Here is a 72,089-nt window from a genome sequence, read left to right on the forward strand (position 1 = left end):
TTTTTATTTTGAGATATCCTCTTATTTCTTCTAGCCATGATCCACGATCTACTCTCCAAGCAATCAAGCTTCACTGAAGAGCACTAGCTCTGATACTAATTGTTGGAAATGTGCTCACTACTTGGGGGGGGGGAGGGTGAATTAATAGTGATTGTGTTTATTAACTTTTAAATCATTTTCAAATTATTGAAACACAACATTCATTAATCCATGAGTAGATTAAACCATATATCAAAACATGTGAAAACCATAAGAAATAACCAAATAATCATGCACAAGAGGGCGCAAGATTTTTCAGGTGGAAAACCCCCTTTGGGTCAAAAACCACCCTTGTTGTTGCTATGATGCTCAAATAATTATATTAATTTTCAAGAAATTTAGTTACATAGAATATACAAATTGCTACTATCAGTTAGAACTATGGTCATCTCACAACTCTACAGACACCCATCTAATCAACAAGCCTTTCCAAACACCCACTAGACTTATGAAGAAATTTGTTCTTTGTACTAAATTTTCCAGAGCCCCCACTCCACTCTTCTATCTAAACCTCATTTCAAAATATTTCAGACTAGAGTCATTCTGAACTGCTCAATTAGAACAACACACCAACCTCTACCAATATAGGCTCAAAAAAATATAACAATCTCAATGAAATAGATCTACACAACTCACTCAATCACAGCGGCAATCCCGTCAATAATACATGTTGCATACATAAAAGATAATATGATGAAAACATGATAAGAAATCATAAAGGAAATGATATACAATCATTCCTACTCCATTACCATACTACTGCATAAGATCTTTGTTGAATCATAGTTATGTTGCCATCTTCTACCACTGTGAATTGCTGAAGATTTTCTGCAGAATTCCTTACACAGTTTGCACACACCACTCTTCTCTCACGCACAATCTCCAAGCTCACACAACCATCACATTTTCTTCTCAAGTGAACCAACCAAATAGAGTCAAAGCCTTCCTTTATTTGTCATTTTCTGGAATGGTTGAATCAATAAATGCAACTTAGTGATGGAGATCTATTCATATGCTTGATCTGATTCATATTTTGCTTCTTGACTAGATCAATCCACTAACTTCACTTAATGAGAGAGATTCTTCAATTTAACCATCTTCTAGAAGCTAGTTAACATTTTTCAACCTTTACATGGAAAACCCCAATAAAGGCAAGACGAAAAAACCATTAATTAAATGAGTAGTGTGAGGAATGTAGGGAAAGTCACTCCTAGAATGTATATGCTACTCCTATGAAGGAAACTTGCATATGTACATTGTTCATATGAAGAAAACTAGCGTATACCCTCTAAAATCCCAATTTCCAGCTTGTTTAAGTCACCACTTGGAGTATAGTTGTGGGAGGGTGTGAGGGACATCATGACAAACCTATAGAACATGTACAACCTACTTAAGCATCCTCCAACACTTGTAGATTCTCTTCAAACATAATGTATCATATCATCAACATTAGTACCTTATCTGGGACATGGAGACCTAATCAACAAGACTCCTTGATTCTAACGTCATGAACAAATAGTAACATCTGTAGCAGCATTATCAGCAAAGATATCATCACATACCTACTCTGTAATGGCCATGCAACACCTATTCACAACTGATCATCAAGGTATGTAGAAAACAACACCATCCAACTCAACAACAACAACGTGATCATGAATACCGTGAGACCCTCTAATCACACTATGTATGTAGCACTTTTAGATCACATCTCCATGCTAGTAGACATGCCAAGAACCATCTACAAATTATCCATACACAAGCTACCTGCAACCACACATACACATGGATAACCAACTCACCTGCAATCCATGCTACCAGGCTAACATCAACGCCAACAAACCAACACATCTGTAACACACATCAATGCTAACAATTATTATCCTTATTCACTCTGCCGTAATCACGTAAAATCAGGGTCATGCATGTGAAATATACCTTATGAACTATAATATTTCCCATGTGCTTAATTCCACCCAAATGTCTTCTTCCCATGTGGCGACCTATCCTTGTAGAGTATGGACCTTTGCTTTCCTATGGAACTCAACATATTTAAATATGTGCAAATTTTGAAATCAAGTAGTCACCAATAATTCAAACAATGAACAAGGGGCTTGATGGAGGCATTGGGTCTAATTTGAAAACCAATTGTGATCAATAGTCTAAACAATGAACCAAGGTCTTGATGGGGTCATTGGCATTGATCTAAAAATTATATACATTGAGTACTTATATAGTGAGCTAGGACCCAATGGGGGCATTAGTGTTATTCTTTTTATAGAATATAAGAGAAATAAATATAAAAACCACATACATAACGATAAGACATTCAAACCATGTACACCATTATTTACTCTATAAAACCTTAATTAAAAAAAAATAGCCAATAATAGATCTATTATTTTCCTTGGCTAAAACATGACCAAGTTGGTCAACGTCCTAGGCATTTCCAAGTGAGTCATCCATTCTTGACTCTGACACCATAAAATGGAGAATTCCCAAGCCTTTTAACGACTTTGACTACATGTAATACCATGAGTCGACAATACCAAGTTCCCAATACCAAGTTCCTTAGGCCTTTGCGCACTCAGCTACAGAGCCTCTACCTACACTACGACCCAAAACTTAGACTTCCTACTTCAGAGTTATGACTCTCAAACTACTTAGAGCTTAGCTCTTTTTATACAATCCCATGGTTCGCAGAACATGGGTAGATATTTTACAGCTGAATTTACTTTACAAAACTAAGGGCGGAAAACCATTTATGACTTATGACACCTTCGCGCTCCATGACCACAAAATGCAGAGTCTTTACTAGTTTATTACAAAATTTGACCAAAGCATGTGCTTCTAGCCCCAAAACTTTCCTTGGGCGATCCCGCTCCCAACATGCCCCCAACACAAACATCGTGACTCGTCCTTGAGTCACTCGGTAGGCATGGATACCTTTGCGCGAAGCCCTTATATCTCGACTCATATGACCGCAACCTCAACTGTGCGTTGTACGGCCGCTTGCTTCGCGTCTTCGATTGTCTGCTCGGTCACTGCTCCTGCGTTGTTGGCCTGAAGCTTTTGTTGCATCGCTTGCAAAGTTGCAAGCTTTCCTTTGATAGATCCTATCACTGTGTAAGCCTCATCCAGTTAGGGCTTTAGTCTTACCTTCATCACTGCTTCCTTGTGCAGCGCTGCGTCCACCTGTTTCTTCAGCTGCTTGGTCTCTTGCAGCTTGGCTAGTCTTTGAGTCAGCACGACGATTTGTGCTGTGCTCTTAACCTCATCATAGTGTTGTTCTAGCTCGCGCACTTCTGTCTCTAGCCGTTGTACATTGGGGTCGTCCTACAAGCTTGTCAGGACCTCAAATGACTGCTCAAAAAGTCTTGTGCAGTCTGCTACTGCACTATCCATCGTCACTACTGCTTCTGTGATAATGGTCGCCCATTGTCCTTCACTTCTGGCGGAGTTGAAGGCTGGGCCCTCAATTGTAACTCTATAATTTGTAGGTTCAACCCCAACTAAACCCATGCCATATTAGTACAAGTGTCGAGCACCCGTGTGGCCAGCTGACAAATGCGTACCTCGACTGGCTTCTTCTCCGAAATGGCCAACTCTGAGACCATTTGGCATGCTTCCTTGACGCAATGCATGATGTGCTTGCTCTGATTGGTCACCTCGGTCTCAACGGTGATGGAAACATTTCTCTGTAGGGCCATCTGCTCGTTGTTGATCCGTTGTTCACTAATCACCTGAAGGGTGCGGTGCTCACAGGCCCTTAGCTCTACAATCACTCCATCCTGCAAGAGGTGGAACTCTTCACGCGGGAGTGCTGCCAAGTTCAACCCTACTCCCTTTAGGGCGCTAACAGTGGGCTTGTCAGTCTTATTCTTTGTGTTCAGTGCTCCATCAGGCAACACTATTGCACTGGAGGAATTCGCGCGCAGTATCTCGATAGCCTCTGAAGTGCCGATAGCCAGGCTGGTAGATACTGTGCCAGCCTGCGATGTGCAGGTCTGCAACTCCTGCAACCCTATCTGGATATTCCCCAAGATGATCTACTGCTACTACTCAAATTATTGTAGGGCCTCCGAGGTGACATCCCTCACTATGTCACCAATATCATGCAAGTCGCCCTTTGTTAATGTGATGGGGTCCAGTGAGTTCGTGGTTGCCTTTGATTTCTTCCTGGGCCTTGCTTTCTCTAGCCACCTTGGGTGCTTGATGCGGGCGGACGTCTCCTAAGGGTCCGCGCCATGTTGTTTTGTTTCTTCTTCTATCTCAGGTGAAGGTGACCTCACGCCTTTGTTAGAGCCCCGCTCTGTCCCACCTATCTACTTCCCTATCTGCTGTGTGGCCTCACACTCTACATGGGCCTTATCAACAGCTTCCTTTTTCCTCTTTTCTTCCGGCTATGTCATCTTAATCTTAGCCTCCTCCTTTTTCTTTTGCGCGTCAGACTTGCTTCCTCCCACTGCCAAGTCTATTATAGAGCGCCACTCTACCGACCATTACTCAAGCACCGCGTCAATGGCGTCATCTGTTGTTAGATAAGGAAAGTCGTACCATTTCTGAACAAGGTCCTTCCGCGCCCTGATGGATACTTGATGGAAGTCTGCTTTAAATTCAGCATAGCCCTGCAGGTTGGCGTACACCGTAGGTGACAATCGTGGTTTGCGGTTGACGACCATCCGGATGTTCATATCCATCAAGATCCAAAAGATCTTGCTGCCCCTGACTCGCTGTGTGTCCTTGGTCGTCCATAGCGAAGCGTACTTCACTGCTTCTAAGAGGTCTGGCGTGACCGAAGGGAACTGGTTGTCCTCTGGCAGCTCCCACACTATTAACACAATTGACAGCAAAAGTCATGTGTAGTGGAACGTCTTGCTGAGCTCTTGTGCTTCATGGCAGTTTTCCAGGAGCTCTTCGTGAAGGTAGTCCAAGCCATCATGCACCAAGCACAACAATTGCTTGATGACCAAAACTGTCACCGGGGTGCGGTTGTAGTGTGACACCCAGAGCAGGTTGAGCAACCCTGCCTTGTCTACTCCTCAGAGCCACCTCTGCGGCTCCAATTTGGTCATTCCAAAGTTTGTATAAATGATACAACGCATTAGCTGCACAATCGCCAGGTGGGAACTTCTCGTGATCGACCAAGTCCCATTCTTCAAGTTTCAGCAATGGCACTCATGCGAAGCGCATCTGTCGAAAACAATTTCGTCTGGCAGTAGAGGGGTTTTCAGGGGAGTCTTACTCTCATCAATGTCCTTTGGTACCTTGGTCTTGGGCTTGCGTGGAGGGACATACTCCTACAACTGAGTAATAGGGTCCATACCTTGGGTTTCAACCTCCTTGACTTCGACTCCCACATCCTCATCGTCCATTGGGATGTCTTCAATGTCTTCTTCCTTCGACTCCAAATTATGGCCTTGCCTTTCTCCTCTGCGATGGGTTTTGGTGGGTTTCTCCTTGGCGATGCATGCACTAGTGTTGTAGCATCCATTTTCTTTTGAATTTTATTTTTAATATTATCACAAAAATAAAAATAAATAGATAAATATTGTGTTTAAAGTTTTGAAAAATCAAAAGAGAATTTGAATGTTCTAAGTAGTGATTTGATTTATGCTATCAGCGACATCCAAAGCAATATAAAGTGGGCCCGACCATCTACTAAAACTTGAGCGGTTCTATGAAGTGTGATCGAATGACAACTTAGGAGGCGGGCAAAGTGCTCTGCGGGGGAACAATGAGCACGAATTATAATTCAGGCTCAACCCTCACAGTTGACCATGAGGTCAACACGGTTGACCAAGATCTACGGCCCGTGATCGCTGTGGGGGTTCAAGCTTGATGAACCTCCTGTACACTCCCTACCCCCGCAGTGGGCCACCCACACAGTTTCACTCCACCTCACCTCCTCCACATCATCCGTCACTCCCATTCATTACCGTCCACCTCACCCACTGTACCCCGTCACCTCATCTGCCACTCCATTAATTCGTTACATTAATTGCAGGTTTCCCTCCGTTTGGCTTACCATATATAAAAGAAAAGTAAAAAACCCCATTGCATTAGTCATTTGCTTTCGGTAACAAGAAGCCTACCCTCCAGTTCAGCATTCTGAGTCAGCAACTATCATCAGCAATTTTCATCTATAGACACCATGGCCAAACAATTAAGTTCTTCCTCAGTCATCCATACCCCATTAATGGAAATTGAACGTGATATTTCTGATACCCTCTACACAATTAAACACCTTTCACTATATCAAGAAGCCACTCTGAACCATAAAAAGTCTCCTATATTCATGGTAATGGTTAGGTCAGGGGTTTTAGCAACGTTTGTCCCAAAGACTCACGTTAGCCTCAGCAATATACCCCAAGAAGTGTTTTGTAATGAATTAGTCCGAGGAGAGTGTTTTCCAAGTAACCTCTCAATTAATTCACCAAGCTTTGAATTACCCTATATCTGGAACTTACACCACCTTTACTGAAGAGTCTTTGGTCTCATATTATGATAACCTGTCATCCCAGGAACTTTCTTATGCTACCTCATTCCTAGCTCCTAAATCTAGACAATTCTCTCTAGATGGAAATATGTTCTCTTTAGACATCTTTGCAGTAGATATAAGACCAGTCTTACAAGTAATTTCTAAAATTTTGGGGAAGGAAGACTCCAGGCAGGTTGATAAAGCAGTGCTGGGATTTTTCTCTTTAATGATGAAACCAGAAGTAGTACTAGATATTCCAACATTTTGGGTAGACACTATCAATACTCAATTCATGACTCTGCCTCTTACTAGGTCCTTTAAGTTTCCTTCAGTTATTACTTATTTATTTATGTATCAGAATGCTGAACATTTTACTGGTTTGGGACTAATAAATAAGAAGAAGCAATCAGTGGTGTGGTGAAGTAAAATTATAAGTGCGGACACGAACAAATTCCTCTAGCCTGATAATGGGTCTAGCCACAACAGTTACATTCTATGGAAGATTTCCTTAGGTTAAAATCAATCAAGAGGGCCTACCTCTTGGTTGCTTATCCTGTTTGATGAACTCTTCGCTTGCTCGCTCCAGCAATCTCTCGCTTCCTTCTTCAAGCTCCTGAAACAAGTAAACAACTATAGCACACAAACATAATAATAGAAAAATTGCAATTCAACCTACTTAATGAGTCAAGAAGCATCAAGACATGAATATGTGATATTACAAAACATGTAGGAAATCAATCGATAGTTGCATATATTAATATCAAAGAGAGATTACAACCATTCATCTTAACGTCGCAGTGTTCCTTTGACAAGACCAGGTTCCCACACACTTCTGGATTCAAACGACAATAGTTTAAAGGCTCTTCCCTTTAGACTTCACTCCAAACCAAACACACTTCTCCCTCACACTCAGCCAACACTCTAACTAGTTTGTGCTTGGGAAGAAGGTAGGTTTTTATAGGAAATATGGATGGGATATGGATCCTCTTCTCATGGGAGAAGGACTTATCCCTTGAGGTAGTTTCATCGTTATAGTGGAAAGGAGCCCAAACTATCATCCTCGACCCCATCCGGCCAAACCATTTACCAGACTTCCGTTATGGAGCTTCTAAAGCTGGAAACTTCGGCTCCAATTTAAAAAAATTTCCATAACAAGACCAACGCGACTAGAACACAGCTCAGTCACACTGATCGGTGCAGGGAATAGTGCTAATCTTTGCACATCGGCGTGGGGGAGACAAAGGTCATTAGCGCCGGCCTTGTAAACTGCGCAAAACAAAAGTTTCAGGGGAAATGGTGCAAAAGGGAAATGATCTGCTCATGAAGAGGGACATAATGGGAGTTTCCTCATGAAGGCAAAGCATGCGAGGTTCACTTTAGAGGTCCTCCAGGATCTAGTAATGGGGAGTACAGGGACAGTGACAAAATGCTGTGTAACATATGCCCCCTAAAGTGTTGGCTTGTTGGGGCCTGACCCAAGTTCAGAACTGATTTAGCCAAACAAATCTCGAAACTATCGGCCCTTTCGGCAATAGCTCGCGGTGCGCAGACTGAGGTCTCACCCGAGGTAGTATGGGAGGGTGTTGGAACTAGGTTTCCGCACCCTAGGGATGTCTTGATGAAGTTTGGGGAGTTCGCGAATTGATCCTGCATTGCTTCGCGCAGATGTTTGACCTTTGCGTAGCTCTATAAAGAGCACGAAGAGGCACGGTCTAGATCCTTTATCCTTATTGTGTTATTATTATAGATCTTAACTTAATTTTGTGGGTCCAATATTCTTATCATTCATTCAACATTCATAACAAGTGCAAAAACATAAACTGTAAGGAGATGCATAAACATATAACAGAAGCATAAACATACAGATCTACGAATAGATACACAGTATTTCAGAATCAACTTAGCTTTAATTAAACTTTTGTTCCGTTACAATCCCAACTCCATCTTGTGCACTCAGCTGGGGGTCCATGCACACAGTTGTGGACTCTACCAGGCATCTGCGCACTCAGCTGCAGAGCCTCTTTCTACTACCACGACCCAAGACTCAAACTTACAGACCCAGAGCGAATATGCATTCAAAAACCTATATCACTTTAGATCTAGACTATCCAAAAACTGTCTTCTACACTTAGATCCTCGCTCTATTTATACATTCCCATGGTGCGTGGACCATGGGTAGGTCAAAACATTCTATATTAAATTAAAATATTTTAGGGCAGACAACCCTAGACTCTCATGCTCTGTGCTCGCATTTTTCGGGGTATTTACATTGCATTGACCAAAACCTTGGGCTTCAAGCCCCAAAAACCCGCTATGGGGGGATCCGCTGCCCAACATGCCCCCAGCATAATCATCGTAACTCATCCCGAGTCACTCGGCTGGTGTGGCGACCCTTGCACAAATTCCATCCAACTGTGCCTGTGTAGCGTGAAGGTCCACAACTCACCATGCTGCTGTTTTCTAGATTTTCTCCCTTTCCGCTTCAGAATCAACTGCATCTGACTTAATCTTCTATTGTGATGCCGACTTCTAGTACCTGTGTTTATAGTCCCACACCTCTATCTGGCTCCTCAGGTTGCGAATACTGTGCTTCAGTCGATTAGTCAGACAGCCGACCCACCCGTGTAGGGCTTCAAGTGACTGCCATTTACTCTTCCTAGGAAGGGCTCTCCATTAAGTTTGACTAGCTGGACCGCGCCTCCGTCTGTGACCTCTTTTACCACATATGGTCCCAACCAATGCATTCTGAATTTTCCAGGAAATTTTTCGAACTTGTTGTCATACAACAACACTAAATCATTTATCTTGAACATGCACAACTTGATATGGCAATCGTGCCAAGCTTTCTTGCGTTGTTTCTATACCTGCTGATGGAATCCCACTAGAAATCATTCTTCCTCAAGTTCTTCCAGTTGTGCGAGCCTCTCTTCTAAGGCTTTGCGGTCTGACATGCCTGTTATCATTGTTATCCACAAACTGGGTATGATGTATTCCATTGGCATGACTGCTTCCGTGCCATAGACTAACCTGAAAGGTGTCTGACCCGTCAATTTCTTGCATGTGGTTCTGTATGCCCATAATATGGTAGGTATGTGCAAGTCCCAGTCATTTCGCTGCGTGTTACATACTTTGGTCAGCGCAGTCTCCAAAATCTTGTTGAATGCTTCTACTATCCCATTAGCTTGCAAATGGTACGATGTACTTTGCTGATGATACACCTGGAACTCCTCAGTGAGTGCGCTGATAGTTTCATTTAGGAAGTGCATTCCACGGTCACTCATTAAAATTTTTGGGCATCCAAACTGTGTCAACACGTTGTCAAACAAAAATTTCGCAGTCGTGGCAGCCGTGCAGTCCTTAACCGGCTGTGCTTTCGCCCATTAAGTCAGGTATTTTATCGAGTGATGATGTAGCGTGCACTCGTATTCCCTTGAAGTTTTATTGGCCCCACAAAGTCTATCGCCCATTTTTCGAATGACTGCTAGATAATTGTACAGAAACAAAGGTATGCATAAGTAATTCTTCTATAAGGTAGGATTCATATCTACAAGAATCTTGCGAAAAGAGTTGGTTATAAGAGTGCGTTATGTAAGTCTTCCATATGGGAGCATGATGCTCAAAAGAAGAAATTTGTCATGCTTTGGAATAGATGGAGATCAGGACTCTCACAAAATTGCATTGCATAAATATAACAATGTTGATCAACATCAAGTATAGTCTTTGGAATAAAGAAAGGGAGTTAACAATGACAACTCCAAGGAAGATATTGCGACTTGGTAGTCAAGTTAGATCCATGGGCACTCTAATTAAAATGAATACATGGAGAGAGATTCATATGGAGGTGGATCATGCAAAAGAATTTTGATCTCAAAGAACTCAAGTAAGTTGATGATTTGATGAGAGGGTTATCATGACAAGGTGATATTGATATTGGTTATTTGGTTAACTTAATGTTTTTGCTACTTGGAAAGATTATTGGAAAGATTATTAATAACAGTTGAGGCAAGTTCAACTATTGGTATTGTACTCGATTCAATGAACATTTGAATTGAGTAAATGGTTTTGACAATCCTTGAAGGTTTATGTGCTCAAGGTGTTCACATCATCACCTTATGATTCAAGGGTGGAAGCATAAGAAGATAAATTGATGTTCATGTTCCTATATCAACATAGATCACTTTCAAGTTTAGAGGAAACTATGACTAGCTTGAAGTTTGATAAGGCTCAACATAATGCTTTCATTGATGATGACTAGAGGAAAGTGATATGCAAGATTGATGGCCTGAATCCTATCACAAGATTGAAGGAAGAAGATGGCTCTACAACATCCAGGAAGAAAGAAAGTTCAATATGATGAGATACAAAAGAAAGGAGGAGCCACACATCTATTTTTATGAAGAACGAGTAGCTTATACACTTACAGAGACAATCTAGAGAACTTGGTGTTATGATTTACCAATTGAAAGGAAGTAAAAGTATCTCCTCTATGCATTAGAGGGAGTATGAAGTCTGCTTAATATTTGTGAATGAGCAAGGATCTATTCCCTAAATCAAATGGGAATAGGTATCCCCTCTCTGGTTGAGAGGGAATGATGATAAACATCACATTTGTATTATCTTTTTCATGTGTCATGCACTAGGCCAGGATTAACAATCCTACGTCTAAGTGAAGGTCATGGAGAGAGAATGATGGATGGAGGATTGGATAAGCATTTGTGACTTCATTGAGGATATAAAATCTATGATAGGAATTGGATCAACACTCTTTGAAGATTGGACAGGTATCCAAGACAAGAGTGGTCGAAGAGGACCAATATTCTTTAAGGATTGAGAATCCAAGATTTAAAAAAATTCATGAAAGGACATACCTAGTGAACATCTCGATGGAGTATGTACCTTATTGAGGTAGTGTGGTATCTTACAAAAGGTCTCCCATCATTAGCAATCCAACTCTTCTTATGAGAACTCTTCAGTTTGAGAATAACCTTGTACCAGTTGTATAATTATGAAATGTTAGAAAATGTAACTAGTTCCGGTCTACATATTTGTCACTCATGTCAATATGTATATCTTATGTAACAAGCAAAAAATGAAAGAAAAAATATAATTTTAAAGCATGGGTTTCATGTTTCTTTTGATTGGTGTTATAAGAAAAGAATGTTCTTCATGCTTCTAGGGTTTGTCATGTCATAAATACATTGTCATGAATCATAAAAGTCAACATCATGTATGTAAAACCCATTTGAGAAAGTTGTACCATGAAAAAGAATTTATTGAGTCAAGAAATTCAAAATAAACCATCTAGCACATGTCGGCCCTACCAGAGTTGAGTATAAATCCAAGTTGCTCAACCTCATTTAGCAACCAATTCGATCTACAATCAAAAAGTTCGATTTGAAGTATGAAATTCAATGAGGTCAAGCAAGGCAAGGAGAAAAGAAGCTAAAGCAAGGAAAGAAAATTGAGCTTTTGATCAAGTTTTTCCCTAATTTTCTCTCACAAGTGTGAAGAAACCAAGCTTCTACAAGGGTTGAAGTTGCAAAGATTTTGGAGTTCTTGAAAGGTTTGACTATTGTTGATTTGATATGACTTTGGAATAGGTCTCGTTCTTGAGGTTTTAGTCTTGTTTTTCTCATTTGAAGCAAATTCTATAAAAGGAGATTTTCTGTGTTTTCCGCTTGAGGGTTTTTGCCTTGACTTGGAGCGTAATTTCTGTGTCCATTGTCTATATTGTTTTTGTTCTTGATAATTGTTTGATAAAAAATCTAATAAAAGAAAGTAATTATTAAAGTTAAGGAGAATTTGAATTAATAGTTTCCCTACTCCATTCTCCAACAAATCCTAGAGTTATTCTCAACAACCATGGAAAATTTGAAATTGAATATTGTTGGGAGTTACACAATTGTACAAATAATGTGACAAAGGCATATGAATTACTACAAGGGTTGTAAGATATTGAGAATAAAGGCCATTGTGAGGTTATAAGCATAATAGGGCTTCTAAAAAATTCAAAATGAGCATTGTTGGGAGCTACACAATTGTACGTACAAATAATGTGACAAAAGCATATGAATCACTGCAAGGTGTATTAGATATTGAGAATAAAGACCATTGTGAGGTTATAAGCATAGATGGGCTTGAAAAATTTTCATTATACTCACGTACCATACAAGTTGAGATATAAACAACATAAACTTTGATTTAATATAATATTCCCATCACATTTTAAAGAAAAAACCAAAAATTAATAACAAATGGATAACAAATATGGATAATATATTTTCATTCCTCGCACATACATAGTGAGGAGGTGGAAAGTATGACCGATCTTTGAATCTACCCACAAAGTACTATTTTTCCTTGGGGCATTTTTCAAACAGGGCAAGTCAAGGATCTTTCAATCTACCCACAAAGTCCTACTTTTCCTTGGGGCATTTTTCAAACGAGGCAACCTTTCAATCTAACCACAAAGTCTTACTTTTCCTTTGACCATTTTTCAAATAGGGCAAGTAAAGGAGGGGCAAGTGATACAAACCCGCATTTCAAAATATCGATCCATTTCCTTTTTAGTTGGTTTTGGACAAGCAATAGATCATTTTGGTGATGCAAGAGCTCTTATGTTTATTTTGTACATTGGCTAGAGAAAAAGAAATCTCACAGTTGCACAACGTCTACAACCAACTTAAGATTCATCTTAACTCTGGATCTACCAAGCACTGAGAGGCATCAAATCTCTTGCAGAGCAATCTCCTTTTAGAGTAAAGAGATTTGATCCCTCTTAGCGCTTGGTAGATAAAATGGATCTGCGTTGCATTATTATTGATTATAGTAATTATTATTTTTAAATGTAATTTTAGCAATTAAAAATGTTTTGTTTTCTTGATATATGAAACTCACTTTTTTAGCTAAGATTTTTTTCATTATTAATTTTTAAATATACAAGGTTTGCTTACTATTTAGCCTATTGATTTCTTTATGTTATTTTCAAATACAAATTTTAATTAACATTTATTTGATAACATCCATCTTAACTCTGGATCTACCAAGCACTGAGAAGGATCAAATCTCTCGAGGAGCAAACTTCTTTTATAGTAAAAAGAGATTTAATCCCTCTCGGCGCTTGGTAGATAAAATGGATCTGGGTTGCTTTAATTATTAATTATAGTAATTATCATTTTTAAATGTAATTTTAGAAATTAAAAAAAAATTGTTTACTTGACATAGAAGCTCATTTTTTTAGCTAAGATTTATTTTTTATTAATTTTTAAATATTCAAGGTTTGCTCACTGTTGAGCCTATTGATTTCTTTATGTTATTTTCATAATACAAATTTTAATTAACAATTATTTGATAAATAAATTATCACGTGAAATCAATCATTTTATTTTATTTTGTGAGGAAAGAGAGTTGAGTCTTCTATTATTTCTCCATGAGTAACCCTCCTTTTAAAGGTGTTGCAAATGTCGATAACTGCAAAAGAACTCATATTTAGCTAAAATATCTTGTTATGTACTGCAATAGTTAAAAACCCCTAGAAATTTCCTGCAACATCACTATCAAACAACTTCGAAATTGAAAAATGCTTAAACACAAGACATCAAAGAAATTTTTTCACTTCAGTGGCTAACTTTGTAGGAATCCAAAATCACTTTCTTCTACTCTACAACCAACGAACACTAGCCAAGGTAAAAATGAAAAAAACTAATATTAATCACAAACTCTAAACTGGGTAGAATCAAAAAATTGTGATTTTTAAAAAACATTATGCACCTGTTTAAATAGGCTACATTAGAGAATAATATCATTGGGAAAAATCATGAAATAGACAAGGTAAAAATGAAAATTAATATTAATCACACACTGTAAATTGGGTAAAATCAGAGATTTTTAATTTTTTTTTAAACAATCATGCACCTATTTAAATAGGCTATACATTAGAAAACACTGTCATGGGAAAAATCATGTGTTAACAATACCATGGCCCAGAACATTACAACATTGGGCTAGAGATAACATAACATGACAACACCTCTACCATCCTAAGCTAGAGAGCACCCCTCATAACATAAACTTACATCTCTTCAATACTAAAAAAAAGCCTCTCTCGAGATAATGAGTAATTATTAATAGTTGAGAGACGAGGGTTGGGAGCGCTGCGAGAGAAGCAAAGAACGAGGGTTTGGAACAACAGGGGATTGCTGGTTACCATGGAAGGGCGAGGAGGGGGGAGTTCTACTCCCTCCTACAGCCACGTAGTGGCGAACAGAAACAAGGAAGTGGGCTCAAATCGCTTCAAAAACCCAATGGGGGCAGGAAAGGAGAGGATCAGCACGAAAAAACTGGAAAACAACAGTTTTCATGAGTAGGAAAAGAATCATGAGGAGGTTAGAGGAGAGGAGACTAAAAAGCAGTGGTCGGAAAGCTGAGAACAGGGGTGTGACAGGACTTTGCAAACCCAGGGCAGCCATTAAACCCTGGGTTGTTTTAAATAATCCAACGTTACAGGAGCACATGGATCATATGGCGACATATGCAATTATATGTAAATTTATGGGAATATGGCCAATAGAAAAGACATTGCAAGTGTGGATACGAAACCAATGGAAACCTAAGGGGGACATAACCCTCTACCTTGGGTCCAAGGGTTTCTTCACAGTGGTATTCACAAACCTAGAGGACAAAGACAGAGTGTTCGAAGGAGGACCATAGTTCTATGCGGCAGCTGCCTCTACATGCGACCATGGGTCATGAATTTGTCCCGGAACGAGAAACTTTCACATCAATACTGATATGGATACAACTCTACTCCCTACCTTTAGATTACTAGCTGCCTGAATCATTAAAAGCCATAGGCAATAAATTAGGTCATTTTTTAAAAATTTCAGAGGCGACTCTACGAGGAAAATATACCTCTTTTCCACGCATATGTGTAGAAATGGACCTATCAAGAGCACTTCCGGATGAAATCATTCTAAAGTGTATAATGAAGAATGGGTGCAGGGGGTGGACTATGAACATGTCCCATTCAGATGTCGCAAATGTCATGAGCATGGGCACTTCATCAGAGATTGCCCTTTAAACAAATTGGAGAACAATATGAAAACCAACAAAGGCAAAGACCCCGAAGGCTTTACCAAGATGGGAGGCAAAGGGAAAGGAGGAAAAAAGTACCAAAGGAAAACTAGCGAGGATAAACACCCAAGTCATAACAGTTTCAACATTCTAGAAGATGATGATGAGAACAATGCTATGAACCAAGCATCGAAGGATAATCATGCAGAGAAGGAAAAAAATGCCAACATGGAGGATGTACCGGAGAATAGCAAACTAAAGGAAACTATGTTAAACACCATGGATCTTGGCAGGGACCATGAGATGACCCCAAGTGAAGTGGGAACAGAGGACCACGAACCACAAGGGATTCTTGAGAGGGAGAACCTCGATCTAGAAAAGTTCTTGGAGCAGGGAACCACCAAAGGGATTGAGTCTCTACCACAAGGGGATTTTGATAGAGTACAACAGCGCTTCCTCTGAAGATCTCAAGCGAAGGGTTCTGGAATCAAAAGAAACCATGACAGCTAAGAAAACAAAGGGGTTAAAACGATGGAGACAACATCAAGACACACTTCCAAGAACCCAGTGAGGAAAAGAGGAAGAAAAAGACAAAATGAGCAGTTGACAAAGTGTGGGCACTCATGATTAATTCAGGTAAAATGAAAAATCTTACTAGTTACTCATTTACTAATCTTTCTTAATGAAGCTCACAACCTGGAACATTAGGGGTCTAGCAAGCAAAAGGAAACAAAGAAATCTTAGCAATAGAATAAAAGAAGAAAAACCAGAGATGGTGTTTATCCAGGAGACAAAATGTTCAATAGATAAAATCAAAGAGATTCATAGTAAATGGGTCATTAAGTATGATTATCTAGAAGTTAAAGCAAACAACAGGGCAGGGGGAATTCTCACTCTTTGGAATCCCCAGAAACTTGGAATCCTGGACGATGAGGCATCTAGGAACTACCTTTCAATGGTGATCCAACCTTTGGGTGATAAGGAAATATATATGATTACAAATGTGTATGGTCCTCAAAAACTAGAAGACAAACTCAGGTTTCTCACCTCACTGGAGGAATTGAGAGGGAGACATCCTATTATGCCCTAGATTCTGGGAGGGGATTTTAATATGATCAGATCTCTTACAGAATAAACAAAAAAAAAGGCAAGGCCAGAACACTAGGTAAAGACTCCATTGCCTTCCAAAACTTCCTAATTGACATGAGGCTAGTGGATATGAAGACAAGAAATCGTACTTTCACATGGAACAATAAGAGAGGAGGGCTTCACAAGTTGCCTCTAAACTAGACAGATTTATAATCTCGGAGGACCTCTCTATCACTGGCCCTGACTTAACTGCATCAATCCTTCCTTCTGGAGGCTCAAATCATTGGCCTGTCCAACTTTAAGCTTCATTTATAGGTACTTTGAGGAATAGACCTTTCAAGTTTGAAAATGTCTGGCTCACTCACCCTGACTTCATTAATAATATTGGTAAATGATGGATGGAAGATCTGCCCGTTCAAGGCACTAAGATGTTTCTCCTACAACAGACACTGAAACAAATCAAACTCAGGGTTAAAGAATGGAAGGGTTAAAGAAGGGAACAAAAAGGAGTTTGGCAACATTTTCAAAGCTAAAAGAGAGGTTGAACAGAAACTACAAGGAATTAATCAGATCCTTACCACAGAGGGCTTTACAAAGGAAAGGAAAAAGCAAGCCGACACTCTACAACAGGCATGGGATGACAAATCCCAGCAAGAGGAGATCTTCTGGAGGCAAAAATCGAGAGTGCAATGGCTTAAAGAAGGGTACCGAAACACCAAGTTTTTTCACAAATCAACTTTGGATCACAGGGCACATAACAGGATTTCAAAACTCAGAGACACTCAAGGGAACGAGCTCAGCACCCACAGAAATGGAATGTGCTTTGATACAACATTTCTAGAGCATTGCTGAGGAGCCGCTCGTAAACAGATCACAATTTATCAACAAATTCACAAAGTATATTCCAAAGCTTGTAACCAGGGAAGATAATTTCAATCTTAATAGGCCAGTGATTGAAGAGGAGGTTTCTAAAGTTATTAAAGAAATGCAAAATGGGAAAGCTCCAAGACCGGATGGGTTCAATGTTGACTTCTTTAAAGCATGTTGGGAAATAGTCAAACAAGATATCCTTGAAGTTGTGGAGGACTCTAGAAGTTCCAAAACCATTTTGAGGGCGCTTAATACTTCTTTCATAGCTTTGATTCCAAAGGAAGATAAAGCAATGACACCAAACAGAGTTAGACCCATAGCTTTATGCAATGTGGTGTACAAAATTATTTCCAAATTAATTGCAAACAAACTCAAGCCCCTACTTCCAACGTGAGGAGCAAACTGGTTATGTGGAAGGAAGGAAGATTCTAAACAATATAATTCAAGCTCACGAGGTGGTTCATTCTCTGAAGAGCAATAAGCAAGCAGGGATGATCATACCGCTTGACCTAGCAAAAGCTTATGACAAGCTTAACTGGTCGTATATAAGGGAAGTACTAATAGCATATGGTTTCAACCGCAACTGGATAAGATGGATAATAGCCCTGGTTACCACAACTAATTTCTCAATCCTGCTTAATGGTTCCCCATCCAGAACCTTTAGGCCTTCAAGAGGCCTCCAGCAGGGAGATCCCCTCTCCCCGTTCCTCTCTATTCTTATGATGGAAGGATTACGCAGAGCCATTAAATCCGCCAACATGGAAGGACGAATCCAGGGTCTCAAACTCACCCCAAATGGGGACGCCTGGACCCATCAACAATTTGTGGATGACACTATGTTGCAGGGTACACCCACGGTCAAGGAAACTAAAGCGTTCAAACAAATCTTGAACGACTTTGCTATGGCCACTGGTACAGAGGTAAGCCTCACCAAATCAAAAATTTTCTTTTTTAACACTGACATTGCGGTTCAAAGAAACCTCTCCAGAATTCTCGACTTTCAAAGAGATCGGCTGCCCTCCAAATATTTGGGAATACCTCTCACTGATAAACTCTAAGCAAGGAAGTTTGGGAGCCAGTGACTAACAGACTGTAGATGAACAAGCAGGTCTTTGAATTTCGCTGGACGACTAGTGCTTACAAACGTTGTCTTGCAAACTATTCCCACCTTCATGTCCTCAACGCTTCCTGCTCCAAAAGGAGTTTTGCAACTAATCAAAAATATTCAAAGAGATTTTCTTTGGGGCAAAGGAGAAGAAAAAAATAAATGGGCTTTGGTAGCTTGAGAAAAGCTATGTAAACCTAAGAACCATGGGGGTCTGGGACTTCATGAACCTGAAACCCTTAGCAAAGTCTTGGGCGCAAAACTTTGGTAGAGATGGCTAAAGGAGTCGACAACCCCATGGGCAAAGCTCTGGAAACAGAAGCATGCAAACAATTGGCAAGAAAGAGATCACATTCGGATGTCTGGGAACATTAAAAGCTCCCACATTTGGAACAGTGCTTGGGAGAATAGAGCCATAGTTCAAAAGCACAATTTCTGGGAGATCAGAGATGGAAACCTAGCTTGGTTTTGGGAGGATAACTGGCAACAAGGACCTAACCTGTGTAGAGAAAAATTAGCCAATCTTAAGGATGACACGAATAATAAAGGGTTACTCAAGGTAAGGGATTTCTGGGATCAAACAAGATACAAGGATAAATGGAGAACATGGAAGAACCTGGGATACAGTGAAGAAAACCCTTTGAAAGCCCAAGCAAAAACTCTTGTAGTCATCTTGGAGCAGAGAGATATTAACATCTACATTGTCTGACCAACTAAGATGGGGAAGTAACAATGAAGGCAACTTCAACCCCAAAGAAGCCAAAAGAATTACCATTGGGCTTAACTTGATTTCTGGGATCAAACAAGATACAAGGATAAATGGAGAACATGGAAGAACCTGGGATACAGTGAAGAAAACCCTTTGAAAGCCCAAGCAAAAACTCTTGTAGTCATCTTGGAGCAGAGAGATATTAACATCTACATTGTCTGACCAACTAAGATGGGGAAGTAACAATGAAGGCAACTTCAACCCCAAAGAAGCCAAAAGAATTACCATTGGGCTTAACTTTCCAAACCCTGACCAAATATGGAAGAACCTATGGCAGAACTCGCACTGGATGAAAATTAAACTATTCATGTGTGGTTGGTGCATCATAAAAAAATTCTAACTTGAGAGAATCTTCAGAAAAGAGGTCTAGTTGGTCCATCTAGATGCCAGTTGTGTGGTCTACAAGAAGAAACAATGGATCATCTACTCAACATCTGCTCATTCACCTCTACCTTGTGGAATTGGGTAGCCTCAATCTTCAGGCAAACTAACCGAGACAAATCCAGCATTACTGGCACTTCAAAAAATTGGCGGAAATACTTCTCAAAGAATGAACAAAGCATGGACTCTAATCCCTGGTTTCTTGATCTGGGATGTCTAGAAAGAACGCAATAACAAGATTTTCAAGGACAGAATTGGTTCGACACAAAACATCATAAGATCATATTAAAAGACAGCGCAGAGAAACTGTAAACACCTGTCTTAAGCAACCCCATGAAAACCCTCCTCTAAGCAAGGATGCACATATACTTGTGCAACTGGGTCTCCAAGTGATGATCGCCTAGGGCACAAGCAAGAATACAAGCTATGTAGCAGTGGGCAAGGACTTCTGGCAACCTCCTCCACATGTTTTTCTGAAATTCAATATAGATGGAGCCTCTAAAAGAAACCTTGGAGTCGCTGGTTATTACGGAGTCATAAGAGATGAGAAGGGATACATACAAATTATCTTTCACAGTCATTTGGGGAATGCCACTAACAATATGACGAAACTCATGGCCTTAAAGCAATGCTTAGAAAAACTAATTGAGTCAGACTTACACAATGTCATTGTAGAAGCAGACTCTACACTGATAATTAACTCGGTCAAGATGATATGCAATGATACAGCACCAGAAAAAGTGTCAAAACACTGGTGGTTATTGCAAGTCTATCAACGCATTCAATCCCACCTAAGAGCCCTGAAAACACTCCAATTTGTTCACGTTCGCAGAACAGCAAACAGGTTCGCAGATCGGCTGGCGAACGAAGGAGTACCATGTTCTAAAAACAATAGGAGATATGCCTAGATGAGGATGCCTTTAGGGCAATTGTGTGCAAATTGTCACAGGCAGGGCATCGAAGAAAGGGAACACTTTCAAAAAATGAGAACTGAATAGGGAGAAGACCAATGAAAATAGCAAGTAGTGGATCAATCACAGGGCAAAAGAAAGTGATAAAATGCACGCAAGTTGGAAGGTGGCTAACCGGAAATTCCTCTGAAATCCTTCATCCTATGCATTTCGGGCGCAAAAATGCATGAAGGTTAATCTCCCAAACGAACCCTAACTATTATAAAGTTGTGGCCTATTTAATTTTCGGGTCCGTAAGAAACGGTAAAAAGTGTGCTAGATTAAGATCTCATCAAAAATCCCCTTCATCCCTTGGATTTAGATGCACAAGAAATAATTCCCAAATCGGTCCCAAAAAATTAGTAATTTGTGGCTTAATATTATTTTTGGGTCCGTAAGACAAGTTAAAAAGTGGTCTTGTTGGAGCGATTGCACTCATAATCCCCCATCCTGTCGATTTCGGGCAGAGAAACTGATTGACGGTTAATTCTTCAGTCGGACCCAAACAAGCGAGGTTTAGGCCTGAAATCAATCAAGAATGTTGGATCTTCAAGAGCAAGATCGCACGGTCTTTAAGTTTGAATGTTAATCGAAAATTAAGGATATTGCATTGTGTCATAGTTTTGGGTCTTTGGTTCAATGGGCCCACCCTCAAGGGCACTCTCGGTAGGGCGGATTGCCTTGTCCTCGTTTTCTTTATAGTCTTGTTGGAAATTCAGTTCCGGATTCTGCCATCCCTGGTTTCTGTTGAAATATCACAGAGCCAAGTTGTACTATATGTATTTTATTCAGATTAATGTAAGGTTTTACACTTGATAAAAAAAATGAGTAAATGAGTAATTATTAGTAGCTGCACATCTACAATACTAGGCTAGAGAGCACCCCTCATATAACATAAACTTACATCTCTTCAATACTAAAAAAAGCACCTCTTGAGATAATTATTAATAGTTGCACATCTACGATATTAAGCTAGAGAACATCCCTCATAACATAAACTTACATCTCTTCCATACCTACTAAAAAAAGCACCTCTCGAGTGAGTAATTATTATTAGTTGCACATCTACGGAGCTCATTATTGATAGTCAATTAGCTGAATGGAGATTCTTCTGTAAAATTACACACTGGACTAGATTTTTCTGTAAAATTACACACTGGAGAGCATCTCACATAACATAACCTGACCACACTCCTACCATACTAATCGAGAGCACCCCTCACATAACATAAACTTACATGTCCTAAATACTTGAAGAAGAACACCTCTCGAGGTAACGAGTAATTATTGATAGTTGCACATTTACTGAACTCATTATTGATAGTTAATTAGCTGAATGGAGATTTTTCTGTAAAATTACACGCATGCCTCTTTCCCAGGATATCAAAATATAAAAACAATCACAACCTATTTTTCTCACCTCTTTCAATCTCTCTTTAATCATGTGTACAGTGATAAGAAACGGGAGACAGATTGACTTTCAAAAGCTGGAGCAGCAATGACAAGAGACGCATGGAAAAACTATGAAAAAATCAGACAGGCACTTCAGAATATTTCCACAACTCAGACGGGCTCCAAATCTTAATCATGGACTAGTGCATCCCAACTCTTTTTTATTGCGACCAAGTTAAAAGTCTGCACGGGTATGAATATAAAAAAATTATTCAAAATCAGATTTGAGTATCGTTTCTATTAAACACAGATTGAAAAGTTTATTCAAAATCTGGTAGCTGTGCAGAACAGACCTTGTAGCAAAAGAAGATAGCTTAGGATTTTTAATAAAAATGAATAAAATCCCCGGTTACAGCCTTCAACCCACCATGAAAGCCGTGAATGAAGCATCAACTAAAACACGACAAATCCATGTTATAAAATGGTAGATTTTTTTTGAACTATTCACGAGGCTGCCCACATGTAGCAGTAGTAGCATTTGACACTGAACTTGGTTTCTAATTCAACGACAAAGCCTTTGTTTGAAGCCTTCGATCACCATCATGACAATAAGGAAAATGAAAACATCTTAACCCTAGCTCCTAGCAGTCTGTTTCTCCTTGGACTTTTGAATCTTCAAAACCTTCTTGACAATCTTCTGTTCTTCCACCAAGAATGCTCTAATAATTCGGTCGCGGACAGCTGAACCAGATAAAACACCTCCATAGGCTCTGTTAACTGTTCTCCTGTTCCTGCTAAGTCTCGACCTCTTGTACTCAGCGGGTCTCAGATGGGGAATCCCATGAATTCTCTTGCCGGTAACAGGGCATTTAGGTCCGCTGGCCCTCTTCTTCGCAGTCTGGTAGATTAACCTACCGCCTGGAGTTTTTAAAACCCTAGTCTGGTTAGATTTCGTCGCATAACTGTGGCGCTTGCGGTACGTTAGCCTCTGCACCATCTCTCCCTCTCCCTCTGTGATCTACCCCACAGCTGATCAGGACTGAATCGATCCAGCAACAGAAAAATATTACCAACGAGATGGATGATTTAACAGCAACTAAAATAGTTTATTCAAAACAAAAATATTTAAAAACCAAAAAAGCAGATGTCAGAGAACTTAGGAGACGATAAAATATAAACCAAATAAAATATCATACCAGTATTCCAATTGACTGTAATACGAAATAAACTTAAACGAAAGTTCAAATGATCCTTTAAACTCGAAAACATTACAAGAGAACCAACCCCAACGATTATTACAAAATACTGAAATAAAATTAGAAACAACAATCACATGACAAAAAAAATGTAAAGAGGAAAAACAGCCGCGCAAAACAGTCTCCCTTTATTTGTATCTAAGCACGAATGCAAAACATGTATAAAGTTAAAGAGTCGGTGCCCACATTCTATGGGCAATTGAAGTCTCTCATGTTTTTGTTCTCAGTACGAGGAATTTCATTATAATCATCGCACCGATCTCTCAGGATTAAATAGACAATAAGAGGCAACTTAAAGCAATCTAGTCCCATTTTACACACAAAACATAAAGGGAATAAACAATATAAACAGATGCATTAAACCCTACCTACCAAAGATTCAAGTAAATGATGAATATAGAGGCGTGCGTAACCCTGGTGGTGCTATCTATATTGAAAAAGCACAGGGCTTTGAAACACCTCATCGCTGTTCGGAGTTCAGACACCACTTTGCCATCAAAGGAGGGCGTCGCGGTTGAAACCGTCACTCCGCCATTCATACAGGATCCAATACGACTGTTTAATCACAACTTAAGCATAAAAATGCAATATTACAAAGTACAAGCATAATAATCAGAGAATATATTCGATGGCTGAACTTATTACTCCTGCGCAGATATCGCTCGACGAAAAGACCTTCCCATCGCTGCAGCGCTTTCTGTTAAACAACGCCGTTGCCGAGGCCCATACAGCAATGAATGATACTCATAGTTTGCTATCATACTAAACCCCAACCCTAAAACTCCCAGGCCCTAACCCTAGATCTCGGGTGCGGCGTTAAAGCCTGTAGCCTAAACATGTTTCCTTGACGAGGCCTCTATAGCTATTATGAATGATAATCAAGTGGATATCATCCTAAACCCTAACCAATCAATGTTAGTTTGAGTTTGAATTTTTTTAATTAGGTTTAGTTTAAGTTCGAATTTTTTTTATAAGGTTTAGGTGAAATTCACCATTACACACAATGAATTATAAAATAAAATAGTAAGAAATTAACATCACATAATTAATTATAAAATAAAATAGTAAAAAATTAACCTCCGTAAACATAAAAAATGTTATCACAAATTTAGAAAGTTAGAAAGTGTAAAGATAAATTACAAGCCTAAGCTGTGACATGAAATCAAGAGTTAAGTTGTGACATGAAGAATTATGATCTATGAACTTAATCTATGAGGTTCGAATCTGGCTATGAAATTCGATGAACCTTGTAAAATAAACTCTAACCCTAAATCTCTCATGCCACCCTAACCTTAGATCTCAAGTGTGGTGTTAAAACTTGTACTCTAAACATGCTCCGTGACATATGCATTAAACCCTACCTATCAAAGATTCAAGTAAATGATGAATATAGAGGCGTGCGTAACCCTGGTGGTGCTATCTATATTGAAAAAGCACAGGGCTTTGAGACACCTCATCGCTGTTCGGAGTTCAGACACCACTTTGCCATCAAAGGAGGGCGTCGCGGTTGAAACCGTCACTCCGCCATTCATACACGATCCAATACGACTGTTTAATCACAACTTAAGCATAAAAATGCAATATTACAAAGTACAAGCATAATAATCAGAGAATATATTCAATGGCTGAAATTATTACTCCTGCGCAAATATCGCTCGACGAAAAGACCTTCCCATCGCTGCAGCGCCTTCTGTTAAACAACGCCGTTGCCGAGGCCCATACAGCAATGAATGATGCTCATAGTTCGCTATCATCCTAAACCCTAACCAATCAATGTTACATGGTTTGAGTGGGGTTCCGCAATTATTAGATTCAGTTTGGGTTTGAGTCGCAATGATTAGATTCAGTTTGGGTTTGAGTCGCAATTTTTTTTACAAGGTTTTGGTGAAATTCATCATTAGACATAATGAATTGTAAAATAAAATAGTAAGAAATTGTGTAATGAATTATAAAATAAAATAGTAAGAAATAAATTGTGTAATGAATTATAAAATAAAATAGTAAGAAATCAACATATCAATAAACATAAAAAAATGTTATCACAAATTTAGAAAAAATGTTATTACAAATTTAGAAAGTGTAAAGATAAATTACAAGTCTGAATGTTATCACAAATTTAGAAAAAAAAATTTAGAAAAAATGTTATTACAAATTTAGAAAGTGTAAAGATAAATTACAAGTCTAAGTTGTGACATGAAGTCAACAATTATGATCTATGAACTTTTTGTATCAAGAGTTATGATCTATGAACTTAATCTATGAGGTTCAAATCTAGCTATGAAATTCGATGAACCTTGTAAAATAAATCCTAACCCTAAATCTCTCATGCCACCCTAACCTTGGATCTCAAGTGTGGTGTTAAAACTTGTACTCTAAACATGCTCCGTGACATATTTGGATCCGATAGATCTTAGGAGCGATGTTAAAACGTACTCTAAACATTTCTAATGACATTTCGGTGTAAAGCGTGATTTAAATATGTTAAGATTTGAGTTTCTAATGACATATATTTTATATTAAACGTTAAAACGTAATCTAAATATGCCTCAATTTGAATTTTTGCTAGCGATTATTTTTTAGATTGTTTTTGCTTATAATTGAGTCAAAATAATAGTTGGAAATATACTCGTCAATTGTTGAGATTTCATAATAGGGTTTAAAAAGAGTTTTTTTCGAACATCAAATATTTTATATGATATGGTTTAAAAAGAGTTTTTTTCAAACATCAAATATTTTATATGCATGCAAAAATGTAATTTAACAATGAAAAATTATTATTTTATTTAAATAAATATATATATAGTATTTCAAAAATGTAATTTAACAATGAAAAATTATTATTTTATTTAAATAAATATATATAGTATTTCAATGTTTAATGTAATTTAACAATGAAAAATTATTATTTTATTTAAATAAATATATATAGTATTTCAATGTTAATAAAAATAAAAAATTAGACTTTTTATAATGTTAACAACTACATAAGCATTGCCATAATCAAGTCCTTTTAGGAATGAATAAAAAAATGTCTCGCATCCTAAACCCTATCCGCAATCCGCAAACCTTAGGTGTGGTGCCAACAATGATTAATCCATTAGATACCCTCGCCCATTAGATACCCTCGCCCATGATTATATTTGATAATCTCACCCATGATTATATTAGGCGATTAGGTTTTCCTGATTAGATATCAAAACCATAACTATTTCCCAAGTGAGGAAGGGTGAGGAAGGGAAAGCCGATGAGAATAAAGATGGATATGCTTCCCAACAAAGAGAAGAGTGTTTTTTGCGTGGATATTCATCCTCTTTTATGATCTTTTATTTACATGCAGTCTTTACGTTCCATTAGATACCCTCACCCAAAATTATATTAGGCGATTAGGTTTTCATTCTTAGATATCAAGACCATAACTATCATATGCCGATTAGATTTTCCTTGGTAGATATCAAGACCATAACTATCATAGGACCTTAAATACCCTCACCCATGATTATATTAGGGGATTAGGTTTTCATTGTTAGATATCAAGACCATAACTATCATATGCCGATTAGATTTTCCTTGTTAGATATCGAGACCATAACTATCATATAACTATCATATGCCAAAGTGAGGGAAGGGAAAGCCAATGAGAATAAAGATGGATTTAGTTATGCCAAAGTGAGGGAAGGGAAAGCCAATGAGAATAAAGATGGATATAATTCCAAAAAGAGGGGAGAGAGAGCGCTTTTTGTGTGGATATCCATTAGATTTTCCTTGTTAGATATCAAGACCATAACTATCATATGCCAAAGTGAGGGAAGGGAGAGGGAAGGGAAAGCCGATGAAAATAAAGATGGATATGCTTAAAAAAGAGAGGAGGGTGATTTTTGTGTGGATATCCATCCTCTCTTTCATGATCTTTTATATATGCCAAAGTGAGTGAAGGGAAATATATCAAAGTGAGGGAAGGAAAAGCCTATAAGAATATATGGATATGCTTCCAAAAAAGAGGAGTGTTTTTTGTGCGGATATTCATCCTCTTTTATGATCTTGTTTTTGTGTGGATATTCATCCTCTTTTATGATCTTTTATTTACATGCACTCTTTAAAGTCCATATATTATATGGACATCGCCTTCCTATGACTATCTTAAGTTTCATTCGAAACTCATGATATTTGTTGAAAACACAATGAAATTCATTCACAGTTATTTTCTTCTTTTACACCTAGCCATTTACACAACTTAATAAAAATTGTGCAATTAAAATTTCTAATTACTTTATAAATTATAATTGTGCCATTAAAATTTCTAATTATTTCTTAAATTAGAAATTATAAATGTTTTATGAGCCAAGATTGAGATGAGATGATGTGCCGTTGTTACCACATTTGAAATTTATTTATAAATTGTTTTGTCTAAAAAGACAGTCTATTTAGATATGGTTTAAATAATATATTTTTTGGTTTAATTTAAAAACAAGTTAAATTGTGGGGTAGAGTTGTGAATTCTCCACAATGGAGGTTTTTTCAAGGTGCTAAATCTATACATACAAATCAAAAATGCATTTTAAACAACAAAAGATCATAATTTGACAAAAATGTTTGTTTGTCATAATTTCAGGCAAAAACTCAAATGTATTATAGTGGACAATGTGTTTAAAATTACTCAAAAATGTATTATAGTGGACAATGTGTTTAAAATTACTCAAAAATGTATTATAGTGGACAATGTGTTTAAAATCCTAATTTTTAAATGAACAATTATCGCAAAGGTTTAAGCATGATGGAGTGGTTTTGGCCAAGTTGAACGATGTTTTAAGAATTTCTCCGATACTTAATATAGAACTAATGAACTTTGTAAGGCTCTCTCTCTCTTTCCTCTTTTTCCTTGTTTGTCAGAGGAATTATTACTCATGGAGGTCAAATAATCTCTTTGATCAAAGATTTTTGTTTGGCCTTGTAAACTTATCATTTTTGCAATAATAAGATTACAAGTCAAGATTGAAACTGGGACTAGATCTGTGCAATATGGTGGAGGAATCTGGGAAATCCGGAAATATCTATACATCTATTAATGCAACATATATAGCTTTGATTACAAAATATTCTAGTCAAAGTCATTTTTGGACTTTAGGCCCATTTCTTTGTGCAATTTGGTGTACAAACTTATCACTAAGATTCTATCAAACTGGATCAAAAGTCTCTGGCTGATAAGTTATCCCCTAACCAATTTGGCCTCCTTGCTGACAGACAGATCCATGAGGTTGTAGGCAGATCCATGAAGCTGTAGGCATTGCTCAAGAAGCCTTGCACTACCCAAAAATCAAGAACTAGAGAGCTTTGGTGCTCACAATGGGACCTAAACAAAGCATTTGATAAGGTCAATTGGACCTATCTAAGGCTTGTCCTCCTACAAATAGGATTAGGCCTGGAATCACTAACTGGATCATGGGTTGTGTTCCTTCAAAAAAAATTATTGTCTTAATAAATGGCTCTCCCTCAATAAAGTTCACTGGCTTGTGGGGACTAAGACAGGGATGCCCGCTATCACCACTTTTGTTCCTCCTCATGATGAAAGGTCTGATTCGCTTACTATTGCAAGAGAAACAAAAGGGTAACATAAGATGAATAAAAATTGCCAAAAATCTGCACATCACCCACCTTCCGTTTGTGAATGATGTTTTGCTCCTCTGTCTTAGTACAGTAGCAAAATGGCAAGCCTTCTACAAGTGTATTTTTCTCTTTTGCAATGAGACAAAGATGGAGATTAACCTAACAAAATCTGGAAACTGGCAAAGATGGGAGATTAACCTAACAAAATTCGGAAACTGGCATCAAGTATCTAGGCTTCTTTTTAAAACCTAATGACCGTCACAAAGAAGACTAGATTTGGATGATCAAAAGAGTTGAACAGAGAATAAACCTTTGATGTTACAACTAGTTATCACTAGAAGGCAAAATGATCCTAGCTAAATTCATCTTGGAAAACATCCCTGTTTATTGGCTGTCCTTAGCAGAACTTCCGGAAGCTATCCGAGACATGATTAAAAAGTTTATTGTCAATTTCCTTTGGGCTGGTAAGAGCAACAAAGGTGGTTTCCATCTTGCTAGCTGGTCCATCTTTTCTACTCCCAAAAATCTAGGAGGATGTGGTTTTAAAAACCTATCTAGGTTTGCAAAAGCATTGGCAATGAAAAACCAAAGGAGGTTTCCATCTTGCTAGCTGGTCCATCCTTTCTACTCCCAAAAATCTAAGAGGCTGTGGTTTTAAAAACTATCTAGGTTTGCAAAAGCATTGGCAATGAAAAACTTGTGGAGAAGCCTGTTCAAAAAGGGTATTTGGAGTCTGGCTTTCAAGGAGAAATATGTAAGCAAACAAAATGTGGTTCATTGTATCAGAAGACAAGCCTTTAACCCTCCCAAAAGAGGCTCTATGGTCTGGAAAGACCTCATGTCCTCCTTTCCCCTCTTCAATTAGGTAGCTTGGAAAGTTGAAGATGAGAAGCAAGTCATCCTTGGCAAGGACCCCTTCATTGCAGGGGACAGTCTACAAATTACCCGCAAAATTAAAACAATCCTTAGCAACTAAAGAACTCCTCTATCTAGGAGGATGTGATCTTAAAAACCTATCTAGGTTTGCAAAAGCATTGGCAATGAAAAACCAAAGGGGGTTTCCATCTTGCTAGCTGGTCCATCCTTCTACTCCCAAAAATTTAAGAGGATATGGTTTTAAAAACCTATCTAGGTTTGCAAAAGCATTGGCAATGAAAAACCTGTGGAGAAGCCTGTTCAAAGAGGGTATTAGAAGTCTGGCTTTTAAGGAGAAATATGCAAGTAAACAAAATGTGGTACATTGTATCAGAAGACAAGTCAAAAGACCCTATATGGTCTTAAAAGACAAGTCAATGACCCTATATGGTCTGGAAAGACCTCATGTTTCCTTTCCCCTCTTCAATTAGGTAGCTTGGAAAGTTGGAGATGGGAAGCAAGTCATCCTTGACAAGGACCCCTTCATTGCAGGGGACAGAGTCTACCAATTACCCGCAAAATTAAAACAATCCTTAGCAACTAAAGAAGTCCTCTATCCACATGACATTAACCAATAAACAAACAAAAAAAGAGATCTCCCCACAATCCTCTCAAAATTATTGGATGTCCTCAGCAGATTTAGATTTAACTGGCTCTTTAGCCAAAGAATGGGACCTCTTTCATCAAAGAGATCAATCTCAATGGAATGAAATTATACAATTACAGGGAGTCTCTGGTTTGGAGGTGGGGTTTCTCAGTGGGATTTCTCAGCTGGGAAGATCACAGCCAGATCAGCCTATGAAGAGATAGCTCACTCACAAATCATATCAGTTGACAAATGGTTTACAAAAGCAACTGGAAATGGCATATCCCGAACAAATTAAAATGCTTTACATGGCTGGTCCTTCATAACAAAATTAAGATGCTTTACATGGCTGGTCCTCCATAACAAAATACTTTCCCGGGAAAAACTAAAAAAAGAGGTTTTCAGGACCCTAGCAGTTGTGGCCTTCACAAACAACAGGATGAGGCTTCTGACCACCTTTTGATAAATTGTTCAGTTGCCCAAAAAATTCTATTCATCAAAGAAGATTTGAAGCGGTCCTGTTTTACAGAAACACTTTACATATCAGCAAAGAAATTTAATCATCTTTGTACTCAGCCTATATTTGTTGCCTAAGGAATTTGGCTGTTAAGAAATAAGGCTATCTTCAGAGATGATTGGCCATGTATTCTGCTTCAAGTTTCAAAGATCATCACACATTTCAAGGAATACCTTCCTCTCTAGAAAAGAAATTTTCGGAGGAGCTCACTATCCTTGCATTCAACAGGACATTACACTGGGCTTCTTCGATGGAGCCGCTCAAGAGAAGGTTTGTGGAGGAGCGGGTTTGATTAGATGGACAGATAATAGATCAATCTAATTCAAAATTGGTCTCGGCACTGAAGCAAATACCAAAGCAGAATTATTCGTTGTTTGGGCACTCATGATAACAGCCAAATTAAAAAACATAGATCATAACCTCATTCTTGGTAACTCTTTAGTCTCGGCACTGAAGCAAATACCAAAGCAGAATTAATCGTTGTTTGGGCACTCATGATAACAGCCAAATTAAAAAACAGACCGTATCCTCATTCTAGGTAACTCAAAATGTGTTATCGACTAGCTGGGAGGAGAGAGCCAGACGGCCCCCGCAAGGGGGGAGGCTAACCCATCGGAATGCGGTACTGTCCTTTACGGAACTTGAAGCGTTTGTTTGGGCAGCTCAACCTCATGGGCCCACATTGAGGTTTTAAATCTAGAAGAGTTTTGTATTAAATCTAGCAGTGCGAAAACACACAATTGAAGATCTAAAATCTCATTTTCAAGACATCAGATTCCAGCACTTATTCAGAGGATACAACTTCGTACAGCAAATAGTATCTCTAAAAGAGCACTTATTCAGAGAATACAACCTCGTACAGCAAATAGTATCTCTAAAAGAGCTCTAAAGTTGGAACCGGGCACAGTTATATATGAAGACTGGATAGGTAACTAAATTCAAGACACTCTATTCCCATAACAAAAATGAGCTAACTCTCAGTGCCCTGGTATTGGGGGGCACAGTTATATATGAAGACTGGATAGGTAACTAAATTCAAGACACTCACTCTATTCCCATAACAAAAATAAGCTAACTCTCAGTGCCCTGGTATTGGGCCAAAGCGGAAAATTCAGCAGTTCAGAAGCGAGGCCTGTAAAGACTGGATAGGTAACCAAATTCATGACACTCACTCTATTCCCATAACAAAAATGAGCTAACTCTCAGTGCCCTGGTATTGGGCCAAAGTGGAAAATTCAGAAATTCAGAAGCAAAGCCTACATGCCATCTTTGGATCAAGCCTAATCCTGAACTGTCAAAATAATTCTCAATATCAAACAAAAGCCTACAGGCCATCTTTGGATCAGCCTAATCCTGAACAGTCAAAATAATTCTCAATATCAACAGTCTGGCTGCTTTTAGCAGAATTTTCATAAAGAGTCTGGCCGTTTTTAGCAGATTTTTCAAATCCTGAAAAGTCAAAATAATTCTCAATATCAATAGTCTGGCTGTTTTTAGCAGAATTTTCATATCTTGTTCCCGTCAACTCAAATACCAAAGTCCTGTTGAATTCAGTGTGTCAAGGATCTATTTCTTTTAACAGATTTTCTTGTTGTTTCAGTCAACTCAAATACCAAAGTCCTGTTGAATTCAGTGTCAATGGTCTATTTGTTATAACAAATTTTGTTTTCCTGTAGTATCAGTCCACTCAATTTTTCTCTTGCTCCAGATACTTTTCAGACCTGTGGAAGAATCTTTTTGTAAAATTTCAAGGCTACCGAATTGATCAGCCTTAAACTGAAATGTTCAACCTTGAGCTACAGCACAATCAAAAATTCAAACAATTTATGCAATTTATGTATCTGCATATTTGTACTTTTTTACTTTCTTTATTTCAAAGAAATAAAGAAAAAGTAAGATTTTAAAATGAAGAAAAAAAAAGGTCAAGATTGAGAATCCATGATTCCAATGCTTAATATCACGGTTAGTTTATAAATCTCAAGTTTTACAACTAAACTACGACTATAGGAATCATGAGTTAAGAGTCAAGTGTGCAAGGATGCCTACTTCTAACATTTTTTCATTAAATATAACCTCTCATCATCATACTACTTTCTCGATCGAGTCATATAACCAACATGTCTTTGAATCTTCAAAATATTCAACCATGATACAAACGATTCTTTGAATCTAGTTTCTCACTTATCATTAGATATTTGTGCCCGTTCAACCTTAGGAAAGGTCCTCATAAGTACAATGGAAGGTTTCTTGCCAAACCACTTTTCATTAGGGATCATATCCTACACAATTTTTGTTGGAACTTTATCTAGTATTTGTTGAAACTTTATTTAGTATATAGTTTTAGTAGGCTATTGCTTCCCCTAAAAAGACATATATCATTTACCATCGTTTGAAGTAGACATCTAACCATCTTAATTATGGTTATGTTCCTCTTTATTCCAACTCCATTTTATTGAGGTATATTATACTTCTGTTTGTTATGAGATGTGATTTAGAGCCACAGAAACTTCAAAGACACCACTCATATATCCTCCTCCATCATGAAACCTCAAATGTTTTATATGGCTTTGCTACATTGTTTAAGTTGATGTCTAAAATTTCTTTCAATTTTTCAAAAACGATATCTTAGTACTTCAAGTAATGTATCCAAATATGTCTGGATAATCATCAATAAACGTGAAAACATACCTTACACCAGTTAGTGGTGGATTAGTCAATGCAAAAATATGTGTACAATCTCCAAGCCTCGGCTCTTCCTTCAAGCCCCAATGATGCTTTTAACTTCAAGGTGTAAGCTTGGGTAGACCATGGATCATAGTTTGTTGGTTAAGATAAGATGCTTTAGTATTTAATGCCCTACTTTTGCTATTAGTGTTAGCCACCAATGCAAATGGACGTGTAATACGTACGTTTATGTCCTTGAATTCACAAGACTTGTATACTATATTTTTAAGAACCATAATCCCTCCAACAATGACATCAAAGTTACTATTAATGTCATTCACAACAAACCTATCAGGGGTAAATTCCACCTTCTTCCCTAATTATGCGAGTCAAGGCACCGACTAAAGAGTAGCTTTGAGTTAAAAATCACGTGGCTGATACACTACAAGGGGAGCTTACATACTATGAATCAGATTTAACAGTTTATTCAAAATCACGTGGCTGTGCAGAACAGATTTTGTATGAAGAGAAGATAGCATAAGTTTTTTAATATAAAAAGAATAAAACCTCCGGTTACAACCTTCAATCGCCACCATGAAAGCTGTGAATGAGCATCAACTAAAATATGGCAAATCCATGTTAAAGAAAATGGCAGATTTTTATTAAATTATCCACGAGGCTGCCCACATGTAGCAGTAGCATTTCATACTGAACTTCATTTTTAATTCAATGAAAAAAACATTTGTTTGCAACCTTATATCACCATGATGACAATGAGGAAAATGAACACATCTTAACCCTAGCTCCTAGCACTCTGTTTCTCCTTGGACTTTTGCATCTTCAAAACCTTCTTGACAATCTTCTGTTCTTCGACCAAAAATGCTCTAATAATTCGGTTACGTACAGCTGAACCAGATAAAACGCCTCCATAGGCTCTGTTAACTGTTCTCCGGTTCCTGCTAAGCCTCGACCTCTTGTACTCAGCAGGTCTCAGATGGGGAATCCCATGAATTCTCTTGCCGGTAACAGGGCATTTAGGTCCGCTGGCCCTTTTCTTCGCAGTCTGGTAGATTAACTTACCACCTGGAGTTTTTAAGACTCTAGTCTGGTTAGATTTCGTCGCATAACTGTGGCGCTTGCGGTACGTTAGCCTCTGCACCATCTCTCCCTCTTAAATGGTACCCAGAGCTTGGAAAGCTCGTTATGTGATCTAACCCACAGCTGACTAGGGACTGAATCGAGCCAGCAACAGAACAATTATTACGAACGAGATGGATGATTTAAAAGCAGCTAAAGTAGTTTACCCAAAACAAGAATATTAAAAAACCAAAAAGGTAGATGTCAAAGAGAACTAAGTAGATGATTACATATAAACAACTGAATGAAATACCATACCAGTATTCCACTTGACTTAACGAAAGTTCAAATGATCCCTTAAATTTTCTATTTTTAATCTCAAAAACATTACAAGAAACCTAACCCCAACAATTATTTCAAAATACTGAAATAAAATTAAAAGCAACAATCAAAACAATCTAGCTTATGTGTATCTAAGACCGAGATTTGGAAATGCAAAACATATAAGTGTAAATTTAAAGAGTCGGTGCTCATATTCTATGGGTGATAGAAGTCTGTCATGCTTTTGCTCTCAGTACGAGGAATTTCATTATAATCATCGCACCGATCTCTGAGGGCTAAATATACAATAAGAGGCAACTTAAAATAACCTAATCCCATTTTACACACAAAACATAAAGGGAATAAACAATATAAACAGATGCACTAACCCTTACAAAGATTCAAGTAAACGATGAATGTAGAGGCGTGCGTAACCCTGATGCTATCTATATTAAAAAAGCACAGGGCTTTTAGACACCTCGTCGTTGTTCGGAGTTCAGACACCGCTCTGCCATTAAAAGAGGGCGTCGCCGTTGAAACTGACACTCCGTCATTCGTACAGGATCCGATACGACTGTTTAATCACTACTTGGGCATAAAAACGCAAAATCATAAAGGTATAAGCATATAACAATCAGGGAATACCTTCAATGGCTGAACTTATTACTCCTGCGCAACTATCACTTGACGATAATACCTTCCCATCCCCGCAGCTCGTTCTGTTAATCAACGCCATTGCCGAGGCCTATATAGATACGAATGATACTCATACTTGCTCATCCTAAACCCTAACCCTGAAACTCCCATGCCCTAACCCTGGATCTCGGGTGCGGTGTTAAAGCGTACCCTAAACATGCTCCGGTTTGAACCTTCCTAATGACATTATGGTGTTAAAGCGTTATTTAAATATGTTATGATTTTGAGTTCCCAAAGACATACTTTATATTAAAGCGTAATCTAATTATGCCTCAATTTGAATTTTTTGGTATTAGTTAATTTTTATTTTTTTTAAATTTAAATTCCCCTCGAATCTGGTCAAAAGAATGGTTGGAATTACAGTCATCAATGGTGAGATTGCACAATAGGTATAAAAGGAGTTTTTCATAACCGCGAATACATTTTTGTATCAAAAGTAATTTTAACAATGGAAATTTGCAATTTCATCGAAAAATTATATAGTTGGATTTTAATGTTGATGACTACAAAAAGTCTATATTATATAATGTTTAGACTTCTTACAGTGTTAACAACTACATATCCATTGTCATAGTCAAGTTCTATATAGCAATGGATAACGCTAATTGTCTCACATCCTAAACTCTATTCGCAAACCTTAGGTGTGGTGTCAAGAATGATTACTCCATCAAATACCATCACCCATGATTATATTACATGGTTAGGTTTTCCTTTTTTAATATCAATACCATAATGGTCAAATGCCAGAATAATGGTCAAATGCCAGAGTGAAGGAAGGGAACGCGAATGAAAATTAAAAATGGATATGTTTCTTAAAAAAGAAAAGATAAGGTAAGATAAAATAATTATATTTATGTCCAATTGTCGACCACAAAGTAATTAAAAGGTACTGTTGAGAACAATGATGTCCCTACAATGCGGGACAACCAAATGGTCTCCTATAAAAGATACAATGCATGAATATAAAAGATACAATGCATGAATATAAAAGATAGAATGCATGAAGATAAAAGATAAAATGCATGAAGGATAAAGGATACAATGCGTGAACATAAAAGATACAATGCATGAAATACCCTCGCAGAGAATATCTAGGAGCTAATGGGTCTAAGGATCAGACCCATCTCTCCTAACATCTAAGGCTAAATAAAGAACATTGAAGAAACTCAACAAAGTCTATTGACATGATGAAGAGCCGGTGGAAAGTGTGGATTGTCTACTAAATCATTGCTTGGGGGAGTTCACGTGCTGTTGAGGTCTAGAGGACCTAGTCTATCTCCCAAGAACAGATATGCTGCTGAGATCTCATGTGATGGGGTGAGGTCCCATGGATCCTCATTGATTTAGAGTGTGGATATGTACTTGTATCAATCGGTCTCTTGGTGCCCCTGTCTGAAGATAGTACCCTGAAAAATGTCGTGATCCTCTGTGTGGGGTCTGGTCTAATGGGAGGTTGAAGAATATGCACTCAGAACCTGAGAGCCTCCTGCATATATAGGGCCAAACATCTCTGATCGGGATACCTGAAAAAAAGTTGGCGAGGGTCTGAGAATCTCTAAACAAACAATGGAACCTTCCTCTAATCTCGTAATAGACAAAGCATCCAAAAATGAAGTGCACCTTGGTCTCCACTTCCTATAAATGACATACCCAGTAGATTTTATCTGGTCAATCAATCTAGTGGTCTATGTCTACCCAAAGTCTATGAGAACCTACTCTAAACTAGCCAAGAGGAATGTGAAGAGCATGCATCCAGTGGCGAAACATATACTGGGGTTGAACAATGAGCTTGTCTCTCAACTTCATGAAGTGCTCAACGTAGAAGGCCATCTTTGGGAGCGACCCTCTCAGAGGTTTGACCCAGGTGACCTAAGCGAACTGCTTGTAGATGTCCTTCCTCATGATCTTGTTCAACTCTTGTCTAGTAGGTAAAAGGTGACCAAGGGGATCTAAGGAATATCGGAAAGGAGGGAGATGATCCAACTGAATGCCCACTGACTCTAAGAGATCTGAAACTCTTATAAACCAACATTTGGCCCAGCATGAGGGAGTAGAACGGGCAATAGTCTCATAAGAGAAATATGCCAAGTAAGGATATTGGTCCCTACTCTTTATCGAGTCTACAAAGCCCCGGACACAATGCAAGAATGAAACCAATCTGAAGATTGTCTCAAGCTGAAAGGGCTGAGCTCCAAACTCTACAAGGATGATGTGTTGAGGTACTATTGATTTGCATCTGACGATGTGGTGGAGAAGAAGAATATGGACTCTCTCATCTGAAGCCCAATCTGACTCAAGTAAAGACGGTCCCCAAACCTCTGAGCCATATAGAACAATGGGATGGATCAAGATGTCCATGAGGCTCATCTTGGACGAGATGTCCTGGAAGTGATGTCAAAAACATTGTCTCTCGAGAAGGGTTAAGGATCCATATCCTTTGTTGATCTGAGGTTGAAATGTTGGTCGCAAACTGAGGCGAGGACCTAAGAATTGCACCCCAAAGTAAGTATATGTTTTGGTGATCTCAACCTCCCACCCTCTAAATAAGAAGTGAAGGTCTAAATTTTTCTTCACCCCATTAAAGATCATAACCTTGGTTGTACCCAGGTTGACCGTCAATTGTCGAAGATCACAAAATAGAGCTAAGGCATCCAGTTGTCTCTGTAATCCTTTTGGGGACGAGGAGAGGAGGACCACGTTATCAGCAAAGAGTAGAATAGATATCAGAACCTGGTGAAGAAGAAATCCATCAGTGTCCTAGATATGCTCTTGTATAAATGCATCCAACTCATCAATATAAATCCCAAACAGGGTAGGCGATAGTGGACAACCTTGTTTAACCCCAATAGTGCTTTGGATGAAATCAAACATCCCATGAGTCGTGTGGAGACGACCAAGGACGGACTCATATAGGCGCATAATAGTTGTTAATGGGGTCGTAGAGATGTCAATATCTTTGATTCTTTGGAGTAAGGCTTCCCTTAGAACAGAGTCAAAAGCTTTTTGAAAATATACGAAACAACAATAGACTTTCGAAGAGCAATGTCGTGCCTCCTCAATCACGACACGGAGGGTGAAGATGTGGTCAAAGGTCTGATGAGTCAGTCGAAAACCTGTCTGTCCCTCAACTTTATTTTTGCTCTGCTTAAGATCACTGGAGAGCTTCCTATGTAGAACAATAGCATACAACTTCTAGAACGTGTGGCCCACCATGATCGTTTTGTAGTTATTGGGATTTTAGTTGGACCCTGACTTGTGGATCGGATGGATGATGTGGTGTGACCATGCCGACGGAAAGCCTTCACGGACTACATGGTTGAAGAGATCATCCAAGTAGCTAACCAAAGCATAGAAATTGTGCTTAAAGAACTCTGCTTGGTAGCCTTCCTCATCGGCTACTTTGTTGTTGTTCATCACCCAAATGGCCTATCTAATATCTTTGTCTGATAATAGGTAACAGGAATAGGGTGGTGAGGTAACATGAATTTGGGCCTGCCCGGGAATATCATAAAGGCTGGAAGTGTGAGAGAACATGGATGTAGGGCCGAGGTCAGATGGAAGAGGGGAGCGTTGGGAAAGGATTGTTATGAAACCAGCTCACAAAAAGATAGGAAATAAAGATCAACGCCTTAGAAATCAGCCTCTTCGAGGGGGAAACCTCCTTTACATTACACAAATGAACAATTCTTGGATGATACAAATGACAAAACCTCCTTTACATATATAGGAGTCTAAGGAGTCACAATATAATCAAAGTCAACATAACAATAATAATATAAGGGCACAACAATAACAATAGTGGGCTTCTGACGCAGGAGGCTGATGAAATCAAGGTGGTAGTCTTAAAAATAGACTATTGGTTACTTTATAACCAATCAGATGCGTTATAGCGGATTTTGTACGTGGCTTACCTTACACTGAGGGTCCCACGTTGACTTTTCCTTTGTAAATAGGCGCTTCACTCTACATTGTTGATCTCCTCTCTCCAAATCTAACGGTCATCACTCACCCCGATCAACAAAACAATCCGTTGATCCTCCACCGTTGATCAAAGTGCGCTGGATCCAATGGTTCACAACAATATCGGCCGGGGAACTTGCACGACGCTTAACCGCCCTTACGGAGCCGATAAGGATTATAAATCCTTGATCTATAAAAGTTCGGGTCCGTCTTTGGAATTAAAATCTGAACACTTGGTGACCCGATATCCGTTGGATAACAGAGGCCATCAAATCCTACGGCTAGCGGGTCTTCAACTAGCACACGGGTTAAAAATAGGCCTAACCCCCGCCGTTGACTGGGACCTAAAAGTTTGACATTAAAATCTATTGCTAGGAGTGAGCGCGGGTCTCCAACCACGATCAAGAATTTTCGCACTCTCCTACCCCGCAGTTGATACTAAATGACCGCGATTAACACATAAACACTGAGATTTACAATTAAAATGGGAAAACAGAGAAATACCCAATTAAGTTTCAGAATGCAAATTCACAAAGGTAAACGAGAGTCTTCACCAGAATTAACACACAGTCGCACACTGAATCAATTTCTTCAATATAATAATAGTTACAGAGTCTTGGCCCTCTCGGCTCAATTACAGTAATTTATCAGACCTCTGTCTCAATCTCCAAATCCTATCTATCACTCAACTCTCGCCTCTCACTCAATTCTCAATCATCTCAGCTAATCCCTTTCCATTACATTTTTTTCTCTTTTATGAGTCAAATCCTATTCTCACTGTACTAACAACTCGATCTCTATTTTAATCAATCTAACAATCAAATCTATTTTTAAGCTCTATTACACACCTATTCTAACAACTTATCCCTTAGTCTAAAATAAGGCAATTTCCTAACTATTACAATAATGAAGTACAGAACATTTTCGAGAGATCCAACCCTCTCTACCAAAACTGACTTTTGACCATCATGTCATTGAAATTCAACTCATTTAGCCACAACATGTGAACAAATCATCACATTGCTGGCTAAGTCCAGATGCTTCTGCATCAGCTTCTATGGGGCACAATAATAACAATATGGGTATCATAGGGGCACAACAATAACAATAAGGGCTACAATGACAATAGTAATGGGGGAATCACTAGTATTATAGGGACCTAACATGCCCCTCTCCTTCAAAAAAGCGTTGTCCTCAATGCTTGAGTAGTTCTGGATGCTTCTGTATAAAATTCTCATCCTCCCATGTGGAATCTTCAGCAGGTAAGTGCTTCCACTTGACAAGATACTCTGAAATTGATCGATTTCGTAGTTGTCGAGTTCTTGTTTTTGTGACTGCTTTAGGTTCCAATATGATTTTTCCTTCCTCGTCAAGTTCTGGAAATATTGTTTGAGCTGGGAGCTTGTCACCAATAACCTTCTTTAAGCATGAAACGTGGAAAACTAGGTGCACTCGGGAAACTGTAGGAAGCTCCAATTTGTATGCCATAGTACCAATCTTTTGCAACACCTTGTATGGACCATAATACTTTGGTGATAATTTATTATCCTTCTTAGTTTGCTTGAGGGGCATTTGTTTATATGGTTGTAGCTGTAGAAATACCCAGTCACCTATATCAAAAATTATTTTGATGCGATGTTGATCTGCCTGTTATTTCATTCTATTATTTTCCAAAGTTACATTATCCTTTAAGAGTTGGAGAACTTGTTGTTGATGCTCGACGTGATCTTCCACTGCTTGAACCTTATAATTTTCTCTTACGGTGGGTGATATCCATAAAGTGCCATATATGGGGTCATTTTTGCTGCAGTATGGAAGGAAGTGTTATACCACCATTCAACCAAAGGCAACCATTTGACCCATTGTGTCTGTTTATCAGATACAAAGCAATGAAGATATCCTTCCAAACATTTGTTTACTATCTCAATTTTCCCATCAGATTGAGGATGAAAAGATGAGCTATGAGCTAACTAAGTACCAAGACAAGAAAATAATTTTGTCCAAAAATTTCCAGTGAAAATGGGATCTCTATCGCTTACAAGAATTTTTAGGTTTCCATGTAGCTTTTGAATTATTTCCATAAATGCAGTAGAAATTGTACTGACTTTAAATGGATGAGATAATACACAAAGTATGCATACTTGGTAAGTCTTGCATCTACCACCATGATGACACTCTTTCCTTTGGACTTGGGTAAACCTGTTATAAAATCCATTGGAACCTCCTCCCAACGTTGACTTGGAATGGATAAAGGTTGTAATAGACCCGGGGTCTTAATTGTTTCAACTTTTTTTTGTTGGCAAACCAAAAATTCTGCCACAAACTTTTGAATATCATATTTAAGGCCATCCCAAAAAAATTCCTTCTTAACCCTGTGGTAATTTTTAAAAAATCTCGAGTGCCTTCCTATGGGATAGGTGTGCAATTCCATAAGAATTTTTTGTTTGAGTTCGGAATTCTGACATAGGTATAAGCGATCTTTGTACCATAATGAAACATTTTTCCAGCTAAATGTATAATATGTACTGGAATCTTGTTGTAACTTTTTAATGAGTGCCCACACTTATTCGTCATTCTTCCATTCATCTCTTGGTTCGTTTATCCAATCTGGTTGGATAATAGAATTGGCACAAAGCAATGCTTCCACATCCTCATCCTTTCTTGAGAGTGCATCTGCCACAACATTTTTCTTCCCTTTTTTTGTATGTGATTTCAAAGTCATAACCCAACATCTTCGTGACCCATTTTAGTTGCTCTTCTGAAGATAACCTTTGTTCTAAAAGGTATTTTAAGACTATCATGATCCGTTTTTACCTTCAAGTGTCTTCCCATTAGGTAGGGTTGCCATTTCTTAAGTGCATGTAGTATTGCCAACATTTCCTTATCATTAATAACTTTGTGTAAATACTTTCCTTTGATTGGATGACTTTCGAAAGCAATGGGTCTTTCTGCTTGCATTAAAACAACACAAATTCCATTTCCCGAGGCATCACATTCCACAATAAAGGTTTTTGTGAAGTCCGGCGTAGCTAAGACTAGTGCTTGGCACATTGCGTCTTTAAGATGTTCAAAGGCCTTCATTACTTCTGGAGTCCATAAAAATGCATCTTTCTTTAATAATGTTGTTAGAGGTGCTGCTATTCTCCCATAATTCTTAACAAACTTGCGATAATACCCTGTCAACCCGAGAAATCCTCGCAGATGCTTTATGGATGTGAGTATTTTCCATTCCTTAATGGCTTTAATTTTGCTAGGGTCCACCTTAACACCTTCATGAGATACAATATGACCCAGATATTCCACCTCTTGTACTCCAAAGAAACATTTGGAGCTTTTTGCATATAATGGTTTCTCCTCTAATAGTTTGAGCACCTTGTCAACATGTTGGACATGATCCTTCCAAGACTTGCTATAGATTAGTATATCATCAAAAAATACTAACACAAATTTTCTAAGGGAGTTTCTGAAAATGGAATTCATCAAACCGTGAAATGTAGAAGGTGCATTGGTGAGGCCAAAAGGCATGACCAAAAATTCACAATGACCCTCATGAGTTCTAAATGTTGTTTTTGGAATGTCTTTAATTTTCATTCTGATTTGATGATATCTTGAACGAAGATCCAACTTGGCGAAGCAAATTGATCCATACAATAGTTCATCAATGACAAGAATGGGAAATTTATCTTTAATAGTGACCTTGTTGAGCTCCCTATAATTCGGACACATGCGCCATGATCCATCCTTCTTGTGCGCCAATACTATTGGAGCAGAGAAAGAACTTTGACTAGGTTGAATTATACCAGCCTCTAGCATTTCTGCAACCATACGTTCAATTTCACTCTTTTGGGCATATGGATATTTGTAAGGCTTGATGTTTGGAGGAACACTTCCTAGAATCAAATGAATATCATGATCATGATCACGAATAGGTGGGAGACCTTTGGGAGTCTCAAATACCTTGGAATCATTGTCCAAGACTTGTTGGAAATCTGGAAAAATAGATGATTTCAATGTGGGAACCTCTAGCGAACATAATTGTGCAATTATGCCTCGTTGTTCTTTCTTTAGAAGCTTTATCATTCCATTAGAGCTAATTATCTTTCATGGTTTCCCTGCGATACCTCTTAATTCAACTTCCTTTCCTTCCGAAGAAAATTTCTTGAAAATTAAAAGCTATTGTACCCAAGGATTGTACCCATTGAATTCCTAATACAACATCAGCACCACCCATTGGAATGGAAAACATTGGGCTATGCAATACATATTCTCCCATGGATAGCTTGATATTATGCCACTTTCCAGAGAAATTTATGGTTCCTCCACTTGCAACCATCACTTGACACTCTGGTTCTGGTTATAGGAAGCAATTCAATTCCTTGGCTATCTTACAATGAATAAAATTATGGGTACTGCCCAAATCAATCAACACTATTACCTTTTTCTTCTTGACATGTCCTTCTATCTTGATAGTTTGAGGAGTGATAATTCCAACCAATGCATTACAAGATATGGTCGGATTAATTTCTTCTTTCTCTAGGGTTTGTTCCTGGTGTATACCCTCTTCTTTTGACGTTTCTTGTTCCTTTTTTTCCTCCTCTTCACAATTTATGTAAAATAATTGCTTCTTAGCACACTTATGACCTTTAGTGTATTTACTATCACAATTGTAACAAAGCCCTTTCACTCTTTTTGCTTCCAATTGTTGGGGTGTCAACCTTGTATGTGTTGGAAGGCTAGGGGAAACAACACTTCTATTCTTATAGTTGTGAGTGGTAGGCTTCCTTGTTGCCATAATTTTGCTTTCCTTTTTTCTTGCCAACCTGAATGCCTTCGCTGATGAGTCAAGTTCCCAAAGGAAAACCTCATGTTAGATGTTATCCTTTAAAGTCCCTACGAACACATCAATCATGTGCTCCTCTGGAATATAATTTACCCTTAGATTCAATTTTTGGAAGTCCTCAATGTGCTCCATCATTGAACCCTTTTGTTTGAGGTTTATCAATTGGCTAAAAAATGTGTTGCTTTTTGTATCCTCATAATGTGCTATCATTTCTTCCGTAAAAATTGCCCAAGTGACAATTTGTTTACGAAAGCAAAGTCATGGATACCATACAAACTGATTTGGTTCCAAATATGAAGTTGCAATGTGTACCTTTTGTGTGTTTTGCACATTATGGAGATCGAAATATTGCTCCATCTGTAGTATCCATTTTATGGAATCCTTGCAATCAAACTTTCTCATATTGATATTTGGAACATGGTGGGTCTTCAATCCAATGTTAGAGTCTATGAAATCATGATTAACATTTCTTTTGTTCTCATCATGAGTCTCCTTTACTACTCTTTCACCATTAGTAAGCATTTCTTGTAGTAATTTAGTCAAATCTATCTTCAATTCTTCCATGTGGCCTTTTAGTTTTTCTTTTATACCATCCATCTTAGCGTTCTATGCCATTCATCTTAGTTTCCATGCCATCCATCTTAGCTTCCACGCCATCCATCTTAACTTGCACGCCATTCATATTAGCTTCCACCTCATTCATCTTAACTTCCATGCATTTCTTTAAACCATCAATCTTAGCTTTTGTTACCTTTTGTGAGAGTGAAATTTGTTGCACTTGGTCTCATAATTTTGATATATCATGTTGCATTTCTTCCTCTTCTTCATGAGTCATGTTAGAGCTTACTAGGTGTTTCCATTTTCTTTCTTCGAGGCATCAATTAATGATAATTATGCTTCACTATGCCCTTTGAACTTCAAACTAATTTTTCAACCCAAACTTATGCAAAATTTTAAAAAGACTACACACTTTTTTTCGCTTTGTAGAAGCTCGATATTGAATTTGTTGTATCTCTGTAATTGCGGATCTCCAAGGTCTGAAATTGCTTCCTGTGGTAGCCCTCTGAGTCCTCTTTCCAATGCCACCAGTCTGATCAAAATTGGATTCTCCAAGAAAGAGTTATGCCCAATCTCCCAAGATGACCTGATTATATAATTTTTCAGTAGAGCTAACTTGTATGACGTGCCACGTGTCACTGTTTTGACCTTCAGATCTGAAAAAGATATACAAAAAACTATAGTATGTCCTCTTCTGTAACTTCTTATGAAATTTCAGTCTGATTCTTAGAGAGAAAGTTATGACGATTTTCCCAAGGTCAGTTGTTTGGAATGGAATTCGGAAGTCTGCAAAAACCCTAACTTCCTCATATCATATTGCCAAAAATATAGTGAGACAAAATCTGAAATTCGGACCCGAGGTTCAGAATGATTTCAGCTCAAATGGTTTTTTTGTTTAGCTTCTGAGACGTCGCAAAAAAAAGTTATAGCGAAAATGCCACGATGACCTATTTGGAGCAATGAAACCCTAGAATCCAAAGCTCTGATACCAAATGTTATGAAACCAGCTCACAAAAAGATAGGAAAGAAAGATCGACGCCTTAGAAATCAGCCTCTTCGAGGGGGAAACCTCCTTTACATTACACAAATGAACAATTCTTGGATGATACAAATGACAAAACCTCCTCTCTATATGTAGGAGTCTAAGGGGTCACAATATAATCAAAGCCGACATAACAATAATAATATAAGGGCACAACAATAACAATAGTGGGCTTCTATGGGGCACAATAATAACAATATGGGGACAATAGGGCACAACAATAAGAATAAGGGCTACAATGACAATAGTAATGAGGGAATCACTAGTATTATAGGGACCTAACAAGGATGGTACACCGTAATTGTTTAGGGGAGTGGGAAAGGAGAGAAGAATGTTCCCGTCTTCTATTAGAGACAAAGATTCATTTCTTGCAACAGAGAAGATGATGATATGAGGCTTTGAGGTCGGAGTAGAAGGGTTGAGATTGGGTAAAAGCATATCAAAGTTCTCGATGTAGACTCTTGCATTCGTTAACATATCATTTGTTCATGGGGAAAGATCCAAATTTTGGGGAGATGGAAGTGGAACGATTGGAGTGAGGGAAGGAATTGAGTGTTGCTTCCCAAATGGAAGGTGAAAGAGAAGTGTATTTACTGGAAGCATAATCAAGCAATGAGAACTGGGTCTTTGATGGGAGCATCTTACGTAGGGTAGAGGAGAAGATGTCAGGGTCACCTTCGTCAAATTGAAAGGTGGTTCGAGGCAGGCCCTGAGGGGAAGGATGGGGTGGAAGGGGAGGGACAAACTGGAGAGAGAAGGAAATAAGTGCATGATTAGAAAGGGAGATGGGGGACACTGAGAGATGGCGAATAAAAGGGAGCATTTTATGGCTAACGAGGACATAATCAACTACACTCGCACCCCCACCATATGGTCGGCATGTTAAAAAACGAGAGTCTGGGAAATAGGGGAGACCATTTAAAATCAACAACTCCTATGATTCCCCCCCATTGCAATAGATGCTTACCATAAACTGCAGTGGGCCCCAAAACATCATCTGACATCTGGTGAAGCCCTATTGAATCTGGATCTATCCCCTGGGTAAAAAACACATCCTTTAATCGATCGTGGTGTTGGGTCCCTATAATACTAGTGATTACCCCATTATTATTGTAGTTATACCCCTTATTTATATTGTTGTGCCCCTATTACCCCCATATTGTTATTTCTGTGCCCCATAGAATCCCTCTATTGTTATTTTTGTGGCTTTATATTATTATTGTTAGGTCGGCTGGATTATATTGTGACTCCTTAGACTCCTATATATAGAAAGGAGGTTTTGTCATTTGTATCATCCAAGAATTGTTCATTTATGTAATGTAAAGGAGGTTTCCCCCTCGAAGAGGCTGAATTCTAAGGCGTTGATCTATCTTTTCTATCTTTTCTTGAGCTGGTTTCATAACATTTGGTATCAGAGCTTTGGATTCTAGGGTTTCGCTGCTCCAAACAGGTCATCGTGGCATTTTCGCTATAAATTTTTTTTCTGTGACGTTTCAGAAGTCGCAAAAAAAAACCCATTTGAGAAGAAATCGCGCTGAACCTTGGGTCCGAATTTCAGAGCTTTTCGCGCGATATTTGCGGAGATATGATCTGAGGAAGTTGGTCTTTTTGCAGACTCCTGAATTACATTCAAAACAGGTGACCTGGGGAAAATCGTCATAACTTTCTCTCTGGGGATCGGATTGAAATTTCGTAAGAAGGTACAGAAAGAGGACGGACTGTAGTTTCTTGTATGTGTGTTTCAGATTCAACAGTGACTCATGGAACGTCGTACAAGTTCGCTCTACTGAACTAGTCTAAAAGCAAGTCACTGTGGGAGATTTCACATAACTCTTCCTTGGAGAATCCAATTTGGCTCAGACTTGTGGCATTGGAAAGAGGACGCAGAAGGCTACTACAGGTAGCAATTTCAGAACTGGATGATCCGAAATTACAGAGATACATCAGATTCAATATCAGGCTTCTATAAAGTGAAAAAAGGTGTGTAGTTTTTTTTTTAATTTTTGTGTAAGCTTGGTTTAACGGAATTCAAAGGGCATAGTAAAGCATTATTATCGGTAACTGATGCCCCGAGGAAAGAAAATGCAAACACCTAGTAAGGAACCTGAAAGCTCTAGCATGACTCATGAAGAAGAGGAAGAAATGCTACATGATATATCAAAATTACAAGAACAAGTGCAACAAATGTCACGCTCACAAAAGCTAACAGAAGCTAAGATAAGTGGCGTGGAATCTAAGATAAATGGCGTGGAATCTAAGATAAAGGGCATGGAAGCTAAGATGGATGATTCGAAGACTTATTTGAAGAGAGACATGGTAGATTTGAAGACAGACATGGAAGAATTGAAGAAGTTGCTACAAGAAAGGGTCACTAATGGTGAAAAGGTAGTAAAGGAAACTCATGATGAGAACAAAAGAAATGTTAATCATGATTCCATAGATGCTAATGTTGGATCGAAGAATCACCATATTCCAAAAATCGATATGAGGAAGTTTGATGGCAAGGATCCCGCCACATGGATATTACAGATGGAGCAATTCTTCGATCTCAATAATGTGCAAAACGCACAAAAGGTACGTATGGCAACTGTATATTTGGAACCAAATCAGTTTGTATGGTATCAATGGCTTTGCTCTCGTAAACAATTTATCACTTGGGCAATTTTTACGGAAGAATTGATAGCACATTATGAGGATACAAAAAGCAACACTTTTTTTAGCCAATTGATAAGTCTCAAACAAAAGGGTTCAATAATGGAGCACATTGAGGAGTTCCAAAAATTGAACATAAGGGTAAAAGATATTCCAGAGGAGCATAGGATTGATGTGTTCATAGGGTCTTTAAAGGATAATATCCAACATGATGTTCGCCTTTGGGAACCTGATTCATTAGAGAAGGCATTCAGGTTAGCAAGAAAAATGGAAAGCAAAATTATGGCAACCAGGAAGCATACCACTCACAACTATAAAGACGGAAGTGTTGTTGCCCCTAGTCTTCCACAACCTATAAGGTTGACACCACAACAATTGGAAGAAAAAAGAGCAAAAGGGCTTTGTTACAGTTGTGATAGCAAATACACTAAAGGTCATAAGTGTGCTGAGAAGAAATTATTCTACATAGATTGTGAAGAGGAAGAAGAAAAGGAGCAAGAAAGGTCAAAAGAAGAAGATATACTCCAGGAACAAAGCCTAGATGAAGAACAAATAAATCCGACCATATCTTGTAATGCATTGGCGGGAATTACCACTCCTCAAACCATCAAGATAGAAGGACAAATCAAGAAGAAAAAGGTAATAGTGTTGATTGATTCAGGAAGCACCCACAATTTTATTCATTGTAGGGTAGCAAAAGAATTGAATTGCTTCCTATATCCAGCACCAGAGTGTCAAGTGATGATTGCAAATGGAGGAACAATAAATTGCTCTGGAAAGTGCCATAATATCAAGCTATCCATGGGAGAATATGTATTGACTAGCCCAATGCTTTCCATTCCAATGGGAGGTGCTGATGTTGTACTAGGAGTCCAATGGCTACAATCCTTGGGTACAATAGCTTTTAATTTTCAAGAACTTTTCATCAAATTTTCTACGGAAGGAAAGGAAGTTGAATTAAGGGGTATTGCAGGGAAACCAGGAAAGATAATCAGCTCTAATGGCATGACAAAGCTTCTAAAAAAGGAGCAAAGAGGTGTAATTGCACAATTATGTTCGCTAGATGTTTCCACATTGGAATCATCTATTTCTCCAGATCTCCAAAAAGTCCTGGACAATCATTCCAAGGTATTTGAGACTCCCAAAGGTCTCCCACCTATGCGTGATCATGATCATGCTATTCATCTGATTCCAGGAAGTGTTCCTCCAAACATCAGGCCGTACAGATATCCCTATGTCCAAAAAAGTGAAATTGAACGTATGGTTGCAGAAATGCTAGAGGCTGGTATAATTCAACCGAGTCAAAGTTCTTTCTCAGCTCCAGTAGTATTGGTGCACAAGAAGGATGGATCATGGCGCATGTGTCCGGATTATAGGGAGCTCAACAAGCTCACTATTAAAGATAAGTTCCCCATTCCTGTCATTGATGAATTACTGGATGAATTGCATGGATCAATTTACTTCACCAAGTTGGATCTTCGTTCGGGATATCATCAAATCAGAATGAAGATTGAAGACATTCCGAAAACGGCATTTAGAACTCATGAGGGTCATTATGAATTTTTGGTCATGCCTTTTGGCCTTACCAATGCACCTTCAACATTTCAAGGTTTGATGAATTCAATTTTCAAACCATTCCTTAGAAAATTTGTGTTAGTATTTTTTGATGATATACTAATCTACAGCAAGTCTTGGAAGGATCATGTTGAACATGTTGACAGGGTGCTACAACTATTGGAGGAGAAACAATTATATGCAAAAAGATCCAAATGTTTCTTTGGAGTCCAGGAGGTGGAATATTTGGGTCATATTGTATCTCATGAAGGAGTTAAGGTAGACCCTAGCAAAATTAAAGCCATTAAGGAATGGAAAATCCCCACATCCATAAAGCATCTGCGAGGATTTCTTGGGTTGACAGGGTATTATCGCAAGTTTGTTAAGAATTATGGGAGAATAGCAGCACCTCTAACAACATTATTGAAGAAAGATTCATTTTCATGGACTCCGGAAGCAACAAAGGCCTTTGAACATCTTAAAGAGGCAATGTGCCAAGCACCGGTCTTAGCTACACCGGACTTCACAAAAACCTTTATTGTGGAATGTGATGCTTCAGGAAATGGAATTGGTGCTGTTCTAATGCAAGATGAAAGACCCATTGCTTTTGAAAGTCGTCCAATCAAGGGAAAGTTTTTAAGCAAAGCTATTTATGAGAAGGAAATGTTGGCAATACTCCATGCACTTAAGCGACCCTACCTAATGGGAAGACACTTCAAGGTAAAAACGGATCATGATAGCCTTAAATACTTTTTAGAACAAAGATTATCCTCTGAAGAGCAACAAAAGTGGGTCACAAAGATGTTGGGTTATGACTTTGAAATCATCTACAAAAAAGGGAAGCAAAATGTGGTGGCAGATGCACTCTCAAGAAAGGATGAGGATGTGGAAGCATTGTTGTGTGCCATTTTTATTATCCAACCAGATTGGATAAACGAAGCAAGGGAGGAATGGAAGAATGACGAAGAAGTGTGGGCACTTATTCGAAAGCTACAACAAGATTCCAGTACTTCTGATACATTTAGCTGGCAAAATGATTCGTTATGGTACAAAGATCGCTTATACCTCTGTAAGAATTCCCAGCTAAAACAAAAGATTCTTATGGAATTGCACACTTCTCCCTTAGGAGGGCACTCAGGATTTTTAAAAACTTACCACAGGGTTAAGAAGGAATTTTTTTGGGATGGCCTTAAATCAGATATTCAAAAGTTTGTGGCGGAATGTTTGGTTTGCCAACAAAATAAAGTTGAAACAATTAAGACACCGGGTCTATTACAACCTTTATCCATTCCAAGCCAACGTTGGGAGGAGGTTTCAATGGATTTTATCACAGGTTTACCCAAGTCTGAGGGAAAGAGTGTCATCATGGTGGTAGTTGACAGACTTACCAAGTATGCACACTTTTGTGCATTATCACATCCATTTAAAGCCAGTACAGTTTCTACTGCATTTATGGAAACAGTTCAAAAGCTACATGGAAACCCAAAGATTATTGTAAGTGACAGAGATCCCATTTTCACTGGAAATTTTTGGACAGAATTATTTTCTTGTCTTGGTACTCAGTTAGCTCATAGCTCATCTTATCATCCTCAATCTGATGGGCAAACTGAGATAGTAAACAAATGTTTGGAAGGATATCTTCGTTGCTTTGTATCTGATAAACAGACACAATGGGTCAAATGGTTGCCTCTGGCTGAATGGTGGTATAACACTTCCTTCCATACAGCAACAAAAATGACCCCATTTATGGCACTTTATGGGTATCAACCACCATCCATCACATCATATTTAAGAGAAAATTCTAAGGTTCAGGCAGTGGAACATCACATCGAACATCAACAACAAGTCCTCCAACTCTTAAAGGATAACCTCGTGTTGGCACAAAATAGAATGAAACAACAGGCAGATCAACATCGCAGTGAAAGAAGTTTTGATGTAGGTGATTGGGTATTCCTACGGCTACAACCATATAAGCAAATGTCCCTAAAGCAAGCTAAGAAGGATAATAAATTATCACCAAAGTATTATGGTCCGTACAAGGTGTTGCAAAAGATTGGTACTATGGCATACAAATTGGAGCTTCCTGCAGCTTCTCGATTGCACCCAGTTTTCCATGTTTCATGTTTAAAGAAGGTTATAGGTGACAAGCTCCCAATTCAAACAATATTGCCAGAACTTGACGAGGAAGGAAAAATTATATTGGAACCGGAAGCAGTCACAGAAACAAGAACTCGACAGCTACGAAATCGATCAATTTCAGAGTATCTTATCAAGTGGAAGAACTTATCCGCTGAAGATTCCACATGGGAGGATGAGAATTTTATGCAGAAGTATCCAGAACTACTCAAGCGTTGAGGACAACACTTTTTTGAAGGAGAGGGGCATGTTGGGTCCCTATAATACTAGTGATTACCCCATTACTATTGTAGTTATACCCCTTATTTATATTGTTGTGCCCCTATTACCCCCATATTGTTATTTCTGTGCCCCATAGAATCCCTCTATTGTTATTTTTGTGGCTTTATATTATTATTGTTAGGTCGGCTCGATTATATTGTGACTCCTTAGACTCCTATATATAGAAAGGAGGTTTTGTCATTTGTATCATCCAAGAATTGTTCATTTATGTAATGTAAAGGAGGTTGCCCCCTCGAAGAGGTTGAATTCTAAGGCGTTGATCTATATTTTCTATCTTTTCTTGAGCTGGTTTCATAACACGTGGAGAGTGTTTTTTGTGTTGATATTCATCTTTTTTTTTATGATCTTTTATTTTACATGCACTCATTAAGGTTTATAGATTATATGGACATAGATTTCCCTTTGGTGTTCTTATGAATCATCTTAAATATCATTCAAAACTCAATGAAATTTCTTGAAAACACTATGAAATTCTTCTACACTTATTTTCTTCTTTTACATCTAGTTATTTACACAACTTAATACAAGTTATGCAATTGAAATTTCTAATTATTTTGTAAAATAATAATGTAATATGAACCAAGATTGAGATGATGCATGGTTCTTACTATTATAGTGTTTTCTTCTCAATGATGTACGAAAAGAACCCACTTAAGATTGTGGATGACAAACAATCTCAACCATATAAATGGTTGCTAAACATTGTAGATCTACAACAACTGATAGAAACAAAACCTACCAAAATTCTGATCTATGCCACAATCATATTTAAACAACAAAAGAAAGAGTAATAACTCCAATCATCCAATGGAAACTAGATATGTAAAGAGTAATTTTATAATAACACCTGTGAAGAGAACAGATAAATGTTACCAATCCCCCTCTATGGGATGGGTTCTTGGCTATCCTCAAACATCTTCAGCTTGTGTAGAGTCTCCCTCCTCTGTAATGCATAAACCTAACAAAAATATGGTGTGTGGCAATGAAAATAATAAGAGTTACAACAATGAGTGCAACAATGAAAATAATCAAAAGTGATTAATGTATGGAAAACCCTTCTATTTACAACAAAATATTGAGTTATCCTCGAATAATGAGTAATAATAAAATATTATTGATCCCATTATTGAAATAACCACTTGGAATATTTTATTATATTTGGCTAGGAGGGAAAAAATATTTAAACTTTTATTTAAAAATAATAAATAAATAAATGATTTATTTATCATCTCAAAGAATTAGTTAAGGAATAATAAACAAATAAGGATTTATTTAATTATTTCTAAGGGATTTAGTCAAATTTGATAAAGAATAATAATTAATTAGTGATTAATTAATTATTCTTGGAGAAAAATAAGATAATTAATGATTTATCTGTTTATTTTTTATGATTGGGTCAAATATGACAATGAATAATATTTAAACAATGGTTTAATTAATTATTCCTAGAAGAAAATCAAATAAATAGTGATTTTTTTAATTATTCTTCATGGGTAAATTACTTAACAAAGGTGGTTTATTAAGTAATTTATCACAATGAAAGCAATTTTACTATGGTAAAATTGGCTTTACATGGTGTACTTTGATCCATCTAGTAAATTAGGCTAGATGATCAATTTTTTGGTGATAATAGATTGCCCCCCAACGTATGAGTGTTAGGAGCAAAACGTATGACCGAAGTCCATTGTAAAGACACAATCACTTAGACAACACAGGGGAGTCAAGGGGAGAGAGAGAGAGAGAGAAGCCAGTGAAGCTGAATTGAAAGAGGATAGGGATAGAGGGGGCATGACTAATGCAAGTCTCCTTTTATGTTGTGGTATCGGGCCTCAATGAGGCGGGGGAGGCATACCCATACCCATCGAGATAACTTAGTACAAAAATAATGGTTCGCCCAGAAATATAAAATTGAGCAATGAAGTATGTGTTGAATGGTACATGACATGCTGGCATAACAGAGCCAGAAAATAATACAATGTGTCCCATATACATAATGCACCTGGAAAAAACATGATCCAAGACTTAATACAATAATATCTGAGTGCATGAGATACAAAGCCCTTCTCTCAATAAACGGTTGGGAGGGAGGGTAGAACAATCGGAGAAGCCCTACTGAACAGGGAAGGGATCTGCAAAACTGAACGGATCATCTGAAGGAGATGTGCATGCTATGGACACTACCTTCGGTAGAAATTGAACCCATCAACTTTGTGGTATTGCATCTGAGGCTGTAGCATAATAGGTATGCATCCGGGCATGTGTGGGGCTACTTGAAGGGCCACCCCTCATGAGGTCTGAAACATCTCACACACACCCGGGAATCACTAGTACAATCTGTTGCATCACTGGACCATCAAGTGTATGGATCACAAACATGAAACAACCAAGTTAAAGGGAAATAATGAGACCCTCTGCTCAATCCAAGGCGTCGAACAAGAATGGAAGCTGGAACTAAGATACACCACCCTCTAGGTCGTTCTTCTAGAATAAATGAGTTGATGTTGACAAAATAGGGCCCGTGATAGATGAGGCAATGAGGATCCTCAACTAAAGCACGAGGGAAAATAGTAATGTGACTAATGGATTGACACTAGGGATAATGAGGAAATGGGATTGAGGGACAAATAGATGACTACCCTTGTCAGAGCATAAAGTGCATGGTTGACCTGGCAACAACTGACTCAACTCCGGAGGGGATGGGGACAGTATGACTGGAGGCCAAAATGGGCAACACAAGATGGACGGTATGCAAATATGGATGGAATACTGTGACATGATATGATGGGACATGAAATAGACTCCAAGAATGCAAGGGTGACTCATCACAGATGCTTTGAACAAGGGTGACTCGATGACGCTGCCACATAGACGAGGCCCGGTGGGGACCATGAAAACATGAGTAAATGATGGTTACTCATGAAAAAATCAACATATGGTATGACAAGTATTAAGAGGAGGTGGACCTCAAAGTACAAGTGTCGCTTTATGACGAAATTCGATTTTGAGAGACGATAAAGCGACCTTCTTGGAAAAATGGTTTTCGGGTGAAGTGTCAAATCATAAAAAACTAAGGAAGACCCATTACAATACTCGATGAGAGTTTTCCAATGGTGCTAACGGTTTGTCAAATGGAGCTATGGTCTGGTCGCAATGTGTGACAGAAAAAATTATGGGTTTTCCTATAAAAGGGTGTTTTCTCTCCAATTTGAGAGGAGGATAAGGCCCTAAATCTTATGGAGATCATAGCAGATAAACCTACCATCGGAATCAAGATCTATGACTTTTAGGCAAGTGGCCTTACTTGTCTAAATATGGCCTTAATGCTTCTTGGAATGATGGTTCCTCGTGAAGAATTAAGGGAAGAGGAAAACGAGAATGAACTACTAGAGGAGGCCTATAATCATTCTCGCCCACGAAGTCAAACATGGGGACTACGTGGACATAGAGTAGAATATTTGAAGATATGGTATCAAACGTCTACGATATGTGATGTGCATATGGCTCTCCAGGTAGGTTGGTAGGACAAACTATCCAAGGAATGGGAGGATAATCGGCCATACCTAGATCCGGTGGGATCTAAGCCGAGACTTAATTGAGCACATGGCCAGGGGAAAAACATCATGCCCCCAAGCATGGGATATTAATCTGGTTTGAAAATGTGGGAACGATGCCCCCTAGTAGGAGGAGTTTGTGGTGTGCCATTGTGTTCTGAGTGCTTGAAAAAGTGATTCAAGCATCTCAGCCCAACTTGGTGTTTGGTCAATTTAGTGTGATCTAAATTGATATTTATAATGTCAACTCGGGGTTCGTAAACTGATGAAGTGAAGTGTACTATATGTACTAGATAACCATTTCCTTAGTGTTTTGTCGTTTTTAGTTTTTTAAGTTTGTTTTTGGATTTATCTTTCCCTAATGTGAGATGATGAAAAGGTGATAAAGCAAGTGAAATATGGATGATTATGGTGATCTCTAAGTGGTTTTTCAAAACTTAAAAGAAAGAAAGCTTTAAAATAACTGCAATGAAATCAATTCTTAAAAAGAAATAAAGACATCAAACAATGAACTAATGACATCGGCCCAGTATCTTTGTTGTTGAATGAAGATGAAAGTGAAATCTACACGAAATTCAATTAAAAGTAAGAACAACTAATCCACACTATTTCAACTCTTCAACTCAATCTTTCTTGTGGAAAGATATCATGAAATGTTAAGCAATGTGAAATCTAAAAGAAGTTAAACTGCATAAAAGAAACTAATCACACTACTTTAACTCTCTTGACCTTTTGCCTTTCAGCTTAATTCACCCTGTGAGAAACAATCATGAACAAGTCAAGCAATGTGAGATCTAAAGCAAACTAAATCAAGCTATAATGAGTGATATTCTGGTTCCTAATAAAGTTATTTGATTATAGAAAGAAACCGTTAACAGATGAATAGCATGATATCTAAGAGCAGAAAATAAATGTACAACTTAAGGAAATGACAGTACTGGAAATCAAGCTTCAGAAAACAAGAGTCAGCGACAAAGACAAGATGATCTCGTATGCCAATAGTTATAAAAAGAAAAGATGAAAAATTGCCCTGGGCTGCCTAAGAAAACCTGCAGAAAACACTGATCAGTTGTAACCATAAAAGAGCAGCAATGAAAATGTAAATCAACAGAAATCAAAAAGCTTTGTTATGTACAGCTAATATACATGACGAAATAAAACGCAACATTTAAATGACAACTGTACAGCTAATATACATGAACAGGAAAAAGTAATGCAAGAGCTAAAGGACAACTGTACAAGGCTTTAGTGAGCAGGGGCCCTCTACCACTTCAGCCGATTCAACGAACAGCTACAAGCTTAAGCTTAAACCAGTCTTCTCATATATTAAACAACAACGTAAAAGTGCAGTGGGGAAATACAACAACTTCGAATTACATTACAAGAAAATTAACTTTTACAGCGTTCATGGACGCGTTATTTATAAGGAAAGAAAACTAAACAAATTAACTAAATCTACGCTATTAACCACGCTGCCAGAGACACGTAAATCCTCTTCAGCCCGGATCTAGGTAACTGTCATCATGTTTATTAAATCTGAGAGGTATGGCTGTTGGATTCACGCTACCAGGATGTCTTCGTGGCTAAGGACTGTGCCACGTAGCTTCACGTGCTCAAAAACAGAGCTACGCAGAGCCGTGCCACCGCTGAACACTTCCGTTGACTATCCTTTGCCCCTTGTTTGACCGCGGGCTTTTATGGGCGTGCTGGATGATCTGGAGGGACACGTTCCATGTCCTTGACTCCTGTAACTTGCCCATGTGGCTCATTTCTTCAGAGGACACCTGTAGCATGGTGTTTGACAAAACGGCTGCGGAATCCTGTGCTGGCTGCAGAAACCTGGGTCGGCTGCGGAAACCTGTGTCGGCTGCGGAAACCTGTGTCGGCTGCGGAAACTGAGAAGCTTCCGCAGCTGTCTGAACAAAATTCTAAACCAAACAACAGTCATTAGAGTAGTTAGAAAACCATGTCAAAAGCTCTTTTTTAAACTAAAATACAATGATTTAATCAACTTGGTGGATGAAATGAGTGGAAAAAGAAGGCTGAGAGGGTGTATCGGAAGGTGCAGGTTCGAGGCTCAACATACCCCCACTGTGAAGGTGTTGCATGTCCTCATGCAACCAAAACTTAGTTATTTTCCCTTAATCCATATGCTCTGAGGCTTCTGCAAGAACATCTAGCCCTCTTCTCTTTCTCTTTGATGCTAAAATGGTCCTTGGTTTCCTGACTAGACACTTGAACTTAAGATTAATCAATGCCCTGCTCAACTTTTTACGCTTTTTCTTCAGCTTCCTGTTCTTCTTTTGCCACAGTCCTAAATGGAGCATAGTGTTATCATGGACAATCTTGTCTACCTTACTCTGCTCTTTGAGTGCTTCGTTTTCCTGTTTGATGTGCCTATTTAGGACTTCCAATTCAAACACTTCCTGTTTTAAAGACTGTACTTGTGCATCAAGTGGCAAGGTGGTGCTTGGTCCTGCAGCTGATTGTTCCAAGGACTCTAGGTAGTTATATACCTCTTGCTGATTAGGATCTACTTCAGGTGTCTTTCTTGGGCTAGGCTCAAAATCAAAATCTGGTGGAGGAGGAAGACTGTCCTCTCTTTCTGGCCGAAAAGGGCTTTCATCACGTGGAGGACTTGACTCAATGTCTGGCTGAGCTGGAGCTTTTTTAGGTGTTTCTTCACCTAAATCAATAAAGTGTGATTGTTTTTCTTGGGTTACACTCTTCTTTCCTTTTAGCCTACTGCTCCTCCTCACGTGTGGACTAGTGCTCTTTTCTTGTGCACTCTGTTTTCCTTTTTGTTTCTTTGTTATGGCAGTAGCTTGAAGATGTACTAATCTTTCTACCAAATTTTGAGAATCTTCCTCTATGGATGGTTCAGGGGATGGATAGGTTTCTTGAATGGTTATTTTGCCTTTGTCCTTCTTCTGTTTCTTGTTTTTAGCTCCCTCTTCTTCTTCTTTCTGAATAGTTTCCTAAATGTCTACTGTAGGAGAGTCTTGGGCTGTAATATTCTTTTCTTTCCTCCTACTTCTCTTTGGAATTTTTGGGGAACTGCTTCCAGAGGCTTCAGTCAGTTCTTGGAAGTGGTTTCATGTCAAAAACTTTTCCCAAGTATCCTTAGTGTTTTTCAACTGATCTTCAATAAGGATTTTTATGAACCCGTGATGGTAAAGATGGGGTTCAATATTGCCTACGTGTTTTTGAACAGTAGAGCTCATTTTCTTCAAGCTTGATAACAGAAAATAAGGCAAATTAAGGGTACAACCTTCCATAAAATTCATCATTAGCCTGGCATGTTACATGTACATGGAACCAAAACGACCCTCGCATGTGATAAATTTCTGGATAAGTAATAACAGAGTGGACCATTCTTCTTTTATTGCATGCACAGGGATTCCTTTTGTAAATACAGAGGTATCCATACCTGGGTTTTGGAGCATGATTCTCCATCCTTGATCGTCCACACTTCTGTTTTTGAACCACCTTTCACCTTCTTGTGGAAGACTTGTTGCAGCTGCTATTGTGGCCTCGGTCACTGTAAATTTTAAGTCTCCTATCTCCACTGCGTGTCCATTAAAGGACCGTGCAAAGGCTTTAGTCACTTCTTTGTTATAGCCCCTGAACTTTTGAATGAATCTCAGCCACCTTGCTTTCTTCAACGACTCCTTCGTTTGAGGATAACCCTCCAGGTATTTTGGTCCTTCCGGTTCAGCTCTTAGTAGTTTTCCCATTCTCGACTTTAAATTCCGACTGAAAATTCTACTGCGTATGAAGGTTCAGGAAAAAAATGGGCTGATTACGGGATTCTTAGGGTAACTGGAGTGGCTGTAATCGAAGTTTAGGATGTATGTGGTGACTGTAGCCAGGGTTTGGAGCAAGCTGTAGTGGATGCAGCGGAAATGGAGAACAGGGAATGGTATGAGTACCGAGGGAGTAAAGGGTAAGCAACAGTAATGAGTTCAACATCGAATGCATGCGGGAGTGAAGTGATAAATGGGCAGAATAACGGCTGAGTCCTTTTGGATCGGATGACTTGCGCACACGTCTCAGCAGACGGCTGCGGAAATTATGGTGAAAGAGAGTCGTAGTACAGTAGGTCACGTCTCAAAAGTACGGCCAATAAATGGGAGAGCAGTCCATCTCGAGTTTAAATTTAGAATGATCATGGGGCCGTTAGAAATGAATAAGGTGTGTGGAATGACATCGTAGAAGAGGAGTGGTATGGGGCTTGCCGTATCAAATCATTGCGTTTAGTGGAACTTGCCATGGTTTAATAACTATGCATAATAATGACATTGAATTGTTATTTGGTAGAGATTCTTGATCATACCTTTGGAAGTTTATCATTTATTGATTAAGGCTTCTGACCCATTGTTGTTCTTTGATCTTGAAGATGCCCCATGTCTTTGTTGCACTTGGTGATGATGACACTAACCTTTGACTGTGATTTTTTTGAAAACAGAGTGATGCCGGCTGTAAAGACAGAGTGATGCTGGCTGCGGAAATCGTTTCTGGCTGCGGAAACTGGTTCTGGCTGCGGAAACGGTTTCCAGCTGCGGAAACTAAGACAACACCCCTTTAACTGCACAAAGATAGTTAGAGAAGAACTAACTAAATAAAATAGTCCTGAGAGGGACTTTTATTGATGGAATGAAATGAAATGAGTGGAATGAGATGGAAATGAAGTGGAGTGAAGATGGAGATGAAAATGAGATGGATGAACTGAAATGGCAAATGAGGTGGAGTGAAGATGGAAAGAGAGAGAGATTTTTTTTTTTTTTGGAAAATATAGAGTGTCAGGTGCCCCTGATTTTCACTCTACATTTTCTGTATAAGACTGCCAATCTATGATTGGTTTTCAGGCTTATACAAAAGATTTTTTTTTTTTTATTTTTTTTTATTTTTTTTATTTTTATTTTTTTCAACTGAAAGAAACAAAGACTAGGCTGATGGAGGAGAAGGATTCCTCTCCACCAGCCTCATTGCAGAATTTTCTTGAAACATTTTGACAAATTCCTCTTTTGAGAGTGGCTTATGATAAATTTTCAATCGGTGGCCATTCACAATTAGAGGAGTTTGAAACTCATCAATGGTCTTGACTCGAACTGCTCCATTGCTAAAGACTTCGTCAATCTCATATGGTCCAAGCCAATGAGTCTGAAATTTTCCTTTGAAGTCTTTAAACTTGGAATCAAACAGTAACGCCCAATCTCCCTTTTGAAACTTTTTCTCTTTGATGTATCTGTCATGCCACTTAGTTCTTTGGTGCTGAACTAGATCAGTCCTTAAAATTGCATCTTGTCTTATTTCATCTAGCTCATTCAGCTGCTCCGTTCTGTGCTTTTGGGCTTCTGATAGATTCATCCCCAACTGAACTGCCATCTTGAAAGTCTTGACTTGAAACTCAATGGGGAGCAGGACTTCTTTCCCATAAACAAGTTCATAGGGAGAATGTCCTGTTGTATTCCTCCATGTAGTTCTATAGGCCCATAAGGCTTCAGGAAGCCTTTCTGCCCAATCTCTTCTATGTAGATGAACAGTTTTGGTGATGATGTTCTCAAGGACTTTGTTTGTAGACTCCACTTGGCCATTTGCTTGCGGATGGTACGGAGTAGATTTTCTATGCTTGATTTTGTATTCTTCCATCAGCTTCTCCATCAAATTAGATGTGAATTGACTTCCCTGATCTGTTACAATTTCTCTTGGGACACCAAAACGAGTAAAAATATCCTCAAAAAGAAATTGAACAACTGAATTTTCAGTGGCAGAAGGCAATGCCTTGGCTTCTATCCATTTAGTAACATAATCAGTGCAAACCAATATATACTTCTTTTGTTTAGATGGTGGATTAATAGGTCCAATGAAATCTAAAGCCCATTTTTCAAAGGGTTCGATGAGTACCTGTGGCTGTAATGGCATTTCATTTGAAAGAGTTGGTCTCCCAACTCTTTGGCAGTTGTCACACCTCTTGACATATTGTTTTGCATCTTTGAAGAGAGAAGGCCAATAATATCCTAAGGAAAGGATTTTATAAGCTGTCCTCTTGTGAGCGAAGTGCCCACCGCATGGCTCATCATGACATGCCTTGAGGATGTCAGGCATTTCATCTTCCCGAACACATCTTCTGATCACACAGTCTAGCCCTATTTTGAACAATTCATTAGAAATCCATGAATAACTCGAACTCTCCTGAATAATTCTTCTCCTTTCATTAGGAAATAAATGTGGAGGTAGTTTCCCTGTAACCAAATAATTAGCAATATCTGCATACCAAGGAGTTTTAGTAGTTACTGCAAACAAATATTCATCTGGAAACTTATCCTATACAGGAGAACCTTCGTTAGTATTTTGGATTCTAGACAAGAAATCAGCTACTGTATTTTGTTTCCCTGGTCTATCTAACATAGTAATATTGAATTCTTGTAAAAGTAAAAGCCATCTTGTAACTCTGCCATTAGTAACAGGTTTGTTCATGAGATATCTAATTGCAGAATGATCAGTATGGACAAAAGTTTCATAGCTTGTTATATAATGTCTAAATTTATTGATTGCATGAACAACAGCTAAGAACTCTTTCTCAGTCACAGTATAATTTAACTCAGTGGGAGTCAAATTTTTACTGGTGTAGTAAATGGCATAAGGAACTAAATCCTTTTGACCCAACACAGCTCCTAGAGCTGTATCTGAAGCATCTGTAGAAATATGGAAAGGAAGTTTCCAATTTGGCCCTCTCAAAATGGGTGCTTCAGATATTCTTGTTTTCAAAGTTTCAAATGCAGATTGACAATCAGGATCCCACTTGAATTCACAGTCTTTTGTAAGTAATTTGAAGAGTGGAGATGCTATTTTGGTGAAGTTTTCAATAAATCTTCTATAATATCCAGTAAATCCAAGAAAACTTCTAACATCTTTTTGACAATTTGGAATAGGCAACTTGGAGATGACTTCAACTTTTGATCTATCAACTTTAATCCCATCTCCTGAAATATGATGTCCTAAAACAATCCCTTCAGTAAACATCATAAAGCATTTCTCATGACTTAATGAAAGGTTTGTTTCTTTACATCTTATAAGGACTTTTTCCAAATTTTCTAATGCCTCTTCAAATGAATTACCATAAACTGTAAAATCATCCATATAAACCTCTACACAATCATGAATTAGATCAGAAAAGATTCCTAGTACTGCCCTTTGAAATGTTGCGGGTGCATTATATAATCCAAAAGGAATTACTCGGTAAGCAAAAGTTCCCCATGGACAAGTAAATGTGGTCTTGTCCTGATCTTCAGGTGCTACCTGAATCTGATTGTAACCACTAAAACCATCCAAAAATGAAAAATACTTTTTGCCTGCTAAAGTATCTAATACCTTATCAATAAAGGGTAAAGGAAAGTGATCCTTCAAAGTTGCTTTGTTTAATTCTCTGTAATCAATGCAAACCCTCCATTTACCATTCTTTTTAGGTACTATAACCAAAGGAGAAACCCACCGGCTATCTGAAATGGGGTAAATGAAGTTTACATTAAGTAACTTTTGGAGCTCTTCTTTCACTATCTCCCTAAGGTTTGGATTCATCCTTCTTTGAGGTTGTCTGATTGGTTTTCTGTTTTCCTCAATGTAGTTGTGATGAATGCAAGTCTTAGGGTCAATACCTTTCATATCGATATACTCCCATGCAAATGCAGTAGAATGTTTTTGCAAGATTTTGGTTAGCTCTTCCTGTTGTGATTTTTCCAAGTTTTTGTTGATATTCAATGTTTTTCCTGGAAAAATCTCAATGGCAGAACTACCAAACTCTTCCATAGAGAAAAGAGACATTTGTCTAGATGATAGACACTCAATGTTAGAATCCAACTGAAATTGTGTGTGGTCATATTCTGAAGATGGTTCAAAGTTTTCTAATGTGTTCAGAATTTGACTATCTTCACTGATCTCAGAAATGGTAAAGACAGGTTGTATAGTATCTTCATCATCAACCCACTCATTATCTCCTATTTCTGTAATTGCTTTTGCTGGAGGATACAGATTGAACTTCTTTGTCGAATTACCATCAGAAATATACATATCCCCAGACCTACAACTGATGAAAGCATCAGCTGTCGCTAGCCAAGGTCTTCCTAAAATAAGAGGATGTCCTCCTAGATTACTCTTGGAAGTTAAAATCATGAAATCCACTGGATATTCCCACGAGTCTAAGGAGACTGGAATGTCTTCTAATACACCATCTGGTTTGATAATTGATCGATCTGCAAGTTGCAGTAAAGTAGGTGTAAAAAGAAGATTAGGAAGTTTTAGCTGTTCCATAGTCTGTCTACTCATGATGTTGATAGCAGCCCCTAAATCAATCAAAGTATTTGGTATTTCTACCCCATTGATATGTGTTTTGACAATTGGACTACCGGGATCTACATATTTCTGCATAGTAATTTTTCCCATCATGATATCTGCAATTTTCCCTACCAGGTGGATTCTTCTTGTATCTCTTGGTTTCCTTCCTGGTCTTTTAAGACTCAACTCCTTTATTGTTTTTGCTAGAATAGGAATCTCTTTAATGGCTTGTAACATCGGAATCTTGATACAGACATTCTTCAATTCATCTAGAAAATTATAGTCAGGCAACCAAATTTGTTTTTCCACTCCTTTGTCAATTTGTAATCTTTCAGGAAAAGGAGGTGTGGATAAAGATGCAGGTTGCTCAACTATGGGAGTTGTGGGGGTTAACTCTTTTTCTTTTTCTTTTTGAGTACTTGGGTTTTGAAGAGATGCTTCAGAACCCTTATTGGCTTCAAGAGAATCTTCCTCAAAAATGCTTTGCTTTTGAGCATTTATAGAAGGCTTATCTAGGACTCTACCTGATCTGAGTTGTACATCATTGAGAGGAACAATCATATAGGCAGGAAATTGTTGACCTTCCATCATGTAAGCATTTTGAGGGTTTTTGTTATTGGGGTTTGGCAATGGCTGAGAAGGAAATTGATTTGACTTTTGATGGAATGGAAGCAAGAGTTGAGAATTTGGATTCTGTTGAGAAGGTTGTTGTTGTTGTGGAAATGGCAATGATAGTTGTGGATTTTGATTTGGAAGTTGTGGAGCTTGTTGGTTTTGAAAAGATGGGGGATATTGATAAAATTGAGCAAATCTCCCATAAGGATTTTGCATACCTTGTACCCATAATTGAAAAGGATTTTGAGGTTGGGACCAAGGTTGTTGCCAAGGATTCCAATTTGGTGGGGGTTGAAAATTCATAGAGTTGCTAAACCCTTGATTTTGTTGCCCCTGCCAAGGTCTCCTTGCAACAAAACAGAGAGATTCGATTGTATTTGGATCTTCTTGAAAGACAGCTTTGAGCCCAGGAATTGAAGGACAATCCTTGGTCTCATGATTCTCTGAACATATTACACATGTTTCTACAACTTTTGCATCCAAGGGACATTCCCTTAGAGCATGTTTCTTCCTACACTTTGGGCAAAAGATGGCCAAAGCCTCAGCTTCTGCTTTCTGCTTATTATGTAACTTAAGGGTGTCTAGTTGCTCACTAAGACTCCCTAAGATGTCAGTTTTGAATTCATCAAGCATGTTGCCAATCTCAGCCCTACTTACTGATCCAGTTGCAGATTTGTTTGCTCTGATGAGAGAAGGATCTCTAGGCCCTTTTTGAGTTTTAGATTTCCCCCTTGAGAGATGGACACATAACTCTGCTATATCATGAAGTGGAAGTTGAGATATGTCTCCTTTTCCCATCATGTTCAAAATATCTATCCATTCATCTCTAATGGCTTTTAATAGAAGGGCTTTCAAGGTCTCCTCATCTAAGTTACTCATTTTTGCTCTTTTCAGGTTGTATTAAATCTTTCAAGTAAATCCTCCAAGTTTTCATCTTCTCTTTGCACCATTTTGAATACCTCATCCTTGTGATTGGTGGGCATACAATAGTCCAGGTACCTATCCAAAAATGTTTGTTTCATATCATTCCAAGTCCTAATGGATTGAGTGAGTAATCCCATGAACCATTTCAAGGCTGCTCCTTTCAATGTTGAAGGAAACAGTTTGAGTTTTTGAGAGTCTTCCAGATAATCATAAGTTCGACACACGACTTCAAACTCAAATAGAAATGTTTCAGGGTCCTCATTCCTTAAGCCATGGAAGTTTGGGAGGATAGATGGTGAGATGTTTTTCATTGTGGCTCGGGAGTCCTCATCGACTATAGGAAATCCAAATGAGTTATCTCCATCCCTATTTCCCCCAATGTTACCTCTACCTCCTCCATTGTTTCCTCCTCCTCCTCTACCTCTACCTCTACCAAATCCAGTTGCTCCTTCCTCTGTCATGGTAGTTTCCCTAGAGACTTCAGAGTCTCCTGGTTCTTCTACTAAGGGTGAACGAGAAGGAATTTCTCCCTCTTCTTCTTCAGATGACTCTACTTCTTCAATTACAATTCGTCTCTCTGTAGAAGGAAGGAAAGGATCTCTTTCTAATTCAGATTCGATGGAAGGTGTGGGAGAGTCGACTCCTGCCTCTTGAATTCCAGGAATCCTAGGGCTAGGAGTGTAAGTTGGAGATGATGGAGGTGTCTCTTGTCTATTCCTTGAAGTGGATGGACTTGTAAAAATCGAACTCTTGGCTCTAGCTAAAAACCTTCCCCTAGAATCTCTTGCTCTATGCATGCCATTTTTTTTTTTTTTCTTCAAGTCAGGCTAATAATTCTCTTTCTGATCTTCCAGGTCACTCTAGGTGCAAGAAGAGAGCATACTCAAGAAAATATTAAACCAATAACTTTCTCTTTTCTGATCCTCCAAATCACACTAAGTGCAAGAGGAGAGCATACTTTGAGAGGTACTGACCTGTTTCTCTGCAGGGATCGCACTTTTTGGGTTGAAAGGTGTGTTTTGAAGCCTAGATCGCACTTTTTGGGCTGAAAAGTGCATTATGAAGCCTAGATCGCACTTTTGGGCTAAAAAATACGATTTTTGTTCCGTAAATCTCGGTCGGCAAATCTCGGAAAAAAGTGTCGCCTTTGTCACGGCTAGTTCCCGTGACTTGCGGAAACGACTAGAAAGCTTGCGGAAGTAAAAAATTTATCAGAACTAAGGTTAAAAACTAGGAAACATTAAGAGAATTGAAAAAAGAAGAAACGCTAAGCTAAAAACCAAAGGTCACCCAGGTTTTTCGATCTGAAGTATAAAAACGCAGTGGAGTCGCCAATTTTGTTGTAGTGTTTTCTTCTCAATGGTGTACAAAAAGAATTCACTTAAGATTGTGGATGAAAAACAATCTCAACAATATAAATCGCTGCTAAACATTGTAGATCTGCAGCAACTGATAGAAACAAAACCTGCCAAAATTCTAATCCATGCCACAATCATAGTTAAACAACAAAAGAAAGAGTAATAACTCCCATCATCCAATGGAAACCATATATGTAAAGAGTAATTTTATAATAACACTTGTGAAGAGAATATATAAATGTTGTTAGTCCCCCTGTATGGGATGGGTTCTTGGCTATCCTCAAACGTCTTTAGCTTGTGTAGAGTCTCTCTCCTCTATAATGTATAAACCCAACAAAAATATGGTGTGCGGCAATGAAAATAATCAGATTTACAACAGTGAATGCAACAATAAAAATAATCAAAAGTAATAATGAATGGAAAACCCATCTATTTATAACAAAATATTGAGTTATCCTCGAATAATGAGCAATAATAAAATATTATTGATCCCATTCTTAGAATAACCACTTGGAATATTTTATTATATCTGGTTAGGAGGGAAAAAGTATTTAAACTTTTATTTAGAAATAATAAATAAATAAGTGATTTATTTATCATCTCAAAGAATTAGTTAAGAAATAATAAACAAATAAGGATTTATTTAATAATTCCTAAGGGATTTAGTCAAATTTGACAAAGAATAATAATTAATTAATTATTCTTGGATAAAAATAAGATAATTAATTATTTATTTGTTTATTTTTCCTGATTGGGTAAAATATGACAAGGAATAATAATTAAACAATGGTTTGATTAATTATTCCTAGAAGAAAATCAAATAAAAAGTGATTTATTTAATTATTCTTCATGGGATTAACTATAAATTACTTAACAAAGGTGGTTTATTAAGTAATTTCTCACAATGAAAGCAATTTTACTATGGTAAAATTGACTTTAAATGGTGTACTTCGATCCATCTAGTAAATTAGACTAGATGATCAATTTTTTGGTGATAACAGTTACCACAAACTTGAGATTTATAAATTTCTTTGTTTAAATAACCATAGTCTACCCATTTTGAAGTTTTCCCAGGCATATTTTCTAATCCAATTTGCTCATAATCTAGCAGAGATTTGTTGGAATTACAAGTTTGAGTTGTGATCTCTCCACATTCTGAGTTCCCTAGAGATTTTTAAGGGTGCTAAATCCATATATACAATAAAAAACGCATTTTAAATAACAAAAGCTCATGATTTGACCAAAAATGTTTGTCATATTCCAGTCAAAAACTTGAAAATGTATCATAGTTAGACAACGGCATTTAAATATGTCTTAAAATCCTAATTTTTAAATGAACGATTATTGCAAGGGTTTAAGTATTATGGAGTGGGTTTTGACAAAGTTGAATGATTTTCTAACAATTTCTTGAATGCTTTATACAAAACTAGTGAACTTTGTAAGGTTATTTCCCTCTCTTTTTCCTTATTGGCAATGGGGATAGGAATTATTACTCACATAGATTGAATAAATCTTTTTTATCAAAGCTTTTGTTTGGGCTTATAAACTTATCATTTTTGCAATAATAATATAGTAAGTTAAGATCAAAAATTCATGATTTGAATGCTTAATATCATGGTTAGTTTTTAAATCTCAAGTTTTTCAACTAAACTACAACTAGGAATCATAGTTGAGTGTCCAAGGATGCCTACTTTTGACATGTTTTCATTAAATACAACCTCTAATCATCATACCACTTCTTTCTCGATTGAATCATATAACCAACATGCCTTTGAATCTTCAAAATATTCAACCATGATACGAACACGATGCTTTGAATATATTAAATTTCACTTGTCATTAGATATGTGTGCTCATTCAACACTACCAGAAGTCCTCATATGTCCAATGGAAGGTTTCTTTCCACTCCACTTTTCATCAGGGATCATATCCCACACAATTTTTGTTGGAACTTTGTTTAGTATATAGTTTGAGTAGGCTATTGCTTCTATATATCATTAACCTTTGTTTGAAGTTGACATCTAGGCATCTTAATTATGGTTATTTTCATCTTTATTGCAACTCCATTTTATTGAGAGGTATATGATACTACTCTTTGTTATGAGATGCCATTTAGAGCTAGGTAAACTTCAAAGGAACCATTCATATATTCTCCCCCATTATTAAGCTTCAAATGTTTTATAAGCTCGTGACATTGTTTTTAAGTGAATGTCTATAATCTCTTTCAATTTTTCAAACACCATATCATAGTTCTTTAAGTAATATATCCAAGTATGTCTACATAAATCATCAATAAACATTAAAACATACCTTACCCCAATTAGGGGTGGAATATTCATTGCAAAAATATCTATTTGTACAATCTCCAAGCCTCGACTTTCTCCCTTTAAGCCTCCGTGATGCTTTTGAAGCAAACAATAATTGCATACGACTTCAAGGTGTAACCTTAGGGAGATCATGGACCATAGTTAGTTGAGCCATCAATTGCACGCTTTAGTGGTTAATATTCTTTAGTATTTCATGTCAAACCCTACTTTTGTTATTAGTGTTAGCCACCAATGCAAATGGATGTGTAATACATACCTATATGTCCTTGAATTCATAGGACTTATATACTATATAAGTAAGATATAGAATCCCTTCAACAATGACATCAAATTTATTATTAATGTCCTTCACAACAAACCTATTAGTATACATTCCACCTTCTTCCCTAATCATGTGAGTTGAGGTTCCAACTAAAGAGTAGATTTGAGTTAACATATATGATATACAATAGTGATAATCCCATTCTTGTAGTTGAGGCTTCCCCACATCCTTTAATGATCAATGCATAATCATATGCAACAACACATGTTCTCTTCCTTGGCTTTACTTGAGGAGGTGAAGAGAGAAATATCTCTATCCATGTGATGAGAATGTCTATATTACATTGTCCATTCCTTTTCATAAGTACAGGGATGAAATCCATGAGAACTTATAGAAAATGTATGATTGCTATTACTTTTACCTCACTGAGGTTGATGTTCAACCTCAAGATCTTTAACCTTCTCTTCTAGGTCAATAATCTTCTTTTAACATGCCCTTTCAAAGTGCCTTGTCTCTGATAGTAATGAGAAATTTTCTTCTTCTTCAACTTCCTCGGTTTTCGTTGATCATCACTGATCCAGGTGGATATTGGTGGCCACCCGCTAATTCCACTTGGATCCCCTCTAGTGCTTCTTACAGTTTTTATCAGTTTCCTTAATTATAGCACAGTTTACTATTTTTAGCAGTTTTTCGGGTCCTAAACTTCCGGAGCCGTTTTGAGGCCCTAAACGACGCTTTTTGGGAAATCCACCGCCAGCGATTTTTCTGATAAAAATCATCTTTTCCGTCGTAGTCCTCGGAGAGATCTTTCCAACGGGCTATCATGCACGTCAAACAGAGATAGTATGACCAATTCGCGACCCCGGGAAGTTGATGTACCAACTTACCCAAAAACGGGGCCCACAATTTGGCGTTTCATCTTCTAGGGTTAGGTTTTGGAATGTGAAGGGTTTTCCATTGTTTCTCAACAATAAATAGGCCCTCGAGCCTCATTGTAACACAGTTCAAAACAGTTCAGAGGCATGTAGCCGACACATCTCTTCTCAGAGATAAGCTACCATCGCCCTAGCTGGGTTATTTCTATTTGTAAGCATATTTCAATATTCTCCATTAATGAAATGAAGCATTATTTCCGCGGCATCTCTGTTTTTATGGTTATCGCATATTATTATTTCTGTTGCATCTCTGTTTTTATGGTTATCGCATCTCTGTATTTATGGTTATCTCTGTAATCTATTGCGTTCCTGCTTAAATCCAGATCAATCACCATCTTACTTCTTTTGATTTTTGCAACTCTTTCCTTGTTCAATCTTATTGTTCCATCGGTTGTCCCCTATCTATTATAGAGGACGAAATTCTAAGGCATATTGTGTAGGATGCAACTTCTTGTACTACTCTAGGCTTTTGAGCTAGTACTTAAGGTGTGGGGGGGGGGGGGGCATAGGGGGGTATCACCCTCAATATTTCCTAACGCAAGAATTCATGTTTATCTTGTAATGGAAACATATTTAAATAAATGAACCTTAGCCTAAATTTATAACAAAGAAAAATGGAGCATGGAGTTAATCTCTATTATTGATTTAGAACATGAATATGACGTTGAATTTTATTTTGGAGGTAATTCAAAAAGGGCCAACCAGAAATGGGGGTTTAACAATATTTAGCTATAGGAATGATCTTTTGAACCATAGGCATCGTAATTTAATTTAGTTTGCAAATAACTAAAAAAAGAACAATCCCAATACTAACCTATCAATAACCAAACAACATTGAGTTATAAGGAGAGGCACTCACTCCAATCATCTAATACATTTACACTCCACATAACCATTCAACTCATAATTAACATAGGTAACAATATTGTTCATATCACTTTTGAATACTGCATTTCTTAATAAGAATGTTTATGGCTA

The 72,089-nt window shown here is 38.0% G+C and overlaps 2 non-coding genes and 2 pseudogenes across 6 annotated transcripts; all 4 read right to left on the minus strand.

Moving 5' to 3' along the window:
- Nucleotides 1-22,416: 22,416 nt before the first annotated feature.
- LOC149146289 (large ribosomal subunit protein eL34 pseudogene) lies at nt 22,417-35,869 on the minus strand (annotated as a pseudogene). 3 transcript variants are annotated; one of them, XR_016264505.1, is made up of 2 exons: nt 35,731-35,869; nt 22,417-23,187 (listed from the first exon to the last, which is right to left on the minus strand). The product of XR_016264505.1 is annotated as a large ribosomal subunit protein eL34 pseudogene, transcript variant X1 (transcript). The 3 variants fall into 3 exon arrangements; XR_016264507.1 differs by lacking the exon at nt 35,731-35,869 and adding an exon at nt 25,043-25,067; XR_016264506.1 differs by lacking the exon at nt 35,731-35,869 and adding an exon at nt 23,777-24,249.
- LOC149146290 (small nucleolar RNA snoR8a) lies at nt 23,581-23,664 on the minus strand. The gene has a single exon (XR_016265409.1). It is a non-coding gene; the product is annotated as a small nucleolar RNA snoR8a (small nucleolar RNA).
- Nucleotides 34,327-35,868, minus strand: LOC149146291 (large ribosomal subunit protein eL34 pseudogene; annotated as a pseudogene). Its single transcript, XR_016264508.1, has 2 exons — nt 35,731-35,868; nt 34,327-34,919 (listed from the first exon to the last, which is right to left on the minus strand). The product of XR_016264508.1 is annotated as a large ribosomal subunit protein eL34 pseudogene (transcript).
- LOC149146292 (small nucleolar RNA snoR8a) lies at nt 35,289-35,372 on the minus strand. The gene has a single exon (XR_016265405.1). It is a non-coding gene; the product is annotated as a small nucleolar RNA snoR8a (small nucleolar RNA).
- Nucleotides 35,870-72,089: the final 36,220 nt, after the last annotated feature.

This window comes from Pinus tabuliformis, chromosome X (genome assembly GCF_031772625.1).
Source record: "Pinus tabuliformis cultivar Carrire ecotype Pingquan chromosome X, CPIR1, whole genome shotgun sequence".
NCBI classification, from domain to species: Eukaryota; Viridiplantae; Streptophyta; class Pinopsida; order Pinales; family Pinaceae; genus Pinus; species Pinus tabuliformis.